Source organism: Acomys minous (genome assembly GCF_964271855.1).
Source record: "Acomys minous genome assembly, chromosome: 8".
NCBI classification, from domain to species: Eukaryota; Metazoa; Chordata; class Mammalia; order Rodentia; family Muridae; genus Acomys; species Acomys minous.
This window is the reverse complement of record NC_140489.1, coordinates 60,558,799-60,630,887: the sequence shown is the minus strand read 5'-3', so window position 1 is coordinate 60,630,887 and position 72,089 is coordinate 60,558,799. Positions and strand designations below refer to the sequence as shown.

General features: G+C 44.0%; 1 long non-coding RNA gene across 1 annotated transcript; it reads right to left on the bottom strand.

Annotated features, from left to right (window-relative positions):
- Positions 1-32,034: 32,034 nt before the first annotated feature.
- On the bottom strand, positions 32,035-62,868 carry LOC311603334. Its single transcript, XR_014781053.1, has 5 exons — positions 62,802-62,868; positions 60,578-60,685; positions 44,060-44,141; positions 43,278-43,295; positions 32,035-32,223 (listed from the first exon to the last, which is right to left on the bottom strand). It is a non-coding gene; the product is annotated as an uncharacterized lncRNA (long non-coding RNA).
- Positions 62,869-72,089: the final 9,221 nt, after the last annotated feature.

Sequence of the window (72,089 nt, the reverse complement as noted above, 5' to 3'; positions counted from 1 at the left end):
TTAGACGATCCTAACACCTCCTTCCATGTGTGGGTCCATAGAAGTGCGCCGCCATGACACCCAGTGTATGTGGTGCTGGAGATGGAACTCTGGGTCTGGTGGATGCTAACCAGGCACTTTGCCAACTCAGCCTTGGATGGATTTGGGAAGGCTTTTTTTTTTTCTGTATTAGTATGGATGATCAAGAAGAAATAGGGGGAAGATGGTTGTCTGGTTATATGGTCTCTTTTCCAAGCTACACTGCAGCTTTTGGTGCCCTTTCTGTTTCTTCCCCTTGGCTGGATGTAGGCTTTTGGTTCCTTGGCTCACATCCCTCTTTGACTTACATTTATTCCATGTTCTTGTCTCAGTGTTAATGGTTAACAGAGCATGTGCCATAAATTAGCATTTATAAAAATCAATTATACTGCTTCATGAGACAGAGCAAGAACTTGAGATTGTCTTCACCAGATCATTTGTATTTATCTGTTAATTATAAACCCTAATTGTCTCTTTTTATCATATTAATTTGCACAAATTGTACAACTTCAGAGTTTAGCAGTTTTCAAGCCCTTGAAATACAATTACTCTCTTAGCATTCTTTTCAGAAACATGGTGTTCATTAATGATTAGGTTGGTAAAATTAGCAGTTCTGATAATTGGCCTTGGCTTCTCCTTGGATTTTTTTTTTCCTTTCTCTACTAAAGTTCTGGTTCTCATAATTATACATGTCTCTTGGCTTCTTCCTGTGCCTGGGCTCTGTTTTAATTGGCCTTCACGGATCATAAGATTTCACAGGAACTGGGCTCAAAGTAGAACGCACTTCCATGCCAGTGAACTGATTCCAAATAGGTTTGACTCTTTTCCCCTCTTGGACTTTTGCTCTACGAGCTCAGTCTTCATGTTCAAACTCTTCATACCTGAAGAGTTAGACAGTAAGGAAGAAAAGGGTGCCCATGTTCAAGCCCCACCCACGGAACACTAGAGATGCCCACCATGACAGTCACTTAGGAGCCATACATCACACAGCAGGTCTCTAGAGACCAAACAAGATTTGTTCTTCCAAGAAGATGCACAAATCTTGATTAAGTAGACAATCCACTGTAAAGGATAATGTCCCCTACCCAGCCAGAACTAGGCGTCCTCCTGCTTCCAAGAAAATTACTGCTTTCTGGCACTTTCTAGAGGCTTCACATCCAACTCTGATCATACTGAAGGCTGCAAAGCTTATGAGAAGGAAAAGAAAGACACCTGTCCCCTGCTGTCCCACAGAGTTAGCAGAGCTAAGGATTCTGTCCTGACTCCCTGACCATGCTCTCCTAAACAGAGGTTCAAAAGTATGTGGGGGTGATCATTCCACATTAGAAGACCAAATGTCTGACATAGCTGGGATGCCCTGAGTGCTTGGCTGGACTTCTAGATTGCTTAGCTCACTGGGCAGATGCCCCTTTGGAAGCCACCACTACAAAGAGAGGTCAAAGTTTTTCATACATTACCTGAGTCAGAACCCAAGCCAGGTATGAATATGTGAGACAAGACCTCCAGTCTGCAAGCTGTGGCTTTTCAGGATTTTGTTCATTTCATTGGGTGGGGACAAGGTGCTGGGGAAAGGTGGGGCAACCAAGAGACACATGGGAAGCAGCTGGCTTTGCGTGTTGTTTTGAGAAATGGGGTCCCACCATGATGCTCAGGCCACCCCCAAATTCTTGCTCTCAAAAGACTCCTCTACATCTGTTCCCAGAATAGTAGATACTGCACAGAACCACACCTGGCTTAAGAACTGTCTGTTAGGGAACAGTCCCCGCCCCATCCGAAGGGAACTGCAGTGTTCTGCCTGATGCCGTCCTCTGATACTTTTCAGATCAGGTTGCTTTTAAGATACGGTGTGTGTTCCACACACAAAGTACCTGCCAGACAGATCTCTGGATGTTCTTGATGGCCTGACTTAATCCATGCCGGCTTGGACAAGTTCACACCACAGAAATGTGGTCAGGTTACCTCCTGACGACCTCTCCCCACCCCTAATGAGGCACCCCAGTCTTTTGTGCCTTGGGCCTGGCCACAAGGTTCTGAATCCTGCAACAGAGTGTGAAGCTATTCTCAGAGAATGACAAACGTTGGCTGAAAACAAGCCGTGTATCCAGCTGCACAGCTCTGAACTGTCACTCCTCTAAGATGAAAAACAGGAATGCTACATACCCCAAAGGGGGGACCAGACTGCATCTCAATGGCTGGGATCCAGGTAAAGAGAGGATGGAGAAAAGCTGGCCACAAAGAACTCTCTGTGTGGAAAGCTTTGCTGGAAAGGAAAGGGGGCAGGGCCCCCACCTCATGCTAACTGTGACAGTGTCTTTGGCTTCATTACCTTGGGGTTTTTGTATGGTTGAGTCTGTTTTGTTTTATTTGAGACAGCACCGCTCTTTTGTAGTTAATGCCAGCTTGGAACTCAGCATTGTGCCTCAGTCCCTGAGAGCTGGGATTACAGGTACATGCCAGACAGCCAACAATATTCTGTTTGTGTACATCAAGACCCACAAATCAACAGAGTGTCAGACACACATAGCACCCTTGCCAGCAGCTCCCTTCACTTTCTTTCCACCTATCCATCTTCCTAGGAACCACCATGTCTCCTCTGTAGCGCAAGGATTGCCTTCCTTCCTCCTTCAGTGTTAGTTCAGCTGTGAGTGCTCCATGGTTCAGCTGTGAGTCCTCCATGGTTCAGCTGTGAGTCCTCCACCATTCAGCTGTGAGTCCTCCACCATTCAACTGTGAGTCCTCCACCATCCAACTGTGAGTCCTCCACCATTCAGCTGTGAGTCCTCTACCGTTCAGCTGCCGGTTATCTGACACCATGTCAAAGGACAGCAACCAACACTGGGCCGGGGGTCAGTAAAAATTCAGCCACTGATTGTCATCAGACTCCAGAGGGGGTGAAATGAGAGCAGCTACGTCAGCTCCTTTCATGTCTCAACTTGGCTGAGAACCATGATTCCATCAGACTGTCAGACAAGTTGTCATGACATAGATGCAGCACGCTCTCACTCACGGGTAGAAGCTAAAACTGTTGGTGTTGGTCATGCAGAAGTAAAGAAAAGGACCAAGGTCAGTGGAGTCTGAGAAGGGGAGGATGGGGAAAGAAAGAAAATAGATCATAGGCACAAAGTACAGTGAGACAGGAGTCAGGACTTACAGTGTTCTGTCACACAGACACACAGCTATAGCAGACAACCATGTAAAATACACTTCAAAATATCTAAATGAAAGGATTTTACCTTTTGTTTGTTTACCAAGAAGTAACAAACATCTAGGGCAATATATATATATATATAATATTATAACATATATTACAGTATATTCTATAAATATGTTTAATAGCTACATAATTTACACATAAAACTAGACTTAGATCCTAGTTCAGTCTGGCCTGGTGCCTTAACCAAGGGAGATATAAACCTCGAAGTTATGACAGTCATGTACCCTCAAGGGAAACCAGTGAACATAGAGTAGTCTCCAGACCGAAAGGCATACAGCCAAGATGTGCTGAGAAATAGCCAGGTCCTGCCAGCTGCTTAATTCCTTCACTTGTCTGAATCTCATGCCTTGATTGGACTGAGAACTCTCTGAGGTCAGAAACCATCTCTTTTCTACATCTTTCCATCCCAACACAAAGCACAGAGAAGGCTGTTTGTGGAACTGCATTGAATGCAAGCCTCTTTGGGCTGAGGGCCTCTCCCCTCGCCTCCACCTCCCATCTGGTGACGCAGTCCTTGGACGCCTCAGTCTCTCAGAGGCCACAACCTTCCTTCTCCAGAAGTGTTTGTTTTGTTTTTATCTCCGTAATATTGGCATGATAATTTTCCCCATAAGAAACATGCTTCCTCCTTTTAATAACTTGACAGCCTATTGTTTAAGCCTGGGAGGAAAGAAAGCCCAGAAATAATTTACAGAGGAAACTTGGCTCAGGTGTCTTCCCCAGATGCTATTGGTATCCTGAGACCATCCAGAGAGGTAATTCACATAAACATATGCACACACAACAGAATTTTAGTGGGCTCTGTATTTCGACGAGGTGTTCAAACACTAACATTGGCCATCTGGTCTGTTTGGATGGCTGGGCGTGGTGTCTGCCCGGCATTTAGGTTCACTCAGCAATCTTCAGACATTTGTAGAACCTAAGCACTGTGCTAGGCACAGAGGAGACAAAAAATGAAATGCAGCCCTCTCTGCTCCCAAAAAGGAAGTCACAGGCTACAAAACAACAACAACAATAATAACAACAACAACAATAATAATAATAATAATTGCATGATGATGCAATGAAACAAAGTGAGCTTGCTAAATGAATCAGACAGTGAGGTGCAAGGAAGTAGGGAAGGATTCATGAAGTCAGGCTGGGCAAGGTGAGCAACTGTCCACACTGGGAACACCACGGAAAGGCACATGATCAGAAGGCAAGCGGAGGAGCTCCATGCTTTTATACTAAGCCATAGACCAAAGGAACGCATGAGGGAGACCAACAGGAGCAGCTGGAGAGGACAGGAGAGTCAAGAGAAGAAGGCCATGGGACTGCAAGGTCAGAAATGAAGGTGGGAGTCCACAGCAGGGAAGGACTCTGAGATGGCCTCACATGGCAGCCATGGCATTTGGCATTCTGAACGGCATCATACATGTGGGTAAATATGAAATACTTAAGCATGTGTGTGTGTGTGTGTGTGTGTGTGTGTGTGTGTGTGTGTGTGTGTTAATGTTCAATTTTGCTCATTTTGAGCGTGAAATGCGTGGAGAAGGGACACCAACTGGCAGCAGTAGCGCGTAGACAGCGATATGCCTCCTAGGCCAGTTCACCTGCTGCTCCCGTTTCACTCCCGTTCTAGTTGACCCTGACAGTCAGTCTCACAGGATCTAAACATCACCAAGGCACCAAGTCTCAAGGTGGGTCTGGGAGGGTTTTCTTAAGTTAGGTTAATTTAGGCAAGAAGGCTCACCCTAAATGTGGGCGACCCGTTCCATGTACTGAGGTTCTAGAACAAATAAAAAGGAAACAGCCGTGAGAGTGACTAGATACAATATGACCAGCCACCTCAGCCTGCCCCCCCCCCCCCCCCCCGTGGTGGACTGTCCCTGCAACTGTGAGCGGAAACCTTTCCTTTCTTAGGTCATTTGGTCAGGCATTTTGTCCCAATGACTAGAAAGTAACTCATGCACACCGCATTGCTTTATTATTTATAACCCCCCACGTCTGTGATACCATCATCAATTTGGGTGGAAATTAATGCTGATGCAGTTGTTTTGTCTAATCTACTGCCCATGTTCCAATTTTGTTATGTGGTGTTTTACTGAATTATTTTCTTCCACTGAACAATTCAGCTTAGGACTAGGTATTGCATTTAGTTGCTATGGTTAATTTTTCTCGTTGTTGTTTATTTGGCAATTTTTTAAAAACTGACACAAAGAATCATACACATTTATCTGCTAACCTTTAATGAGCACATGGGTTCTTCAGCATTAACAGAGAAACCTGCCCAAATCTTGCTACCTGCTCCAGCAGCAGCTGCCCCAGATGGACACTTAGCAAGTTAGAACCATACACACACCCAGGAGATTCACTTGGCATGGAAGTCTATGAAGCAACCACATCCTTCCCTGAGAAAAGTCCCAATTAAAGGCTGGAGAGATGGATCAGCAGTTAGGAGCACTGATTTTTCCAGAGGACCCAGGTTCAATTCCTAGCAATTCCTGTCTAAAGCTCCAGCCCTGGGAGATCTGACACCCTCTTTCTGACCTCTGCATATATAGTGCGCAGAAGAAATACATACACCAATCTGGGATGGTCAGGTTGGAGGCTTGGCAGGTGCTGGTTTCGCAGTTTCAAGTGATAACGCCACCTTGGCAGCTCTACACAATGAAAAGCAACACGCAGACATCCTTTATGTAACCTCGATCTCAACATGGTGAATCATAGGGAAAACATTCCTCCTCCCACTTCACTAACCACAGAGCAGGAGTGTGGGGAAGCTAAATGCCTTGCCCATGGCTGTAGGGACCACAAGTGGCAGTACTGAGTACTGAACCCAAATCTTCAGAGCATAAACATTTTGTTCAGGGTCTGAGTGATGTTTCTGCTAAGATACCTCTGTCCCTCTGGTCTCATTTTGAGCTCATCAAGCATGTTTTGATCTATCAATTTCCTCTGAATTCTGAGCCTAGGCTTAAAAATTATCCTGAAGAAAAGTGAAACAACAAAGGGAAAGGGAAGAACACAAAAGTTTGTAAAAAGAAAAACATAAAAACAAAACTTGTTCTTTGTCTTTATTTATATTTTATTTTTATTTGTAAGTGAGCATATATGAGCACACAGCATATACATCACATGTGTGCAGCTACCAACAGACACCAGAAGAGACCATCCAATCCTCTAGAGCTGGAATGACAAGTATTGAGAGCAGCCCAATATGGGTGCTAGAAATCAAACTCAGGTCCTCTGGAAGAACAGCAATTGCTTTTAATTGTTAAGTCATCTTTCCAGCTGCCCTTCACACACACACACACACACACATACAAACACACACACGCACACACCTGTTTTTGGGGAGTGAGAAGGTGAGTTTATTTGTTTTGTTGTTGGTGTCTTATTTTTGGTTTATTTGCTTGGTTTTTTTAGACAAAGTTTCTCGTGTAGCCTTGGCTGTCCTAGGCTCGTTTTGCAGACCAAGCCTCAAACTCACAGCTATCCACCTGCCTCATGGAGTGCTGGGATTACAGGCATGTGCCACTGCACCCGGCTTGGAAAGGTTTTCATAAAATTGTTTTTCTTCTATTGAGTTTCTGAATCATCAAAGCTTAGAATCTACTGTAACCATGTGACTTTTACAGTGATACCTAATGCTAGAAAGAAGGGTTAGGAAGAAAGTACACCAGGGATGGGAAGGCTGAGATTCAAGCAGGGTGTATGCTGGCCTCCCCAAGATGAGTTGCTGTTCATATTACAACATCAAAAGAAGTTGGATCAGCAACATTAGCCCAGAGTTAGGGCATCTTCCCCAGAGAATAAGATAGAGTACAGATGCTTCTGGAATGATAACAATCATTTCTTTAATCAATCATGTGGACATGCTGTCACCCCCTGGAGGTCTGCAGGATCTGAAGGCATTTTGACCAATGATGGTACCCTACTCTTGGGAAGGTAATCAATAAAAGTTAGGTAAGGCTTTAACCAAGTTCTCCAGGTTTCAGGGCAGATTTCCCAGAGTCCTTAGTGGGAAATAAGTAATTTTTTTCTTCATTTTTCTTTCTTTCTTTCTTTTTCTTTTAATTCAGCAATATATCCCAGAATCAAGGGATGTGGATCTGAGAACCAGTTAGATCTGGTTTGGGGTCCCAGCATGGCTACTCACTGCATGGTTCTGGGCAATTTCTTCGTCTTCCCCCAAGCTCCATCCAAGAATACTAATACTAACTATCTCACAAGGCTGTTGCCAAGATTGAGGGACAAGGATAGTATATGCAGCATTGAATATAGGAGGTGCTGCTTTCCCCATAATCATCTCATCTGAGTACCCCTGATGGAGTTGTGGTGAAAGGGGACCTCTGGATGTCATGTGCCAAACACACTAGGACTGAGCAGGGAAGCAGAAGACCTCACCTGGTCCAGTCTACCCTGCTGCAGCCAGTGGGAAGCCTCAGGACTCGACCTGCTAAAGACAGACTGACTAGACATCATGTATTTCTGTGGCTCAGGTATGCCCACCAGCCACTCAACTCTGATTTTTTAAAACGCCTTCAAACTGTTGACTAAAATTTTATTTATATCATTCTGCCTAGCTTTATCTATCTCAGTCCTTACCCCAGCCTACCTCTAGCCAAATTTAAAAAAGAAAAAGAAAAAGACTGAAATGTCTTGTGATTTATTCTGTGATGGAATTGATGTCCCTAAAATGTAAACACAGAGAAAGGCCGGAAGGTGCTGTTACATCAGCTGTTAGGCTAGGAAACATGAACTTTGTCTCCAGCCCTTGGGCAAATGGGGTCTGTAGATGATGTCAGGATTTTTCTCCATTAATACCCAAGGTGTCCTGGTGACTTTGTTATATATACTTTTGAAGGTGAGGAGAGCTATTTACAGGGCTCCCAAGAGAGGCTCATTGTGACTCAAGATTACTAGCTAATTATCTGCTAAGGCCAGGCAGATAGCCAGACAGGATTAAACTCCATAGAACGGTGTGTCTGTCCTCCAGCTCGCAACATGGGTGGCAGGGGTCTGTGAGGGATCCTGAACTCTTTCTGCTGACCACAAAACTGCAGGCTTTGGTTTGGGGAGGGGTTGTTTTGTTTTGTTTATCTTTATTCTGTTGTCATCACTGGCCTGCCTCTGTGGTTATTCACTCTTTTCTCTTTGTAGAAGGTCAGAGTTTAGCTTTAGGCCACAGCTTTCCAGTCCCTTCCTTCTTACCTCAGGGACTTTGGAATGTCAGAGATGTTGACACTGTCAAGGATGCCTTTTCCAGGAGGAAAGTTAGGCTTATCACTGCATAACAGGAGACACTGGAGAGAGAAAGAGGATGGTGTTCAGTGCCCTGTGCTCTCCCAGCTCAGAATGTGAGTGGGCTTTATTTAATTAAGCCTAATTAAGGCTTGAGGATGTTGAAATTTAAAAGTAAAATATGTCTATCAGAGAGATGAGCAAGGTGGCCACTACGCAGACCAGAAGAGCCTTCTTTTAGGTACACACTTTGGGATAGACCCCACCACCACACCCCAAAAACCATCCTCTTCTTTTCTAGAAACCCCAGTCTCTTCTGACCATGCCAAGCTCTGCTTCCTCTGTGTGTTACCGAAGCACAGATCAGTTAGGCCTCCTAGACACCGATTTCTTCTCAGTCTCAGGTGACCTTAGGGCTTGAACTATTTCCCAACAGGAAGATGTCCCCTTGCTGAATAGAGGAAGCATTAGCTACTGGTCAGTTTCAGAGCCAGAGCCTCCCAAACTATCAGGACACCCAGGGGCCATGGGAAGTCCATCTCTAAAGTAAAAGGCAGGCTGGGCACATTTCTGAAGGGTGTGCTTCCTGGGGCTGTGATTTGCAGCCCTGGGTAAAATTTGTCCTCTTCCTGACAGAGCCCTTTCCTCTCAGCTGTCAAGTGCTCTGTGAAGACAGGAAACCCAAAGTCAGCTTCCACTGGGGGCAAACCTAGGAACTGACGCATGCGGCGAGGAGGCCAAGCCGTATATTTCATTTACACCTGACCTGTTCTTCCTCGAGTCCCATGGATTCGCTTAATCTTCTTTCACCTCTACAATTCCAGAGACAGAGCTCAAGCTTCCAGCAGCGTTTACTTAAGAAGAAGCACAAAGCCAGATGACCGCAGATCCTTGGCAACCCTCCAGATGCTGTAGCCTGAGGTAATCGCAGCCAGGATCAGGGCACGAGGGGTGCTTTGCAGAATATCAAGCTGTCAGCGAGCACAGATGACTTCCAGTCTAACAGCAAAGGGAGGCGTGCGGAGAGCATCAGCGAGAAGTGTCTACATCCCAGAAGCCAGTCCTCACACATGCAAGGCAATGAGATTGAAAAATTTAAAAAATTCTTAAAAATAGCCTGGCAGTATCCTACCACCGAAATTTTGAAAATAATACTACCATCGGGTTTATAGATTGGAAATTTTAACAACAGCGACAACAGAAATGCATTGAATGCCTTCCAGGTGTAGGACTGTGATAGGTAGCCTTGATTACTCTGTATAGCAGCCTCCAAACCTGGGCTACTCAGTTCAGGGGTTGAGGTGGAGTGATTGAGTTAATAGATAGGTATATTAAACCTGTCTGTTAGTCTTGAGGCATTTCAGAGCTTACAGAGAATGTCACAAAGACCGAAATTGATTAAAAAAAAAAAAAAACAGGTTCAAGGTCAGTCTCTTTGCTCCAAAGCCATTAGGACACCATGCCTCTAGGTTAACAACAGTCTTAGCATGGTCACGAGTAGTGGGACAGACCTACAGCAGCAGGGACATGTGGTGCAGGCATCACTAGGAATCTCAAACTCAGGCTTCCTCAGAAAGCTGTCCAGAAGCTACCGCTGAAGCCAACTGGAAAGAAACCAACACCAGACTCTAAGAGAAGAAGCAAAGTGAAAACAGAAGAACCAATTCTCTCTTACAACTAATCTCTCCCACAACGACCGTCTGTTCAGTCACCACTCCCCATGTAATCTCTCAGAGGAGGCAAGTGCGGTGTAAATACTGCCAGGAGGCTCGCTGCTCCTCAGGCTGCAGGTGTCCCAAGGGTCACTAGAAAAACACCCCATGAGGTTAAAAAAACCAAACCAAACCAAACCAAAACAGCTCATCCAGAAGGGAGAGGCATGCATCTGTGTGGGGAAACCGATGGCAAACTGTGAGCTTTACCTAAGCCAGTGGCCATACACAGCAGACATCAAGGACAAGAAGGGGAAATAGAAACTGTTCAAAGGCGTGCTTAATGAAAGCCCAGGGGTATTCATTATGCACACCACCCCAGCAATAAATACTCCACAAGTAAAATCAAATGGAGGACGCTGCAGAGGAGTGGAGAAACAGAGTAATCAAGGGGAAGAGAGAGTCAGATGCTCTGCTTGGTGCAAAGCCATCTGGAACACGCCAGAGGAGGGCGACCCGGCAAGGGAGAAACAGAATGTACAAGTCTGGGGATGGCCAGAAGTTGCCCAGGTTGTTCAGAGGCCTGGCAAGCAAAGACAAGCAGAAGGATAGGAAATGAATCAAATCTACAAGCAAAGAGAAGGCAGGGCAGGGAACGGGAGGGGCAAAGGGGCAAGGCCTTTGTGAACGACAGCAGCTGCCAACCTAGGCGGATGGAGATTTTTACCATGCAAAAATCAGGCTTATGTGGTAAATGTTAATAGACACTAAAGATGTTGGGCCTTCAGCTGGTTCAACCAGTTGCAAGATTTTAACCGCAACCTTCCAGATCTCTCAGGGGGCCCCTGGGTTCCAAAGGACATCATCTTCTCCAAGGATCAAGGGGATTAAGAAGCAAGAGTAAGAGTCTGGCACACTTGGATCTATGAGAAGACAGGGACAGAAACAAAGCCTGCCTGAGCATGGGAATTCTAATGACCTCAGGGTACTGAAGGTCATTGCAGAATGGCAGTGGCCCTGCACTGTGTTTCTAGCATCATGCCTGCTACAGTCTAAACATACCTTTCATGTGAGTCTGCATGATGCCAAACATAACAAGGTAAAGTCACATGGCAATTATTAACCATATGTTAACATATCCATCACTGAGCTTCTAACACATGCCTAAAATCAGGCTGGAAATTTTATATACAGTAACTCCAACTCCCTAACACTTATTAAATTTTTGTTACTACCATGAGCTACTATTAAGAACTAATGATAATTGTAGTGGAAGTTTTGGTTTCTTTAAAAACTCAGTTATGTTATGTAAACGCATTTTTGTCTTAATCCCAGGTATGGGATATGGGGCTGCTTCAGTTTGTCCACAGCTGACAACTTTTATTGCCTTGTGCTCTGACAGGGGTGTAGTCTTTGCCAGCTACAGATGGTTGAATTCTGAGGACTCTGAGAGGGTATAAATAGCAGAGCCAGGACAGAGTCAGGGAACTACGAGAAAGAAGAAGGAGGCTGTTGTCCCCCCTAATGCTCCTGGTTGCTGTTGATGCAGTTTGACAAGATGTCTGAGAAATACTGAAACAAAGACTGGACTTGCCCCAAGGAACCCCGCGACTCTTACCAGCAGGAAGTAGTGAAGAGACCTATGCCTCTTCTCCCCACTAACTTTTTCCTCCTATCTTGCTATGGGGTGTTGGAAGGTATTAGGGTAGATAAGGGTTGGAAGGGAGGTAGAGGTATAAGAACTCTAATAAGATAGATTTTTTAAGGATGCCTGTAGATAACAGTAGTAATAATCAGAAACACTGTGTCAGTTGGGTACCACCCCACAAGCCTTAATGGATATTAATTCATTTCATTTCCATATAACTCTGTGAAGTTGGGATCATTACTAACCTAGTTTGGGGCACTGAGAAGTGTTCAAACCGGGACTATATCCTCAAACTAACCCACCTGATGTATTATCCTCAAATGCTGAACGCCCTGGGAGATGTCCATACCTGAAAGACTGTAAGGCCCATATACTTTTCTTTAATTCCATATCTCCCCAACATCTTGGGTAGGTTCCTAGCATCCTAGGTACCCAAAATTAAGTTCACCTTATAGGAAAGATTCTAAAAAGTTATTCTCACCACCACTCTTGGTCTTGAAGCTAGCTACATAGATTATAAAACAAGTAAATTTTTTTAAAAAAAGCCCAATTGGCCCATTAGCCTACAGTTAGTGAACAGTTAGCTGTTCAATGTACAGTACAATGTCAATAAGCTATAGTCAAATCCTATTATTTGCTCATTTTTCACATTGACATCTTATATACATGTTTTAGGGACTTTGGCATTGCCCCATTTTTGGAGTGCACAGCTGCAGAAGTCCTACCCTTGAGGACAGGAAAAAAAAAAACCTCTATATCCTTCAAGATTAAAAAGGCAGGTTATATTTTTTCTATTGCAAAACAAGAAAGTACGGGTGTGGAAAGAGAGCCAAGCTGTGCAGCAACACACAAATGATTTGCTGCTAAAGAGAACAGTGAGACTCAAGCTTTAGCTACAAACTTGCCCATGTGACTGTCAGTCAGGAGAGACCAGGCAGGACCAGGAGGTGAACGGTGTGAGACGTGCTCTCCTGCTAGACTTCACGCCTCCCAGTGGACATAAGTGGAAAAAATTAATATCTATTTCTTATCGTAAATTCCTTTTCCTTTAAGTTAATTTTCAGGCAGCAGGAGCCACACAACACAGGGTTGTCACTGGGGTTTTCTTCCACAACAGAAATGACTTAGCTTCCAAGCTGCTGGAAGCAAACACCTAACATGGCTATTACTGGCAAGGCCTGTGGGTCCTTGGTCTTCTGTAGCCTTCAATATTTACAGAGCTCAGCACCAACAGGCCAGGCCAGGAACATAGGCTAGTTTCTCCACTGAGAACCCAAAACCAAGATCATTAGGTTCCTCCTTGCTTCTCCCACAGACGTGGGAGAGCATTCCCACACTGCTCATACTTAATGCCAACCAGGAATGTGCTCTCAATACACTCAACCCAGAAGGCTCAGCGTGGAAACAATTTTGGTATCCGTCAAACACTATTGTAGAGTCAGATAAGTTTTTATAGAATCTATATAGACAGAATAAGTATCTCTGAGAATCAAAATCAGAAAGAATCAGAAACTAAGCAGGTATTACAACTAACTCTAGGCTTTTGGTTGCCTTTGGAGCACAGGACACGGCAAGGAGGCCCATTTGTTCCTTTAGAGGGCACATGGAACAAACTGACTCCTGTGCCCATATCCATATGCTAAACGCTGTATATGTTTTGGTCAGTCTAAAACACCCTTCCTCTCCTAGCTGTGAGACCAAAGTGCCTAGCCTTAAAGATGACAAGACTCTAAATTGCCTTCAAGTGAGTACTTCAGCAGAAACCCTTCCCCCTGCAAATAGTGCTAGAGTGGTTGGCTACCAAGCTCCTGCGGCAGATGTCACGAGACCCAGAGTGTTTAGGTCTCCAGGTAAGTCTGTCACTGAAACACACCAAATTACCTTCACACTTACTGATTTAGGACAACAAGCAAGCATTATAGAAGTCTGGGAACACCTCATCATTTCTGGCTCAGGGATCTTGGGAGGCTGGAATCATCTGAAAGCTAAAGCGGGTTGGGGCCTTAGGTCTTCACTACCTGTCTGAGAACTGGCATCTTCCTGGGCATGTTCAACAGAGTCTATTACCTCCTTTTTGAGGGAAATACTCACACTTACCCACATTTTAAAAATAATCAGTCAGTACATTGGTTTCTTCTCTATGCATGTAACCATACTGAAGAGAAGAAGGATTTTAGGTCACACTCTACCATGGCAGAGAAGGCTTAGTAATGGCAGTTGTTGCCACAGTAGCAAGGAGGATAAGGCTGCTTGTTCACACCTTGTCCTAGCAGAACAAGAGGGCAGGGGAAGAGGACAAAACATGGGTCTGTTTATAGCCCTTAAGTCCCACCTCCCAGGGGCCTACTTCCTCCAGATAGGTCCCACCTCCTGAAGGATCCACGACCCATCTGAACATCACTCCAGCTGGGGGCCAAGTGTTCAAATGCATGAGCTTGCGAGGGATAGTCCTCATTCACTGAAACAATCCATGACGCAGGCTGATCCTGAGCAGGGCACCAACAGGGTAGACTATATGAGCTCCAGCAAGCCAAGTTCTAAGTCTCTTCACAAATCTGAGTAACTGTTTAAAGACCACATACAAGGAGCAGCAGTAGTAGAGGTCAGGGCCAGCAAACCTCTCTCTGTGCGTGTGAAGGCCAGAGAGTAAATATCTTGGGTTTCAAGGGCTAGAAAGTCTCCATAACCACTACATGTCCTGGCAAGAGGAAGGAGACCACAGATGACACGCAAATATAGGAGCGTTGCTGCACCCCAAGAAAACTACTTACAAAACCAGCATTGGGCCAGACCCTGATACAAGACATAGAGCAGCTCAAATCTACTCAGAGATGTTTTCTCATGAGGAAATACCTAGAAAATACTTACTTTGTTAGACATATGCATATCGTTTATATTAATAACTTCTAAACATCTACCTTTGGGGAAATCTTAAGATCATATTTTTTTTAATCCCCCAGATAATGACTAAGTCCTCAAGGCTCTCAGGCAAAGTTCAGTCTTTGCCTTCGTAAGAACCTGATAGTGGCTTAAATCAAGAGTTTTTCTAGCCTCTGGGTGGGAGGAGAAAAGACTAGAAAAAAAAGAAAACAGCTAGATTTTCCATTTCTGCCCAGATCAGTGCTCCCCATCTGCAGCTCAGTCTAGGACCGCAAGGAGCACCCTGCCAGCTCTAACACTGTCCTCACAAACATCAGTTCTATCAGACACATTATGAAAAGGGGAGACCTGTGACAGCCACCAAGAATGTTACAGGGAGGCAGGAAGTTGCCCCGTTTCTGATCCAACCTCTTCCACTTCGTACACCACAAGCACATCTTTTATTGGCGATTTGACTTCCAAACCAAAGATTCTTGCCTTGGCCTTTTGTTTCATCTTGCTCTGAGCCACACCCTTAGCACCCAGACAGGTTTCTAAAAGGCTTGTCTCATGGCATCATTAACTCAAGAGCTGCAGCAGCTCCTCTGTCTACCTCCCTGAAGAAAACAGTAACTCACCCTCTGCCAACAACGCGCCACTCCGGCAGGAGCGTTGTTAAGTGCAGCAAATCTTAATCTCCTCTAAAATAGGGCCCATTGATTGTCCACAGTAAACACTCCTTGTCCTGATCCACTCAGTGTGTACTGACTGAAATTTATTTACTGCCTCTCGTCACCATCAATCAAGGACGATCCTGCTCAGAAAGCCACGGAGCAGCCTCTGCAAGCCTGTGGTTTGGAAGCTTAGAGGACCTCTGACTTCCCACTGAGGGCCAAGACTTTTGCTAAGCGCCCCCAAAACATAGAGACAAGATACCAATGAACAATCAACAGGAGCTGCTGAGGCCGAACATTAAGAAGATGGGGAACCAACACTTGTTAACGTTTCTACTTTGATCACTGAAGTTCATAAAGAGAAGAAACTTTGTATCTAACAGCTGTTGTTCCCAGGGAAGGGTAAATCACAACTTCCCACCTCAGCACATATACATACCGCCTCTGAAAGATGCGGTGACCGCCAGTGTGACCACAAGGCATGCCAGTGCACTGGCAAGTGAGGTGAAAGGAAATGAAACCCAAAACTAAAAAGAGACTCAAGGCATTTAACCAAACTAACGTGTGAATCTAGAATCCTGATTGCAATCAACTGGCTCAGTCTTTCCTGTCTGTGTAAGCCCAGCCTCTCTCTTGCATGACTATTTTTCCTCCAACTACATCTTCATTTTCTAGGCGTCTAAGATAGCATCTTCACTCTCCTAAGAGTCTCTATGCTGCATCTTTCTATTTTGTGTTCCCAGTGATACAGGGACAGGGAAGAGCCTACCATCTATCATGTTAGCTTGGGGTAGAAACTCATCTCCTGGTCCTTCTTTTCTCCAGACACATTTGACTTAAACATGTGCCAACAGCCTAAGCAGAGACTTGAAGTTGTCATACTCCCTCTGAGCCTGATGCCAGGGCATGTGTGACAACTCAGATTTAATATATATCAAAATCATCTGGAGGACGTGTAAAAATCGATCTCTGGGCTTGATTCAATGTTTCAGCCTCAGTTGGCCTCAAGTAGGTCCTGAAAGTTTACATATCTGGCTATCTCCAAGATGTCATGCCCATTAGACGTGGGGTGTTGGCGGGGGGGGGGGGGATGGGGGGTATTGTTGCATGCTGAGAGGTGCTGTCTGGGCATTAGGTGAGCTTATAGGCTCATGGGAGCTTCATGGAAGTGATTGTGTGAACTGAGCACTTCAGTTCCACCCAGGGCAGAAGCACAACTCTCGTGTTATTGGATCCAGGCTTGGGAACCGGGAGAGCGAACAAGACCATGTGGAAAGCAGTGAGGCCTACGGCCCCAGCTCGGAGCTGGGACTTAGTGACCTGTGCTTCACTTCACTCCTTGTCTCTTCCTTGTTTGTGACCACGGACAAGTACTTTCTTCCCCTTTATAAAACAGTGTTGGAGATCATAGCTACAGCCTTGGGAAGCCACCATAAGGCTTGAATGAGGTCATCTATACAAATCATGCAAAGTGAACTATTTGGAGAGTTTCAAATAGGTTGACTAAATGCACAGGGTTCTAAGCTCAGCATATTGCTGTAACTTAGACTATCAAGGAGAGGCCCGAATGAGAAGCTTGGCCTAGACTAGATACACAGTCTACATAGGGAAGTGAAGGTGAAAAATAACTTTCTGGACAGGAGTGAAAGGTTTGCAGCATAGGCTTTCTGCTCTATGCACGGTCAAGTATCTGATGTGTGGTGGACGCTTGCTCACTGGGTGGTGGTGACATTAGGCACTGGAAGCTGAGGTATAAGACAAAAAAGCCAGGATGCTACTAGTATCAGAATCACCCTAGAACAGCGGTGCCAGCTTAGGGATCTAATGCCATAGAATGGGCCCAGATTCTGGAGCAGGACTAAGCATACAGGTAGTACGAAACGATGCTGGATGAGGTGGCCCATCTGGTACAACTCCAGCAACTTGCGTAAGAGGGTATTGAGGCAGAAGGATTGTGCGTTTATTTAAAAATAAATAAAACACAGAGAGTGAAGAAACCAGTATGTGTGTGGCTTCTACCCACTTTGGGCTCTGAACAATGCCTAGGTCCACAAGCAAATCAAAACAGACCACACACACAGGCCCGAAGCTCCTCCCCTTAGATGAGAATTAGGGTCTGTGTCCCAGTAGTCCATCAATTAGTCCATTTTCTCTTACTATAACAAAATACCTAAAGCTAAGACATTACAAAGAAAAGAAGTTTATTCAGTTAACAGTTTTGGAGACATAGAGAAGAAATATCATAGCACCAACTCTGATGAGCGGCCCTCAGCTGGATCACATCACAGCAGATGGTGTCATGGTGGTGGCACATAGCAAGACAGGAAACCAAAAAATCAAGACTAGGAACTCAGTGTGTCCCCTGAGAACTTCTACTGCAGAGGGTATACCTCCAAAGACCAGAGGACACCCACTTAGCCTCAGCTACTAAGGGTCCCGTCACCTCTTAACCCTGCCATACGGTGAATCAAACTCCCAACACATGAGCCCTTGAGAGACTTGGCACATATCCAAACCAGTCTCTTTGACCTCTGATGAGTGTTTGGCTTCCACTGCCCAGATCTCCAAGGCTCATCTTTGCTGTTTACCAGGCAGTGCTTCTCTCTAGCCCCTAATGTGTTCTTTCTCAGCAGGAATCAGCCCCTTTCCTCTTGGCCTCTCTTGTATCTTTCCACCCACAGTGAGATTAAATGATGCCAAAGTATATGTTCTGAACACTTCTCCCTGTGACAGGCAACTACTGGCAACTAATTTAATTTCACAAGCCCTTTTTTTCTAATAAGCAATGTTGTAATGACTCTCATAAAAATGATTTGCCTACTCTCATAGTTTTCAGATTGCCCAAATATAGATAACTTAGCTTGTTTTGCCAATTCCAATTGCTTAGCAATGGCTGCCTGGGGTGTCATGCATAGCTCTAATTATTTAATTCTCTTTTTATTGTTTTTATTATTTTTTAATCAGATAGACATGCATGTTTAAAGTTAATAGTCAAATAATTCTATAAGGTTTATTATTAAAAGATGGCAGTTCTTGTCTCTCAGCCTCTCTCTTCCCCTTTGTGGAATAATTACTTTCAACCTCCTCAGTAGTATTTGAGATCAGTCTTTTTTGGTGTCTACAATAGCACTGTCTTGTTCCACCATTTGGTTGCCTTTCTTTTGTCCATTAGTTTTAGCCAATATTTATTAATTTCTTCCTATAAAATATAATATTTTATTCTCGCATATACACTATCATATCCATGTACAACTCAATTATAATTTTAAACAGACCAGTATTTGGAATTTACAATATTATCTCTATTTGAATGTTAGTCCCAGATGAGCCATGTAATAACACTTGTCTTTCCCACACTACTTTTCTAGTCTCTGGGAAACCAATTTTGGCTTTGCTTTCATTTAAATTTTTCTATGTGCTTATCATTAGTCGAATGCCTAGCTGACCGCTCTGTAAACCTCTCAGGGCCCTTGAACATGGGGTAACTCCCTCCAGCTCATCTTCCTGAGCTTCTGGGTGCATCCTGCAGCTTCCTCACCCACTCTGCTCTGTCTATTCTTTCTTCTGGCCACCTCCCTTCACCTACTTTTCTGTGACTTAAAGCTCCTTTCTTGGTTTACGGCCTCACACACAGGGAACACACATGTACCAGCTGTTTTCTAAGAACTTTCTGGAAAGGAGGTAGTTTTAAGCATTTGGATCTGAGAGTGTGCTTATTCTTTCCTTGTGTCCATTTGGTATTCTGAGTAGCTATAAAAGTCAAGGCCCGCAACCATGAGTCCCTAGAATTCGAAAGTCTATCACTCTATGGTTTCTAGAGTCCAGCTTTGTTCGTGAGACGCCAGTGCCGTTCTGATCCTATTCCTTTTTGTGGTCTCTCCTTCGTTTTCTAGAATAGAACCTTTGTTCTCAGTATTCCAAACTTGGTGAGCTCTTCCAGACATGTGTCTTTCCTACAGAGTTTTTCTTAACTCCTGTGGTTGAGGACTTTTTCCTTTATTCCCCCTTTTTTCTTAGCAACTTTTATTATTCATATTTAGACCTCTTGAACTAGTCCTTAAATTTTGTATTGGTATCTCACCCCCCCTCCCCCACTTTCTATTACTTTTTATTTTTGCTGTATTTTAGAGAGATTTGCTTTTTGAGCTTTGGTCTTACCATTATGTCTTTAATTTCTAAAAATCTAGTTTTCGTCCACTGAACGCTCCTTCTTAAGCAGCATTCGTTCTTATTTCACGGCGGCAATATTTTTTCTTGTCGAAGGATACTAATGGTGGACTTCAATTATTTTCCCCTGCGCTGGCAACTGAACCCTTGGCCTTGCAGCCGCTAGGTCGACGCTTTACCACTGAGCTAAACCCCAGGCCCCTATAGGTTTAGATTTTTAATGTTCATCTCCCAGCTTAGCCTCTCTAAGTTGCTTTGTCTTAACCTGCTCTCTTTCCCCCTCCTCCTCTTCTTCTTCTTCTTCTACATCTCCTCTCCTCTTAGATGTCTAATAATCTTTGGTTAAATGCTCTTATTCTGGTTGGGACTGCAAAGCTGATTTTAGATTCTGCTTGCCCTCAAATATGATAACATTGCCATCCTAAAGCCTTATCTCTGTATCCCAATAATTGTCTTTCAATCATAGATTTCGAGAGGAGTGAGTGAGCCAAAAGCTCACTCAACAGTGGATGGGTCACCACTATAGATGGAAAACAAGGAATCAATAGGCAAAACCCAAAACAGACTAGATGTAGACCAACCCTAGATTCCCTTCCCACTGACAGCTGTGGGCTGGCCTCGTCCATCTACCTGTGACCACACACCTGTCTGGAAGTTCTTACTCTTTCCAGGCTAAGCAGCTCTCTTTTCCTGCCCTTTTAGAAGTGTTAACAACCCCCTGCTGTCCTGCAACAGTCTACAGTTCTCTGTTGGTTTTCTTACACTGTGTCCTCTTTACAAACGGCCCCATCACCAGCATTTCCTCTGTTACTATCTTTGAGTGTGTTCTGCCATCTTTCCCCTGCTGGAGCCTAACTACTTCATAGTAAACACAAGAGGGCTCACTTGATGGTGGGCAGCAAAAGCTGTCGCTCATTTAGCTCAGTTTTGACAAACTTCCTGCCCACATGTGGAGGGAAGGCTGCCGTCTTCCCCTAGATGCTTCCTACTAACTTCTTTCTATCCCATCTATTAAATCAAGACTCGGAGAACAGAGTTCAAACTGGAAAAGCTTGGGACTACGGCTCCTCAGCAGAGCATTTGTCTGCCGTGTACGAAGTCATGAGTTTGATTCCTGACACTACTAAAATAGATGAAGTTTAAAAGTTTATACTCTCCCCCCTCCCATCAAATTCAATTTACTTTGCATATAAGTATATTTAGTCACAAAACAGCACCCATCTTTCAGGCTTAGGTAAGTTAGTAAGCTAGTCATGGGTTCTCTTAAGAATTTAAAGTTCAACGTCCTTCAAGTACACAGGAACACAAGGGCATGGAAAGTCCATGCATTTCCTTTCCCCACAGCTCCAAAGCAGATATCTTGCTCTCCCCTTCCCTGCCAACTCCATATGCAGAGATTCTCCCCCTGTGAAGAGGGACATGAAACAAGCATCAAATGAGTGCACACAGACAGATCGCCATCGTCCTTGGACCACCCAAGGCCACATGGGAAAGTTCTACCTTAAGAATATTCTATCTCCTACTGCTTTCCCAGTTCCCCAGTGAGCAAGCAGCAGGCTCTGGCAGAAACTTGGCAAACAGAGGTCAAACTGTCTTCATTGCACAGCAGGCCCTGGCAGAGCAAAGCCTGATTGCGTCATCACCCCTGGCAGGTTTTGATCAGCAGATTAGATTAGCAATGCGCCTTTCATCTCTTCCGGTCATGGTTAGCAGCCCTGAGTCAGAGCGAACGCTGCTCCTTGTGGAGGTGTGGGAAACGAGTACTCCTAGCTGAGGGCCGACCAGATCCACCCATGCAATGGACACAGATAAAAAGGAACAGATTCCTGTGTTGTGGGATGGGGAAGCTGAGGAGAAACTGAAATATGCAGACTCTGCCAGAGAGCCTGGAGCAATTACAATAAAACATTAAACAGCCTGAAAACGTTATTTTCACTCTGACAACTCTAGCCAGAAGCCCCCAATGCATCACAAAGGCCCATTCACATTGTACTGGAGACCTAGGACCAGAGGAGCATTAATTAATACTCACCCTTCATGGATGAGAAGCTTTGCATGGACAAGTCTTAGTCCTACGTACTATTGAAGATTTCTGTCTGCTCACTATTATCCAAGCTTTCCAACACCTAAATACCTCCTACAAGCTCCTTTTTCCCCCCTAACATGTGCTCACATGAATGAGTAGCAGCAGCAACAACAGAATCTCTAATTCTAAGAAGAGTCACTCTGCAGGCCTTCGTAACGCAGCATTCTAAGCAGTCACTAATATCACCAGTCACATAGCCAAAACACAGGGAATAAGGACAAAGGCGGAAGGCAGGTGAAGGATAGAGTATACCAAATATAACATGTCTACCTAACAAGGGCAAGACACTGGGCTACCAAGGAGATCAATCTAAACAAAATAGTGGTCATAATTACACTCATAATTACAGGTCAATAAGACCCAATAAACTAAAGTACACATCTTTGGTTTTCCTGTAAGTTTTTCCCATGGGGGGAAAAAAGTGAAAGTACAATCAAACGAGAGATTTGGAGTTTACACGAGGGACTGGCTATGTGAAAACAGGGCTTTTAAAACTGAAGGTGTAAGCTGAGTGTGGTGCACACCTTTAATTCCAGCACTAGGCGGGCAGATCTCTGTGAATTAAAGGTGTATATTGTGAATACACACACAGTTTCACAAAGACGGTAGAAGAAAGCTACGAGGACAGAGCAGCCATAGAGACTACTTCAAATGTTTAAGCATTGCTTGGTTTTCTGTGCTGAGAATCTACTTCTCATTTTTTTTCATAAACAGGAGAAAGGAAATCACTTTTAGTATCTCAGCAACATTCAGAAATTGTGATGTGAACAGCCAAAGAGAAAAGGCCCGGAGAGCACTAGTGGATCGCCGCTCTTCTTGTTTTACTAAGAAACAAAAGCGCCGAGTCCAACTTGATCAAGACTCTTGTAAGCATGGCCAACCTTTCAGAAAAGCAGAAGTCCTAGATGAAGACTTTGGAGAAAGAGGCTCTCCACTTGACAAAAAATGCCAGGGAAATACCAGGGATTGGGTGGAAAGGCGGGAAACATCTCCCAAAGTCCCCACTAGTCCTGGATCACAAGGACAGACAATGCTGCATACTGAGCAGAGGTGTGGCCAGAACCAGTGGGAGCGAGGCGCTCTGCCATCTTTGGACAGCAGGATTCGCCGTGAGGAATCATGGGTTAGTCGTGGCGCACTTTCTAGGCCAGCAATGGGAGTGCAACCCCGCAGCGTTAGACACCAGGGCAACCACAACACAGCCATACTTCTATAGGCTGCCATTTCCTCAACCGTACAGCTAAAGTTTTGCCTAGAAAACCCTCAGAGTTCCGTCCATTTCTAAGAATCTAAAACCTATGATCTAATTCCAACCAAAATTTCAGAGTCATTAAACAATTGCCCTGGCATGTAGAACTGGTCTACCAGACAGACATTGCTCTGGGGCTTGAATTTACGTGTACTGATGCAGAGATGTAAAATCACTTTTGTAATCTGCGTGGGATTGTGCTACCCACTCACCCACAATTATCTTTGAAAAACAGACAAGTCTATTTACTGTCTCATCTAGGCTCCAGATGGAGCCAAAGCCTCCCTCCCTCTTCTTAAAAGCAAATCCCCAAACCTCAGGTGGGAGTCAGAATAACTCAGGAGATTTAGTGGCCTGAGCTGGAAGTTTTCCCACTGGGTCACAAATGCTTTATTTCCTGAGAGCAGCTTTTGTAAGGCAGGCGAGCAAGGCTGTGTTTATAGTTAGAATATATAAATGGTTTGGGGTTTTTTTTGTTTTTTGTTTTTTGTTTTTTTGTTTTGTTTTGTTTTTTTGCAAATTAAACAGAATTGTCTCTAAAAAGCGACCAGTAAAGAGATTCTATATTATTTGCTTACAAGAGAAAATTCAAAATGCCAATAAAAAGCCCCTTGGTGCTGCGAGCAGGTACATTCTTATCAAAACGGGCCAGCCGAATGAATGGAGCCACCCAGGAAATCACAGGTCCACCCTTTAACAATATTAACTGGGACAATCTCAGAAACAATGACAGCGCACACAGTTATAAATACAGGCTGCAGATAAATCACAATCATCAAACCCAAGTGCTGTTTGGAAAGAATAAGACAGAAATGAATTTAAATGCGTGGCTAAGAGTTCAACATCTTGTGTTTTATCTGGTTGCCATCCACACTGCGTCCTAGGGGAAGCTGCGAAGCAGACATCTCTGCTCTGGAGATTCTACATAAACAGCACCAAGCCACTCTCCAGCCTCCTTGGTTGTCTCCTCTGTCCACAACAAAGGCTCCGTGAGTTAGAAATTCAGGGACAACTCCTCTCCTCCATGTAGGACCACTCACAGTCCGAAGGCGGGCGGGGAGGATAAACCAGAAAATTCTTTGAGTTCTCTAAAGAGGCATTCCTTTGCAGCATTCCTTATGGGAAGGTATTCCCAAAGCCTATGTCACAGACGTGAATGTTTCCTCGTTTGTTTGTAATGCTTCTTCTTATTTAAAAAGTCTAGTTTTGAATACATTTTATATATTTCTAATGAGTCGTTCATTTGACAAGTCGTGGGCTATCTGTTCTCAGTTGAGATCTTACGTGCTTATTTGGCTGAGAATACACGTGTGCTATGTTTTGGGAGAGTTTTGTTTTGTTTTAGGTTTGTTTCCCACCATCCCCGCCCATTTCCAGAGAAGTGTATCTAAGTGCACATCTTAGTTCAAGTTAATAAAAAAGAGTCTGTTTACCTTCCTGCATTAGCGGGTTCCAAGTCTTAAGGAGGCCAATTAGTGACTCATTCTTTCTCCTGAGTGTCAAGTCTTCACAGAGCTGGTTGGCCTGACTCTACACAGGCGCTGTGTCATCCACTCACCCATCCCAGCTACCACGCTGCTTGCCCTTCTCCTTCTGATAGAAAAACATCATCCAAATTCTGTCTTCCCATCTACTTCTTAGGCTAAGAGAACAGTGGGCTGGAAAATGTGGTGGTACCAGCTCTGAGATTGCAGTTTCACTATCTTTATTTCTGAACAATTCATCACTCAGGGACCAGAAGTCACTAATTCCACTTAAAATCTGTGGGCTTTCGGGGGAGAAGGTTGGGGTTATGTTTGGCTTTCTTACTGATCTGTAACCATGATTCTTTTCAACCTCGTTCTACATCCCAACATCATGTAAGAGACTGAACACAGGCAAGCAGACGTGTGTGAGTAAGGGGAAGTGACAGCTGGAGAGCTATTCCCAGTGTTAATGGCAATCCAGGAACTCAGTGATGTAAGAAAATGAGCATGATTTTATATTCAAAAGTAAAGCGTAAAGAAATGGTGAACAAACTATCTGAAAGTACTTGGTAGGAGAAAATGTTAAGAGTTACAAAGGTCAGATGTGGTGATTACCCGCACAGCTACACCAACCCTCCCACTTGGCCATCACTAAAACTACCTCCAGAGCCTTTCCCCCAACTTGTCCATAACCTCAGGATGTCATCCACATCTCTCAGTATTGCTCCTCTACCACCCGCCTCAGTCTTCTTTCTCCACTCCCTTAGCCACCTCTCCCCTCCGTCCTCCTTCCTCTTTGCCTCACCACATCTATCTCCGTCGCTACTACTATTTCAACCATCTGTCTTCCAACACTTCTACCACAACCTCAGTGTTTCCACCAGTTTCTCCACCACCTTTGCCATCTTCCTCGCCTCATCCATGATTCTGCTATGTCGGCCACAACCATCACCACCTGGATTATCACCGCTGTGAATATCACCACCTCCTACCTTAGGGCCTTGATTAGTTCTTCCACTTGGACCAGTTGGTGCATCTTCCTAACCTCCCATGTTTCTTTACTTACTTCCTCCATGACCCCCAGCACACTCTTTAATCTAGCATCTCTTCATACCTCCACATTTTTATCACAGCTTCCCTCACCCTCAGAACCTTTACTTTTCTAGAACAGTCCTCCTCAAACCCATCTGGAGGCTACAAGGAGACCAGTTCCATAATCCTTTCTGCTTCTTCATCGTTTCTTGCCTTCTTTCTCCTACTCTCAGCATTTGGTTTTCTCCACATCCCTGCACCCTTCGGGTGGTTTTATACTGACTCCCTCCCATTATAAAGCTATCAGAGACTCTACTCTTGGTACTCTTTGTTTTAAAGCAAAGCACATGCGCTTGGTAGCTTAGTGGTAGAGCACTTGCACTGCATGTGTGAAACCTGGCCTCCATCCCCAATACCAAAATAAAAGTAAAACCTAGATGAGTTTGCACAGCTTCTTTAGAAGCTGTGGAAACCTATGACCTGAGGAGAAAGTAGGCACAGAACAAAAAGCAATGAATGTGCCCCCGTCTCCTCCAGCACAAACACATCTGTTTCACCGTTCTTAATCCTGTTTCTACTCTCATTCTCAAGTCATCTCTGGAGAGTGACCCACCTGGTGACCAAGAAGTAGAAATGCAAGAACGTTCTTTCTTCTGGCCTCAATGTTGTATATAAGAAAGTACAGCATCGCTATCTCATCCCCTGAAAAGTATGTTAGCCTAAATAAAACACGCCAGAAGCAAGGCTCAGCATAACACTGGGCGTGCTGCCAGCTTCACAGATAAGACCCGCGGGGAGATCTGCCAGGCACCCATCCCCCAATGATCATCTTTCTTCTGCCATAGACACATGAGCATCACAGCAGAAAAAATAATCGGCCTCAGCTGGAGTGTGCTGGGATGAGAGAGAGCAATATAGTAAGAATTCAAGGCCTAATGAGACATAAACATACAACACAACAGGAATTTACCATAAAGTCCAGCTGAGCAGGCCCTCTGTCTCCTTTATGGAGATTGTGCTAGAAAAGCATGAGACTTTTCAGGTGGAAAAGTAGCCACTGGGGGGAACGCAAGTTGAGGAATGAGCCACCATGCCTCCTCCCGTCATCTGTGTAATGCCCCAGCCCCACCAACAGACTACACAAGAATCACACTAGACAAGAAGTTCCTGGCGCTGGTAGTTACAAAGCCCCCAATTGGCTCCTTTTTGCTCTGAATCTTAGCCTTTGAAAAGGATTAAGGAAGAAAGACCTAAATTTTTCAAACAAATATAAAAAGTTTTCAGATACTAAATCACCATCCAGATAGAATAATAAGTATTTTTCAGCCCCATTTTCCTACCTTGTACCATTTCACATGGGCAGTGAAAAAAAAACAAAGAACAAGAAAGAAAATAAGAGATTTGTAACGTGCTAGTGGTCGCCAGTATATTCCATACGGCATACAGAACATAGCAAGTCTCTACAGACCTGACTGAGGAATACACGGGGAAATTTCATCCTCAAGGAAAGGCCAAATATTGTTCATTGGCTCTCACTTGAGGCAATGTCTGGAAAAGCTTCTACTGTGTGTTAGTATTTCAGAGACTTCCCCAGAACCACCTGTGACAGACACCCCCCAGCCAGGTTATCACACTGTCCTCTCGCCCAGCTTTGCTTTTCTCTTTCGTCTTACTGGTTTATGTTTTATGATTGTATGTTTTATATCGATCTCGTCTGGCTTTATTTTGGTCCACTGGCGTATTGTCGCCTCCCACTGAACTACCACTGCCGTAAGAGCCTTCACGTCCATTTTAGTTCAGCACCACTGTATCCCCAGAGCTGAGGATGGCACTTGGCACAAAGTATGTGCTCTATAACTTTTAGGGAAGGCAGGGCCTTAGGGACTGGTAAAGGAGGCAAATGTTCAAAAAGGCAGCATAACACTTTTAGTCACTAACATTATAACAAACTGCTTGGCACTGTTTAGTTAAACCAGGAGAACAGCTTGGGGCCTTAAGCTATCCACAAAGCTATTCACAAAGTTACTTAGTTAATTAACTAGTTTTCCTCTGGGTTATTATTTTTTAGTTTTATTACACCATAGGAATAGTTTAGAAGCCTGGGACTCCACTTGGTGTGGGCTAGGCACATATCCTCCCTCATCCCTCATCTCCATACACACCCTTTTCCAAACAACACACCTAACAACCCCTTAGCAACCTAGGGCATAAAGCTGAACAAACATCCCACTCTGAACAATGGAATGGGTTTCTCCTACCCCAGTGGTCCTCAAACCTAGACAGATTCTGTTCAAATATACTCCACTCATGTTCAGGCACGAGAGTAGAAAGGTGGATCTGGCCTGAACTGGTTTGAGATGCATGCACAATAAGCCAACTATGTTCTCAAAGTAAACTGTTAGGGGGAAATCCCTATTTACCATCATATTCTTGTGTATGATTGGCTGTGCATGTTATTAAAACCAAATGCACCATGGAAAGGGACATATACAGTTAGGAAATGACTATATTTTTTTTAAAAATGTGAGTTAAGATAGAGACATACTTGCCAGTTGGTGGTGGTGCCCGCCTTTAATCCCAGCACTTGAGAGGCAGAGGCAGGTAAATCTTTATGAGTTTGAGGCCAGTCTGGTCTTCAGAGTGAGTTCCATGATAGCCAGGGCTACACAGAGAAAGCAAGGGAAAAAAATAGAGACATACTCAAAATATGCCCCTTAGCAATGATCTTCTCCTTCCTTTGAACTTCACAGAAAGACGCCTCAGGCAGTAACCTGGGGCCTTGGTTATCTTCACTCAGGTGGACTCTGCGCTCTTGCTCTGGCTTTTCTTTGAATAAAGTTCCCTTGCTACTTTGGAATCCATGTGTTCTTTTATTTTATTCTTGCATAAGAGGCCAAGAACCTGGGGATGTGGCTCTCAGCCCATGACCTCTGGTAAGACAGTTTCTATTTACTGTATCCAAGGTCAGTTACTTATTGTTTTTATTTGGGAGGTGGTCTTACTATCAACAATATACATAATGATTATTCTGATGTCAACATATAACATTCCTAATGAGGGTTTTTATTATAAATTCTATATGGGCTGATGTCAACGAAACTATTATTTTTCTTTGTCTCATATATACCTGGTATTCCTTTCCCTTTCTTGACTTTCAGTCTCTCTGTAACTTGTACATGACAGATAGCTCTCATGAATGTCACATATCTAGCTCATGGGTCTAAAAGAGTCTGCTTCATGAGTCGTATTAATTCACCTCTACGGACTGCAAATGGGTGACTCTGACATTTCCCTGTCTTTTTGCTGGTTTTTGTTAAGCTTTCCTTTTCTTGTCATCCTTTCTTTCTATTTGGTTTTGTTTAAACAGTTCACGCTTTGCTCTGCTGGGTTAAATGCTATGAATCTGTACTTGCTATTGAGACAACTGCCCTAACTTATTTTCTGATTTATACCCAGTTTTTCCAACAACATCTAATGACTGTGAGTGTAACCTACCCTGGATGGGAGCCTAAATTTCTCGGCATCTCATGCTTTCACTCCTCACAACCTACCAAACATCTGAGTTCAAGGCTCACACACTATTCACGCATTCGGCCTTGTCACTCAGTCACATTTCAAGTCTGTCGTTTCCACAAATACAGCCTTGCACAAAAGAGCTCTGACATACCATACCCAGCTGTCTTTCTATTCGTTTCTTTCTCTACTGAAAATATACCTCTGCTAAATGTGCATTTCCCACTCAAAACCAACTTTAGCTCAGCAACTCCTGTGGCTTCTGGAACTCCAAAGGACACGTTTTCAAAGGAATGACTTCTCTACCGTGCGACTTCCTCTTTCTTAGTGCCCGGTCCTAAGCCTAAGAAGCCAAACCAGGAGCACTTTCTTTGCTCTTCTCTGACTCTATGGGCTCTGTGTGCTTTTGTCCTTAATCTTATCCTAGAGAAGAAAGGTAAGACTGGCCCCAAAAAGAGGCCATATCAACCCATGCCATCTATGGTATCTGCCAGGGAAAGGTTGGATGTGACAGTAGGTTCACGTAATGTGGAGCAGCGTGGGTTGATGACAGCTGCCTAGACTATAAAGAAATGTCAAAAACAACCTCTTGCCATCTCACCTACCCAGAGAAACAGAAAGGCAGAGGAACACCGAGCCTGCCCTAAGGGGCTGCAGGCAACTGAGTTGGGCACGGCTTCCTGTCTCAGACGCATTTAGGAGTAGAGAGTTGTGACCTCTGTGTGGACAGCTCAAAATCTGTGCATTAGACACCAACTACCCATGGAAGAGTACAGACGAATGAGGCGCTGTTCCTCACACAAACAACTGGAGAAGATGGATGCAAACAAGGCTGTGCAAAGAACGAAATGAATTTTTTTTTAATCAAAACTCAGTCATTTCTAGCAGCAGTCACTATAAGCCATCATCCTGAGGGGATAGGAAGTGAACTGCAAGGGAGTCCAGAGAAGGAACCAACATCCTCTTCAGGGCCAATTTCCTAATATGCCTCTCATTCTCCGAATTGTCTCTTTTACATTTTACAAATGCTTGAAGTTTCTTTCATTGAAGATAAAGGCAGGCTCCTGCCATTTTAGGAAACAAGATAAAAATAGAGGTGCTCTAGGATGGTCATCTCAAGTAGGAGTTAGGTTGAACCCCTGTGTAACCAACTAATAACAGTATTAGAACATCATTGTGTGATAGGGCACACAGCTTGGTGATTTGTGAGCTGTAAGGCTGTGGAAACCACGGAAGGCCCACCAGAAGAAAAATGTTGAACAAACAGCAGGCACACGTCACCTGCTGCTCTAGGTGTGCACTGTTGGTTTCTATTTATGGGAAAACAAATACAGCCAGAAGGTCTGTCACCCATCACCTCTTCTTAAGCCACCTCAGAAGGACCCTGTTTTGAAAGCCTCGTTGGTGTCTTCATCTGCTGTCATCTGGGACTGTGAGTCCCACAAATCCTCTTACTTCTTCATATTCTGGTCCCTGCCTTGGCCTAGTCACCAGATCCTGTCACCACTATTCATAGAATGGCCTTTAAATTCTTCCAAGGTGCCTCCAAGGACAGTGACCATCTCCCACGGCCCCTCCTGCCTGCAAATATCTGATAATTTCTCCATCTCATTCTTCCACCCACAGCTGTTCTCCTGGTGCCCCCTCACCTGCCCCTTTCTCTAAACAATTAGATCTCCACATGGATAGGCGGGCATGATAGAGGATTATTGGGGGGGGTGATATGATTTCCTTTTTGTGACTACAGAGCTTCAGCCTAGTGTAATAACCCCCCAAGCAGCACTTTGTGTGAGGCAAGGTATAAATATATGCTAATAGGAGGTCTAGCTCCTTGTCACAACACATTGCAGGCTGCATTCGTGCAAGATAAAATAAAAAGATTAGATGTAATCTTGAAGTCAATCAGAAAGCAAGAGAGAACTGAAAAAACGGGGCTCAGCTTGTCAACAAGGAAAAGCGGAAAAATGACTTGAATCGAATCGCAGTTTATCTCGTTAAGCGTTAAAGGAAACCAATTTCTCTCAGAAATTGGAAGGCAATTTAAACATTTCTACAGTTTTACTAAAGTTTGGAAATTTCCAGTGAAAGAATGAGGTTTTCTTTTTTTTTTTTTTTTTCCTTTTTCTGCATATCTGACATTTTCACCCAACTTTCAGAGGCCACCATCAGAGGATCTTTTTTAAAAGGAGAGCCAGTTATCATGATGTGAGCAATAGTCTATTAAAGGAAGCTTCCATTGGCTTCTTGGGGCAAAATGCTCAAGGGAACTAAAACACGTAGGAAAAATTCAGGCTACAAGGTTGGGTGTGATGTTGGTTAAATCACTAAATAGAATTAATCAACAAAGAGAGGTCTTACTGAACTAGTGAAGGTGAAAAGGGTGACAGACTAAAAGCCGTCTTAGAGCCCTTAAAGTGACCACATCCCAAACCAAAGGTGCTGTCCTTAAGAAGACTCTTCCCCATTCCTACAAGTCACACACCAGTGGTGACCTCTGTTGTACAATGCCACTGTTGCAGCTCCCTCCCTTGCTGAGAAGCATGGTTCTCTCCATCCATGGATAATAATCACTCAAGAAGCCTCCATCTTCAAAGTTAAGGCCCAGCTGGTAATCCATCTCAAAGCAACTTGCTAGCCCAAAACAAGCGGACTGCAGCAGTGAGTTCTCAATATTGCCAGGAATAGCAGGGCTTAAAAAGACACATACAGTTGACTAACAAGAGAGGACAGGCCCGAGCAGCTTTAAAAGGCTCCCCTATTTTACTCAATATCCACGAATGTTGTTTGTATCCCTCATAATAGAAAGGTCAAGGATCACTCTGTAATTTTAGCAAATGCACTTTAAGATGTTTCAAGATAAATAGGCTAAGATTTATTCAGACTGACATCTCTGGAAACCCACCTTTGATGCCTCTGAAAACCTGCAAACATGGACCCCCAAAATGAGCGCATCCTGTGTTAATATTTGGTATGAAGTAGACAAAACGTAGCTTTCCAGAATTCCCTCCCTGCTTTGCTCGTACACACTCACTTAAGACACATTTACTGAGCACTTCCTTATAGGCTATAAAGTATAGTGTTGCCATAGTTAGGATGTAGAAAGTCCCCACAGGGCCATGGCTTTGAACACTTGGAGGCCAGGTTTTGGAAAGTTGTGAGACCCAACTGGAGGACATATGTCATGAGGGGACTGGGGGGGCTCTGCTTCTATCATCCAACCTTACCTCTGGTCTGCTTCCTGCTTCCTGGAACCCAGGATGCTCTGGCCTCTGGGAACTCTACCCTGTCTTCTGTGCCATGAGGGGATTCAACCCACTCAAAGCATGGGTCCAAACTGAATCTTCCTCCCTTGAGTTGCTCTTCTTGGATATTTGATCACAGTGAGGAGAATACTAACAGGCCCGTCAAGCTCAAGTTTTCTGAAATGAGAAGTGCAATAAATAAGCAGAAAATAGAGTCCTAGCCGTGCCTTATTATTATGACAGACAAAAATTTCAGACAGATTCATCTGAGAGAATATTCAGGAACAACAACATGAAAAGTGCCTTCCCTGGTTCCTCATTTCTACTGACAACTTTTCCCTTTCAATAATGAGTTATGTGCCAGGAGCAAACAATATGAAATCCATTCCTAATGAGCAATAATTACAGCTTTAAGAAGCCATACAATCAGTGTTCAGTGATTTCATTATTAGATAGCACCATAAATTATGCTAATGATGATAACAGTTCTAGATGAGAGAGGTTCAGATCCAGGAGACTGCACTGAAATTATTTACATCCTCTATTTCTGAAACAATGGATCCAGCAATTTGAAAATCAGATGATCCGATTTATTCTGGCAGGACACACATGTTGCATCAACCATAAAATTAAACAGGCTGCTTTTCTTTCTTTTCCTTTTTTCTTTTTTAAAGGTCTGCCTTCTCTACCTTATGATCTCCAGTCTCTTCAGAGAGGGTTCTGTTGAGTGTAAGTCTTGTTTCTAAAACTGTTTTGTAATGGTGACTGATGCCGTTACAGAGTGAAAAGAGCTTCAGCAGCCGCAACATCTTTATAAAAGCTACGATTAAAGATGTGATCACAAAACATCTCAGTTGCCTATGGCGTAGAAAAGGCAAGCTGCGGCGTGAGGGAAATCTTGCCTGTTCTTGTCGAACCCCAAGATTTGAAAGGATGGCTTGTGAAAGGAGTCTCCCCAAATGGACACAAAAAGTAACCCCACTCTCCCGAGTCTACACTCCTATGTATATGCTCTTTCCTTGGGAGTATTTTTGTTTGCATTTCAGGAAGTACTAACAAAAGCTACTTTCCCCCCTATCCAAATACTAACAGGCCTTGCTTAGTGTCCAGGACCAGAAGAGATCAAAACATTCAGCTTTAGACAAAAGCTGCCTTTTCTTCCTTTCTTTTTTTAGTGTTATTTTTATGCCTGGCACTATGAACCTTAAGCCTCATAAAACTCCAACACAATGCTTCCATGTTGCCCACTCTATGATGAAGAATAAAAGGCCCACATGGCACCTTACATGAGAAATGTCTCTATGGGCCCAGGTATTTGAACACTGAGTCCCCAGTGGGTAGGGCTGTTTGGGGGAGGTTGCAGAACCTTCGAGAGATGGAGCCTTGCTGTGGGGTTGGTGGGGGGGGGGGAGGTGACTGTAGTCTTTCCCTAATTCCTATTCACTCTCTGCTTCATGGCTGCATTGAAGATGTAAGCTCCTAGCTTCCTGCTATGGCCACCAAGCCTCCTGCTTGCTCTCAGGCCTCTCCACACTAATGGACTCTTACCCTCTGAAACAGTGAGCCTAAATAAATTCTTCCTTCCCTGTGTTGTCTTGGCCATAGATTTTATTACAGAAACAAAAAAGTAACTGCTATAGCAAAAAGAGGCAAAAAGAAACGGCCAGTGGGAAGGGGAATGACAAACAAACCCAAAAGGTTGGGGAGGGGGAAAAAAAAATAAAAGCCAGGATTCAAATCCAGGAAAGCAAAAGATAGCTCTTACTGGAAGAGATTGTGAGGAATATAACACAGATATGATTCCAAATGCAATTTTTTGATGCCTGATAAAGGGGTAGCCAAGGGAGAAGTGCATCAGCTAACACCCAGAAAGACTTCCTTAAAGTTCCCTCCAGGAAACAACACAACTGGAGCACTTTACATTGCTGTGGAGAATGCCAGCTGGTACAACCAGTTTGGAAAACTGTTGGGCAGAACCAACTAAATCTAAACCATACGTATATACCCCATGACCCAGCCATCTTAGGTTTATACCAAGCAGAAATTATATGTCCCACAGCACTCATAGCAAAGCTACTTAAAATTGGAAATGGCCCAAAAGGTCACTAACGTGGGCAATGAATATGTCCATTAACTTGTCCAAGAACAAATTGTGTTGATTTATTTAATAGACCACCATATAGAAACCAAGGATAGATCACTGATGCACGCAAAACTTGAACAAATATATAGACAGTGTCAAATGAAAGAACTTGAAACAAAGGTACACTGCATGATGCCATGGAATTTAAAAAGCATACATCAAATCTGTGGCACCAGAACAGTGATCACCCTCAGGCTATGCAGTCTTAGTGTGGCAGTAGTTGCATGGTGTAATCATATATAAAATAGGCTGAGCTGAATGTGTCTGTGTACTTTATGTAAGTTGTATCTCAGTTCTTTTAAATTAAAAAAAAAATTCATCAGATCTCTTTGTTCTCTAAATTTGCAGTCATTGTGGTGGCCACTTTTCCAAAATCTTCCTTATTTCTCCAAATTCAGCTCTTTGACCTTTCCTTACACTTTCCACACTTATTCTTTTCCAAACCACTTGTAGCTTTCTGTCCTCTTCTTCCCCTCAATATAATCAGCAAAATAAAAATCTCAAACAAATAACTCTCTTCAGCAGACTTGTAGTGAAGGTACACATGTGACTGCTATTATTTGTCCCTGAGCCCTCTGAGAGGAGTGAACCCGAAAGATCGGTAAATGTGGAGTTGCAACCAATGAACACTCCTACTTGGCACTGAACAGTTGTGCAAACTACCACACTCACTATGAAACCTGGGGTACCCACTAAGGTCTTATCAGACTCGAGCTGCAGATGATCAGTTAAGTCATAAAGATACACAGAGTCTCGATCAAAACACAAAATTTCAGAGGCATTTGCCTAGGGAGTATGAAACACATGCAAAATGGCAGGCCCTGGTTATCTGGTGCCATTTGTATTATTTTTAACCCTTTTATCTCTAACTCACTGCCTTTTGCTAAACAAACATAACGAGGCAGTGTCATGGTCAAAAGGGAATAAAACAATAATTATTTTGCAATTTGTGTAGAAAAGACAAGACATTTAAGCAAAGTATTAGATTATCTGGTCCCTGGGGTGTTGGAAATAAACCAGGACACCAGAGAGGCCCTCGGTTTCTCACCCATGTACCCTGCCAGCCTAGAAGTGACCTTAGCTCCCGCCTGCCTGCCAGGAAAGTGCTTAGGTGAAAACACGTCAGAGGAAAGGCCTTGCTTTTGAACTAGGAGTAAACCTGTTACCAACCCCTAACAAAAGCTCAAAGTTCAAAAACAGGAGTGCAAGGAGAAAGTAGGTAGAAAATGATCAGTTCATCCAATGTCTAACCTCAGATGCCATACCTCAGGGGACAAAAGCCTATTTCAAGAGGAGTGTGGTGGTGCGTGCCTGGAATTCCAGCACTCTGGGCAGCTAAGGCAGGGGAACCCAGCCCAGGCTACAGGATGAGTTCCAGGCCATGCTGGAGACCCTGTCTCCAAAACCACAAAGCAAAACAAAGCTGCCTCTTTGAAGTGTAAGCCACTTTCCAAGAATTGATATAGTACAGGAATTCATAACGCATTATATCACACACACACACACAAAAAAAACATGTCCATGTTTAGAAAGAAAGAACACCGTTTCTCCCCAGGCCCCCAGGATAGCCAGCTCGGTTGCAGGATTTTTGTATAAATACAGAAGTTCGCTGCTAAGAAATGCACCTTCACTTCTTAGCAAAGTGTCCTTGTGTTTATCTTTTGGTCGGCCTGGGCTTGCTAGACATAAACCATCCCTCATCAGCAACAAGTAGAGGTTTATTTTTGCCATTCATAAAATAAACCAGGTCCCAGCCAAAGGAAATGACTCTTGGAGGCAGCCCTGTCATAGAAGTGCCGTGGAAGTTACAAATGGCTCTGTGGCCCAGGCCATAAACAGTCTTTAAAAAGGCTGGTGCTGGGCTGTTGATATTAAAAATCACCTCATTAATTATGTTTGTAAACAATGCAGCTGTCTGTGCTTGCAAGCTGGCTTCCTCAGCATGATAATATTTGTAACAATAATAACCATCATTTCAAGCATAGCCATAAATACCCAGGCCAGAAGTCTCCAGGGAAATCACATCTGGGCGCTGCCACCTGGCCGTTCAGAACACATCCTCAGAAGGCAGGAAGGTGCTTGGTTGTCCTCCACTGGTCAGGGTCAAATACTCTACTGTAGTCCTCCCTAGCTTGTTTGTTCAAAGGTCAACGACTAGTATGAAGGGAGTAACACATCCAAAGGCCAAAGGAAAGCTAAACACGCCCTGGAGGCATGATGGGAAAGGGCCCCAAGAAGCCCCTGGGAAGGAGCACCGAAGGTGATGGTGTCATTCTTTCTGGCTATTTTTTCAGTCGTGCTTTTATCAGAGGCCTACTACGCGTCTGCTGTGGGGGCACCACGGCTGGTGGAAACTCACATGCAAGTATTCGTTTTTGGTGTGGGTTGGTGATGCTGGCGGATGACATAAGACAGAAACAAAGTGACCTGGCATTGGTTTTCTTTTAAGTCATACCTTTGAAACATGTAATTCTAAAATAAGCCTGGCAGTTTGTGAGCTCTTAAAATCATTCCAGTCAAAATGAGTTTCCCCGTCCTCTAGAGAAGGTAGGGTTACCAGACTTCTTTCCTCGTGAGAGAACAACACCTTCATACCTCGTGTATGCCTCTTCCACCTGTCAATTGTGGTTCTGAGCGTCACAAGAGAAAGATGGATATGATATCCCATGCCAAAGTGTCACTCATTTTCTGTCTCTGCCCCTCCCCCTCTCTCTCGCCTCTCACTCTGTGTATATATTAATTTTATAGATCTTTTTATTGTCTGAACTACACTGGTTGCGTGAGAAGCAGAACAATAGGCCAAGAAGTCCCATTTCACACATGCCATCCTTATAATTCAAATAGGACAAGAGAGAGAGAGTGAGAGAGAGAGAGAGAGAGAGAGAGAGAGAGAGAGAGAGAGAGCTATAAACTGGTGATAAATCAGTGTCCTCAACCAAATTAACCATCCAAATGGATTATCGTAAAAATAACACCGTGAAAAATTCTTCACCTTCCTGGTTCAGCTGCCTGTAATAAGTAAAGGGAGGGAGGATGTGTGTTCATGTATGTGTACGTGTGTGTGTGTGTGTGGATACACATGTGTAGGGGATATGATTGTGTTGTGTTTGTGCTTGTGTGTATGTGTATGTGTGTTTACATGTGCCTGCCACACTTGCACACCTGTAGAAATTCACAGATGGGCCAAGCATGTGGGCTTGTACATACACTCCTAAAGAAACTCGGAGCCCACACAGTAGTGACCGTTAGTATTTCCCAGTTCCTAACACTGCTTTCATTCAATGTGGTAAATAATAGCAACCACATGCCAAGGGTTGGTTATATTAGACCCTACGGATACAAATGAGCTAAAACAGACACGATCCTGGTCCTCATAAAACTTCCAGTCAGGGCAGAACAAACAGACATTAATCAAATAATTACACAAATAAAGTGGTTATAGCTATAAATTCTCACAAACGCCAACAAGGCACAGGCTGCTAGGAGAGTAATGAGCAACGTGAGGTCAAGAACAAATGGACCTTTGAGCCAAACACCAGTAGAGACTAGAGAGACATAAAAGGCCTGCCAGCAGGCAGCATCCCATGCTAAGGGAGGAGTGAACATTCTCCTTCTCAGCGGAAGGCCGAACACATGAATGAAGACACGTGGTTGAGACCATGGGCAATGAGTAAAGGGAGGAATATTCCTGACAGGGAACCACACACACAGACACTGAGGGTGAGGGAAGATGGTATGTACGTCTGGGGAACAGGAAGAAAGTCCAAAGGGCAGGGAGCAAGGGGGAGTGTCATCAAAGCAGCTGGAGTTGAGGGAGAGGGTACACATGAAGATTAGGAGCACAGGATGGGAGTGAGTAGGGAAGTGGGGGCCGGGCTTTCTTTTGAAAAACCTCATTTCATTTTCCATGGAGAATGCACCTGTTTGAGGAAAGGAAGAAGCCAGAAAGACCTTATTGGGCCTCTCCCTAACCCTCAGCAGTCAGCTCAGACAGTCTAAACCTCTAACACTGATGAGCTGAGTGGCCGAGGATAGTTTGTTTCACCCCTTTAAGGCTCAAGTTCCCCACCTGCAAACAGCAACAAGCATGGTTTCAGCGGGGATTAACTAAGACGGTGCCTGTGAAGCACCTGGTCACCGTAGCCCTCAGGAAAGGTTGCCTCTGGGTTGTGATAAAGATGGGGGCAAATAGTTTCGAGGAATCTAAGTAGTCTGTCAGAAGGAAATCACCATGCCTTAACTCATCACAAGGAGGAACGAAACACATTTCTTTCATAGGACACAAATCAGGACGGGAGAAGCCATTGCTAGTGTGCTAGTTAGATTTTGTTACCTTGACACGAACCTAGACACATCTGGGAAGAGAGGGCCTCGGGTGAGGAGCTGCCTCCATCAGGTCATTCTGTAGGCATGTCTGTGGGGGCATTTTCTTGATTATTGATTGCTGTGAGAGGGCCCAGTACACGGTGAGTGGTGCCAACCCTTGCAGGTGGTGCTGGACTGCGTAAGCAAGCAAGGAGAGGGGGTAGAAAGATGGCTCAGTAGGACCCAAGTTTGGGCAGCTCACAGCTGCCTTTAATTCCTGCTCCTGCGGACCGCCTCCCTCTTCTGGCCTCTGTTTGCACCTGTATTCACATGCACAGACCCACACACTTACACGTAATTAAAGTAATTACTTTTTTTTTTTTTACAGAAAGCAAAAAAGTGAGAGCAAGAGTAAGAGAGTGAGAACGAGAAGTGGGAGGGGCGGGGGGAGGGGGGAGGGGGTGGGGGGAGGGGGGCGGGGGGTGGGGGGGAGGGGGGCGGGGGGGAGGGGGGCGGGGGGGAGGGGCGGGCAGACTGAGCAAACCATGGAAAGCAAGCCAGTAAGCAGCATTCCTCATGGTCTCTGCTTTGGTTTCTGACTTCATCTTCCTGCCTTGAGCTCCTTCCTTGATTTCTCTCTGTGATGGAGTGTGGCTTGTGAGCTGTGAGGTAAAATAAAACTCTTTCCTGCCCAGGTTGTTTTTGGTCACAACAGTAAAGAAACAAACTAGGACAGGTACCAACATGAGAAGTTCCCTAAAGTTCAAACAACTCTTATTCCTTACTGTAAGCATTGCCTGATTGTGAAAGGTAGATGAAACAACTTATTAAAGCAATCACAAAGCAAAAAGTATTCCAGTAATATTACTGGCAAGCTTTACTAAGACAACAACAAACATTACCAGAAGGTATGACTGGCTAAGAGTCATGGAACAGAAGCCAGGCATGGAACCCTGCTGAACTCTGACCCTATGCCCTTTGCAGAAGCAGTCACTCCCAAGGAATCCAACTTCCTCTTCCTTCAAGAAGCATTCAGTCTAATCAGAAGAGAAAAACAAAAAACAAAAGGACAAACACAAAAAGTAAGATGCAGTGGAAATTGCATTTCTCTGCATGGAAAGTTAGGGTAACACAGTAAGTTTAGCATCTGGTAATAGTATTAAACTTATTTTATAGTGCTATAAAATAGTTCCTGGTATTGCATCAAATGCCATCACTTTGAGAATCTTACCAAAAGCTTACAAGAAGTTAAAGAAATGGAACCAAGGTTATTTGTCTGTTGCCATTGGCAGTTGTTATTGGCTTTTAAGGCACAGTGGATGATGAAACGTTTGCACAGCCAAAACTTCTAATGTAATAATAAAAAAAATTATTCTCTGTATTAAGCATGGACTCAGGGATTGCAAGACTTCCTTAATTAAATCAAACTGCTTTTCCACAGAAGCTTTAGGTAAAACCTACTTGTGGGAAGCTTATGGTAATTGATGCTGAAATTAAGTACTTGTTCAAAATCTGGGCACTGACTGCTAGTGTACCTCCAGAAAAAAAAAATATATGGTTTTCCCCTGGTTGGTCCTTGAGGGCATCTCCTTTAAACTTGCCAGCCTCCTCCAGTGGGAGATAAAATCATGCAGGGTATGGATTAGCTATCATGTCATTATAGCAGGCACAGCCGTCTGTTAGAGGTAAATTGCCAGGCGATGTAGTAACAATGCACTTTATTTACTGTGCAGGGTGCTTATCTACAGAAATGTTCCCAGCAAACAAAGAAAGGCGCAGCTAAACGCCTTCTCTTTAGAATTATAGACTGAAGCTATGCCAACACCTTCACCGAATAAAAATGCTAAATAACCCCTGTATAAACAGCCTCCCCCAAAATACAAAGCATCTCTGAACGGAGGGAGCAAGGGGGAAAAAGGCAACTGTTGTCTAGGATGTCCACAAGCCTTTTCACAGGAGTCCATCGCTAAGACACAGCTTTAAAACAGGGGGACCCAAAGAATGGTCAGGCTAAGCCCAGAATTGGAGCAGGCGTTGCTATCAAGTGAGGAGGAGGAGGAAGCGGTAGATGAGGTAGGAGACCATTTGTTGCATGTTGATTCATCTGCCCAGCACAGGTGAACACGGTTTCTTTGAATTTCCTAAACAGCCCTGTGAAGTTCACAGTAAGGAGCTAGTTCACTTGAAATTCAAAGCCAGTCCTGCCTCGCTCCAACACCAGGGCTATTAACCTTGACACTAGACTGTTCTTGAGATCTTGAGGGCCTCATCTGAGCTCAGACTCAGCACACAAGACTCCTGCTCCCCAGCCATCAGCACCCACGTCATGCACAGATCCTGCCCACAGGAGCATTCCGAGGCCCACAGCCTGTGCCCCACCACGAAGGCCAGCAACACGAAGGGCACCGTTTTACTGAAAACCTAGTACTTGCCGCTCTGGCGGGCAGGCTTCGATGAGTAGAACAAATGAATTAAGGAATAAAGAAATCCAATTAAGGAGTCTAGGATACTGTCTGAACAGGTGACGGAGAAGACTGTTGAAAGAGAAAGCGCTAACTTAGTCGATAGGATTAACAGAGCTGACAAAAGAGTGTGTCCACAGAACGGAGGCCGCCTGTCCTGAGTTCAGAAAAATGGAGTGCTGGTGAAGTTGGCGCCATTAATCCAATTGTGCCCAAGGAAGATGGAGACTATGTCTAGTAGCTGGAAGATGTACCCAGATCACTTTGTTCACTTCGCCAGTCTTCTCAAACCTACTGTGTGCCGTACTGTGTAATAAACAGCACTGTGTTTCTTTATTGCTACCTTACAATTAGCATACAAAGGAGCAGTTCCTATGACATTTTCATTCTGGCTCATCCTCCCCCTCCTCTCCTCCATCTCTTAGGCCAAGCCCCCTCCCTGCTTGTGCCCTGCCACTCCTAGTGTCCCTCTTCTTCCGCTTTCAACTCACTTGTAATGTGTTGCCTTTTCTGGTCCTTTCCCTTTAGGCCTCCTGTTCTCCTCTTACAGACCCTACCAACACTCACTCCTCTATAAACACACACACACATGTAAAAATGAGAAAAACTGGTTGTGCATATAACCAATACTGGGGAGGTAGAAGTCGGAGGATCAGAAGTTCGAGGTCATCCTTGGCTATTTAGCAAGCTCAAGGCCAGCACAAGATACATAAGGCACAGCCTCAAAAAAGAAAAGGAGAAAAAGCACACAAGCAAACAAAAAGTTGGGAGCTAGGATCCACACAGGAGGAAGATTCTGTTGTATAATGTACTTCTGAGCCTAAGTTAGTTCATTTAACATATTTTTGTTTCATCCATTTGCCTGAAAGTTTGATAACTTCATTTTTTTATGACTAAATTAAATTCCATTATGTATATGTACCACATTTTCCTCATCCTTTCATCTGTTGATGGACATCTAATCTGATTCCTGAATTAAGATGTGGATTTCTTTGCGTATAGGCCAAGGTCATAGGGCAGTTCTATTTTTACTTTTTAAAGAATCTTCCATATTTATTTCCATGGTGGGTATACCTGTTAGTGGCTTCCTCTGTGCTGGCACCCTCCCCAGCATTTGTTGTCTGTGGTGGTTTGAATTAGCTGTCCCTTGTATACTTGTGTGCTTGAATGCTTGGTCTAGGAGAGTGATGACTAAGGCAAAGAGGAGCAGGGGAGAATCTATGTGTTTAAAAAGTGACATTCTTGACCAGTCAGAAGGGAAAGATGAAGAAAGGATGAGAAATCGAGGATGGTTTCAAGAATCTGGTTTGGATATGCAGTCAATGGTTGATTGGATGGACAGGACAAAGGCAAAGTAAGGAAACTGGGGTGGCTCACATGATCCATTTATAGCAAAATCATGAATGAAGTCAGAAAGTATAGGACTGTAGGAGGCACAGCAAATTCAGATTTAAAAACAAGTTTCATTTTGAACAAGTTAAAGCACCTGTCCTTTGAGCATCCAAGGAACTATCCGATAAGAAGCAGATGTGCCACTCTAAAAGTTAAAGGGATCATCAGACGTAAAACCTGAACATCACAAGCAAATAGACAAAAGTTAAAATCCTGAATATAAAAGAGATTAGGCAAAGAGACAAAAAAAAGACAGAACTGGGCCTGTTAGTGGAGGCTTAAAATCTCAGTTATGGCCAGGCGTGGTGGTGCATGCCTTTAGTCCCAGCACTCAGAAGGCAGAGGCAGATGGATAGCCGTGAGTTTGAGGCCAGCCTGGTCTACAAAGTGAGTCCAGGACAGCCAGTGCTACACAGAGAAACCCTGTCTTGAAAAACCAAAATATTAAAAAAAAAAAAAAAAAAAAAACTCAGTTACTTGGAAGTTTGAGGCAGAAGGATTGCAAGTTCAAAGCTATATGGACTATAGAGTGAGGTGAAACCACTTTGGCAGCCTAGAGAGACCCTGAGCTGAAACAAAAACAGAGACTGGAGCAACGGCCCAGAGAAACTGGATTCCAGGGAATCTGATACCCTCTTCTGATTTCCTTGAGCACCAGACATGCATATGGCACACATACATATAGGCATGTAAAGCATTTATACACCTAAATAAAATAAAAATAAAAAGCCAAAAGAAGGCTTGGGCTGTAGCTCAGTGGCAGAGTGTTTGTCTAGCATGCCTGAGGCCCTGGGTTCAAATCCTACAAGATAGCAAGGAAGGTGGGGTGGAAAGAGGAAAGGTAGACACAGGAAAATATGCTAATATAGTATTATACTTTATTGGGTAATTTTAACTTAGAGGAAGTAGCAAAATTTAGTTGCACTTACCAACAAATGAAAATGAACCTGAGGAAAAAAGGAAAAGAAATATCACATAAATGTGGGGTTTTGTCATAAGAGGTTTTACTTGTTGTTGATTGTTTTTTTAAGTTCTATAAGGAAAAAAAGCATCAAAAAAACCATAAAGTGGCTGGTCATTTCTAAAACTCAGCCTCCCTGAAGACGCTGAGGAAGCCTGACCCACTGCCCAGAGTAGACAAGGTAACACTTATTTCTATCTTGTCACATTTTTTAAATGCCTGCTTTTAACTGAGCCAAGTTCATCAGCGCTCACAGCACTCTCGGTGTGACTATTCCATTCACGGGCCTTTCGTTTTGATTTACCCCTGACCTGGTTGAGTCTTGTCAGTGAATAATTATTTTCCTAAGGCGTGTGCGTTCATTCTTGAACTCACTGGGACATGAGAAGGCAGTATCTGTTGTCATTAGATCTGACAAACACTTCAGCTGAGCATAATATTCTTGAGTCACTGGGTTCCTCGGAAATTTGCAGACATTACTTCACCAAGCGAAAGTCCAAGAAGAGCCGTGGTTTTTCTCGTAAGAGGTGACTTGCAAAGCTCATGTTGTTAGCCAAACGGCAGAAGAGAAAGGAAACCCGATCCTTCCCCCACGTGCTTCATTCCTTTATGTTTTTGAAGTAGATGAACTTCTTTTTTTGACAGTAATAAAAAGTCAACATTACAGAGTCACAAGTCCGTCTCTGCCTCATTAGATTTTCTCATCACTTAAGACAGCCCAGATATCCCCACCACCCTAGGTAGAATTACCTTGTTCACATAGCGCCTACTGCACATGTGCTTGTAGGCCTGACTGTGTCTCTGCTAACACTTGGGGGAAAGACCCCGTTCTCTACAAAGGAAGAAAGAAAGTAGGTTAAGTAATACAGGATTTTACTTTAGTAGACAACTTTTATTATCACGTTACTAACTGAACAGGGACTCAGATGCCAGCTGGCCGTCTAGCCCTTCCGACTTTACCCCCTGAGAAATTAATAGACTCTTTGGAGCAAGTGTATTTGAACTTCAGCAGGCTTCAGGGCCACCCTGGAGGAACAGCTGAAACAGAACCCTCCAAGCCCCGTCCCCAGAGTTTCTGACTCATGGGGGAGGTGTGTTATGTTTCTCGTAGCTGCCTTGTGCCAGGCATGATACCTGGCAAAAGCACCTTAGTGAAGGAAGGGTTTATTTTGGCTCATGGGTAGACTGTCCATCATGGCGGGTAAGGAATTCCTGTGTGAGCATGAGGCGACTGATCATCCCACCACATGGCCACCTTCTGGAAGCAGGGATAGATAAACACCAGTGTTTGCCTTGCTTTCTCCTGGTCTTTGATTTAATTCAGCCCAATACCCCAGCCCATGAGACAACATTCAGAGTGCCCAAATTCAGAGTTGGCCTTTCCTTCCTCAGTGAAACCTCTCTGAAAACACCTGCCCTGACACACCCAGAGCTATGTGTCAAAGGAGAGGTGGCTCAAAAGCTAACAACCATCACTGGTCCTCCAGTTCCCAGCATCCACATGATGCCTCAAAACCAGATGTAATGCCAGTTCCAAGGAATCTGACACCTTCTTCTGGCCTCTGTAAATACTACCGTGCATGTGGGTCACATAAATACCTGGAGGTGCACTGTGCAGGTGCACATAACTCACACACATACACGTATACACACATACATACACACTCACACACATACATATATACACATACTTACACACACATACAAACATATATACACATACTCCACACACATATACATACTCATACACACATACATACACACATACATACATACATATATACACACACTCATCCACATATATACATACACACATACATATATATATACACACACATACATATATACACACACTCACACTCACACATACACAAGCACTTTCACACATTCACACACACATGCACACACACATACACACACATACATACACACATATACACACATTCACTTTCATACACATACTGTCTCTCATATACGCACACACACACACACACACACACACACACACACACACACATTATCTAGAAATAACCCAGAAGTGTGTCTCATAGGTGATCCCTAATAGAGTCAAGTAGACAATGGAGATGAATCAAGACAGGAGGCCCAGGCGGGGCTGAAGAATTTTCTTCTCTAACAAGTTCTGTGCCGGTGCTGTTGGTGCAGGCCAAGCGGGAGCCAGAGGTTTAGAGTACCCTTAGTTAGAAATAGAAGGCAACGGGCTTTTCTTTCAAAACAAAAGAAAGCAAGGTTCAGGTAAGGACTTTACATGTACTCCCAAGGCCATCAAACTAGTTAGTTAGTTAGTTAGTTAGTTAGCTAGTTAGTTGTTAGTTAGCCCTGCCATCACAAATGTAACAAACTCAATTCTTAGAGTACATAGCCCTTAAGAAAAGACATTTAATGTGTCTCTTAAGTTTTCTTTTTTATTCACGTGCCACTCATGAACAAGTACCTTTAACCAGTGCTCATTACATGATTCTCTCTCCTGCTGTAACTGCCAGCTGCTCTTCTTAATTCCATGGTCCTGCACGAGTATCACCCCAGAGGAAATTTCTGTGCTTTGGACCAACTTCTCCTTCAAGATAAAACAATTACAATTGTGTGTGTGTGTGTGTGTGTATGTGTGTGTGTGTGTGTGTGTGTGTGTGTGTGTGTGTGTTTGTTTGTTTTTGTTTTTCTGAGAGTTTCTCTGTGTAGCTTCGGCTGTCCTGGACTCGCTTTGTAGACCAGGCTGGCCTCGAACTCACATCAATTGCCTGCCTCTGCCTCCCAAGTGCTGGGATTAAAGGCGTGCGCCACCATGCCTGGCTTACAATCATAATTTTTAAAGCTCGTGTTTCTCTTGCTCTTACTCTGTTTCTCCTGCCCCATGAAGTAAGAGAACAGTGACTCTTGGATCAAGACTTTGCAACCCGCTTTAGCGCTATATTCCCTGCTGCACCAGCCTTTCCATCTGCCACTGAAGAAGGTGGTCACCACCTTTATCCCGCTCCCCGCCCTCCTCGTCTACAGAAGCCTCTACGTGCTGTCTGTTGTACCTCCTTTCCTTAAATAATGTTACTAACTTCTTTGAGCACTAGATTTCCTTTGATTTCTCTGCAGGCATTGCAGCGGCTAAAGTTGCGTTGTAGCGCCACCTAGAGCCTACTGCGGATAAAGACCCAGGACCCAGAGCAGCCGGACTCATTGCTTACCAGTTTAATGAAAAGAAAGCTCAGCTCTCCGGGATTCAAACAGACTCTGCCGCAGTAAGAGATTGTTCAATATTAGGCCAAAGAGGCCTTCTCTCTGGAACTATGGCTTAATCACTCTCATTTTAAATGGTGTCGTCATCAGCTTGGATTTTTGGCTTCGCATTAGAATTTTAACTGAAAACACAGTCGCTAGCGAAGGAACCCAGAGGGAAGTTCAGCAGCTGATAGACCGACCTTTTGGCTCTGCTTCAGTTAAGTGGAGATCCGCGACCTGGAAATCAGCGTGGCCTGGCCCAGGGTCGGACTGCCATAGAATGCGCATGCGCCCGGGTCCATTAGCTCTCATTTCATGTTCTTTCTAGCGGATAAGTGTTGAGCATCAAACACCGCTGGCCCTTTTTATGACACATAAATCACAGGTCAGTGCCTTCCATGAGACCTGTTTGATAGTGAGTGAGCACGAGGAGCAAGGAAGCAACATACGAGCACACTTAGAGCAGGAGGATAAGCCGAGTGCACACAGCGCAGAGCCACGGATTCGTCCCTGCAGTTTAACTCTCGCTCCTGCTTAAGAAGAGACATACAGACACAACGCTGCAAACTTCCTTCAGGCAGCAGCCTGCACCGAGAGCTGCACTGGGTCCTTACCACCAAGGGTAAGGTGGTGGTCTCTGCCCACCGTTCCTAGAGGGCTGGTCTCTGCCCACCGTTAAATGGATTGGGGTGGATCTTGAAGCACAGGGAATTGACACACCTTCCTCTTGACTGTTTATGTCAAGAGATGTGAAGACTGAGGGGCCTAAGACCTGAGCCGTTCTAACGATGGGACCCTGAGTAAAGGTCCACGAATTTTGTCTACTGGACTCCTTGGGACTGCCCTGGCTTCTGCATTTTTCTAGGCCTGTCACTGTGGCTTTTCTATGAGTCCCATGAGTCCTGTGTCTCAAATCAACAGAAATAGATTAGTTCCTTACTAGTCAAATTGCTGCCTACGAAGCCCTAGACATTAGAGAGACAACTGGACCATTCCCCCCACCCCCCACCCCCCCCCCCCGCGCAGAAAAGAGGTGAGCAGAGAAAATGCCAAAGACCTGGCTTGCATCTGACTGTGAAGGAGACTGGGCCAAGTCTGGGATCAGTCACATCTGAGATAGAGCCCCAAAGTTCAGACAGGCCAAATATGCGAGCCTAGAAAGGACTGCAGGCCCACAACCCTACGCGCACACACACACACACACACACACACACACACACACACACACACACACACACACACAAACACACGTGCAGGAGCGCGCGCACCACTTTCCAGAAGTACCAGTCCTTGTTGGTCTCCCTGCCCCCCCCCCCTTTCTTTTTTGCCCTTAAAAACACTGGTCTTGATGCAGGGAAGAGTCAACTAGTTTCATCTGAAACAATTCCCAAACAGGATACAGAGTCTCCAACTGCTCCTGCGCCTTTGGCAGTCACCATGAGCAGGTGTTTCACACAAGTGTCAAGCCGCACGTACTGTGCAAAGAGCCAGGGCAAGCTGGGTGGAGGCCAGGAAAGACGCCCAGGGCACAGGCACTGTGCAGGCCAGCCCTGTGCCTCCACTGGCTTCCAGGGATTTGCGTTCTTTCTTCAAGCCTGCACCCCCTCCCTTTCAGCATCGCCCCCACCCCCTCCACATCTTTAATGTGATAGAAATTTGGAAATACCTTTTGTTATTGCTATATTTCATAAAGTTCCCATCAAAATCAAAACATGGTCTCAAAGGGAGAAAAAATAACCTGCAGTGAACAAAATGGAAAAAAAAAAAAAAGAATGGGGAACAACACACAAAAACAGGAGGGAGTTACCCTGACACAGGCCAAAACAAACACATATGACTGAATTGCTGAATAAAAGTTCATACTTTAAAAAAAAATTAGTGCACACATAAGATGCCAAGTTTCTAGTAGTAAAGTGGAAACAAGAAGTTTCCACCAGGGACTCTATAAGCAGACCTGAGCAGGTCAGACATGAAGGGACACTCCCAGGCACATACCCAAGGGAAATGAAAACCTACATCTAAATTAAAATTTGCATGTGGCTATTACAGCAAAATTCAGGAAAGTCAAAAGGAAACCAAGCTCTACGGTTTAATAAGTGGGGTCCACAAGCTGGAATAGTTTAGCCTCTTCCTCGTTCCTCTGAAAGAAAAAAATGAAGCACGGACCCACCCTATGACACCAAAGAAACTCCAAAATGTTATGCTAAGTGAAAAGAGCCTGTAATCCCAGCACCCAGGGAGATAGGGCAGGCAGATTGCTGCCTAAATCTAAGACCAGTCTACAAAGTGAGTCCAGGACAGGACAGCCAAGGCTATACAGAGAAACCTGTATATTGGATTTTATATTGAATTTGTATTGAATAGATAGATTTTATATTGAATGTCTCCTTTATATTTAATGCAGGTTAATCTTCTCCCTTTAGGACAGAAACAAAGATTTTAATTTTATAAAACTGGAGTGTGGAGGGAGTCGGGTAAGGGGTAATAGCTAAGGGACTCAGATTTTCTTGGAGGGTGACTGGAAGACTCTGAAACTAGGTGATGAACATTCCTAGTCCTTAAAGGACTGAACTCTATGGACTACGTCTGTGTAAAGAAAAGGAAGGAGTAAGACGGGTAGCATGTGGTGAGGTGAATTAGAAGACAGCTCATTTGGTCCTGCACGCAGGAGGGGCTGCTCCACATCCTTTTTAACCTTACTGTCATCTCAAGGGCTTCTCAGACCCTCCCCACTTTGTTTTCGTGACATAATTAACTGATAAGTGCTTACAATACTGTCTTTCTAGATGTGTGTATATTTACAGACTAGAGTCATAGAAACAGAATATTTAATCTGAGACCACAGAGGTATTATCTAAGCCAAAAGAGAAGGCCCCAAATACATCCTATATTTCTGTCCTTTCCTTTCATCCTCAACCAGTGCCAACCCAGTCTCTGTCCAAGGCAGCCAGGTCCAACCCAAGACAAATAAACAAGGCAGGGAGGAGACAAGGAAGTGGACCCCAGGGCAAATTAGCAAACAGACACAACCCCTATCACATTTGCTCATGTTTCATCAGTAACAATTCATTTTTCAGACCGCACCAAGATGCAAGGGGATCTGGGAATTGTTTTGTTTGGGACGCTGAAGAAAGGCTACACAGTTTTAGTAGACAGCTAGCCTTCCTTGCCACACTTAGACTTGAATAGATTTTTCAACCCAACCCAGCAGCTCCATCAGCACCAGGCTCATGCAGAGCAGAACTAAAAACAACGGGAAATGGACACAGATGAATCCATCAGATCTGAAGAGGCCCGGCAGAAGAGCTTGGAGCTCCTGAGAAGAAGGGGTTGCCGGTGTCAGAATATCCAGTACCCGGTCTTCTTAAATAAACCGTTGGTCCAGGGATGGATTCTGTGATGGAAATTTACGGTGTACTAGGTGACAGGAGTGGGGGAGTGGGAGATGAGTCGGATGAAGAAAGTGATCACCAAGCCAGATTTGGCTTCTGTCTCCAGGCACTCAGGGCTCCTTTAGAAGCTGAACAGCAAGTGCTGTGTGCAAGAGAGATGCAGCCCCAGGGTGAAGGATAACAGATCCCCGGGTCTGGATGCTATCTTTGCTGCCCGGCTTATACTTCGGCTCCAAACATTTACTTTTCAGTCCAGCTCCTTCTGCCACCATGTTGGAGGTGTGCTTACATTCTTTGTTCCTATATTTATATTCTGCTGGATCCAGATGACTTCTCCTCGCTCTGTAATCTTCAAACACAATAACGTGCTCACGTAAGCTGCTCTTCTACACCCTTCTGACCTCCAGGTGGGTCCAAGAATACTCCCGCCTGCCGCCTCAGTCAGAGAAGTGCTACTTGGCGCCTGTTTTAAATATAGCACCCACTTGAAGATGAAGTTCTTAAGCCGAGTATCATTTCATTCTTTCAAGTCTGAGAAAGGAGAAAACCAGTGGGGCAAGACACTGCACAACTCCTGAGTCACAGAGACTGGCTTAGAACGCAGAGTCTCAACAGCATTACACTGTCCTCAGAAATTCTTGACAAAAAAAATAGTTTCTCAAGCGTATGGCACACTTGGAAAATGCCAAGCAAGTCTCTAGTCCCAAAGACGGCATCCAAGATGAAATATTATACAAAGGTGCCAGTTTCCTTATTGGTCTGGGCTCCTTTTCATTGCAAGTGACAGAAAGCCAATGAGATATGTCAGACCAAAAAGAGAGACTTTAGTAAGAGAGTCAGGGAGCCAAGAAGGGAAGGGACACGCATGGCTGGGCAAGGATATGTGGAACCAGGGGCTCAAACAGCTGCGAACGTCCCTCTCTGCCTTTACCTTCGCCTTTCCTTCAGCTTCTTCATTTCTCCAGCTGTCGGCACACCGCAGTAGTCTATCAAGCTACACTCTGCCATTGCGTGGCAGAAGGCACAGTCCTGCCAGCACCCAAGTTTTATCTGCGAGGCTTGTGGATCCACCCTCTTTTTTTAAAAAATGTAGTGGAATAGTATATGCATACAATAAAAAGCATTCCATGTTGAATGTGTTATCAAGGAGTTTTCACAGATGTAAATCATCCTTTGACCAGCATCAGATGAAGATTTCTGTCATTCCAAAAATTTCCTTTGCATCTTACCAGGGGATCTACATTTCCCCACCCAAGCCCTCCCAACTCAACCCTAGAAACACTGACTTGTTTTCTGTGCCCAGAGGTTGGCTTTTCTGGAATTTCTTACAAATAAGACTATACAATATAGAGGATGACTTTTCTATCCCGCAGTGGATCTGAGGACTGACTGACTGGTGGTTAGTTTCTTTTGTTACTTAGTAACATGAGATTGTGCGAACAAATGGCAATTTGTTTCTCATGTTGATAGAGGTCTGGATTGTTTCCACTTGGGGGCTGTGATGAGTCAAGCGGCTACTGAATCTATACACAGGAATTTGTGTAGGCACAGTTAGGTTTTTGTTTCTTTTGAATAAATAAATACTTAAAAATGGGATTTCTCGGCCTAAGTGTATGCTGCTTTCCAAAGTGGACGCACCATTCTAGGTCTCCACAGCAACAAATCAACATTCCACTGACTTCAAATCCCCTCAAGTACTTGGTAGGGTCAGTCTTGTCTGTTTTAAATGCTCAAGTAGGAAAGTGGAGTATTCCAAAATTGAAGCTTGATTTATGCTTTCTTAATAAGTGCTGTTCAACATCGCCTGTTTGCTTTCGAAGCATGGTTCTTCCTTGGTGAACAGTTGACTCTTTTATTGAGTTTTGAAAGCTTGTCTTATTGTCAAGAGTCCCTGATCATCTAGACACTGGAACATAGCTTTGGTGACAGAGGGTTTACACAGTGTATTCAAGGCTCTGGATTTGTCCCCAGCACCACAGGGTTTTAAAGAGAGCTTTTTCTATGTTCTATGAGCCTTTTGTCCAATTCTCACTCTGTGAACACTTTCCCTCAAGATGGCTACTGGTCTTTTGCTTTTCTTACACTTTAAAGAGCACTTTTAATTTTTGAGAAGTCAAATTTATCTCTTATAGTTTCTACTTACTGAATCCTATCAAAAAAACAAATCAAGGAGCTGGAAAGATGGTTAAGCTCACTTGATGATCTTGCAGAAAACCACAGGTGAATTCCCAGCACCTACATAGGGAGACACACAACTGCCTGTAATTCCAAACCTAGACAACCCAGTATCCCTTTCTGGCATCTGTGGGCAGGCAAAGTATGTGCACATCCCCGCCTGCAGGCAAGTTCAGAAGGTAAAAGCACTTACCACAAGCCTAGTGCCCTGAATTCAATCCTTGGAACCCACATGATAGAAAGAGAGAACCAACTCCCAGAAGTTGTCCTCTGACCTCCACAATAATGCTATGGCATGCACACACTCTGGCAGGCAGGTATGTGCCGCACCTGCACCTGCATGCACACATGCACGCACCAAGGAGGAGGCAATAAGAAATGGTGCAGCTGTTAAAGTGCTTGCTGCCCAAGTTTGGGGACTGGAGCTTGGATGTGTAGTTCCAGGGCTCAGGAGGTGGCTCCCCAGAGTGATCTGGGTTAAAGACGCCATACCAGCAAGCTCTAGATCCAACTGAGACATCTTGCCTCAAAGAATAAAGAGGAAAGCAATAGAGAAAGACTCCCAAGGTCAACTTTGAATCTCCATGCTCACAGTTGTGAAAATGCACACATTTTCACACAATGTACACACCTTGTTTTTCAGTTTCCAAAGCCATAGAGGTCCCTTTCCGTGATTTCCTCATGACATTTCATAGCTTTCCTCGATGACCTACTTGATGCTCATGTTGTCTGTGGTGCATCTATCTCTGACTGATGAGCTTGGCCAAATCCTCCTAGATGAATTCATCTTCCTAGATGAATCAATACAGCGTTCAACAAAACATAGTAGCCAGCAGGACCATATGGCTAAGAAGAGGACATGAGGGCTGGAGAGGTGGCTCAGCCATTAAAGGCTAGGCTCACAACCATAAATATAAGAAGAGGACATGATTACTAGCCACAGAATGGGGCTTTACTGTAGGGACATAGCATATGTGCCTATCGCCCTTGAAATCTGGCTCTGTCTCCCTCCTCCACCCCTTTTTGTTTGTTTGTTTGCTTGCTTGCTTGCTTGATTTTGTTTTGTTTTCTAAGACAGTTTTCTCTGTGTAGCCCTGGCTATCCTGAAACTTGCTCTGTGGTGTCCTGGCTGATCTTGAACTCAGAGATCCATCTGTCTCTGCCTCCAGAGTGCTGGGATTAAAGGCATGCACCACCATGGTCCCACTGGCTCTACCCATTTCATGCCTTTTAAAAGCATATGGCATTTATATTGATTTATTTCATAGAGGTGAGGTAAGTGAAGCAACAGCCTATAGGAATTGCTTCTTTTTTTCTACCATGTGAGTCTCTGGGATCAAACTCAGCCTCGATAGCCAGTTTAATTGATGCAATCAATTGACTTTGAAGCACTTAATTTGGGATATCACAAGGCTTTGTATGTTTGAGTGGCCACTGCAGCTGCTTTTAGGGCACCCACACTCCTGCCCACAGCCCCCCACCTCTACTCTATAAGGAAACCCAATAACTCATGGGCTCCCCACGATGAACTTTGGTGGAATCAACCTTTGGTTTGTCATTAGAACTTCCTAAGAAGGGCATAGAATGTTACTTAGCATCTTTCCACCCACACCTCCACGCTCATCCCCTGTGCCTCCTGGAAGATAATTTTCAAGATCACAAAGTACACCACACCGTCATGGAAAGTGAGTCCTCTAAAAGGCTGGCACTTCTGTGACACTTAAGACATATCTTTCTCGCCCATTAACTCCTGGTGTATGATATATTTGTGTGGTTGTTAAGGTCTGGTTTTGTCCTATGCTGTTTGCCAAACACTGGGTGATGAAGAGAGGAATGGCCTTAGCATGACTGTCATGTGCTAGAATTACTTTGCAGAATTTTTATGAGAAAAATTCTCACTAGAGATTAATGGCTGGCTCATGAATTCAATCGAAGGAAAAAAACTAAAGATAGAGGATCCAATATCAGCCTCACTCTGACTTTTCACCCTCGCCCAGGGGACAATAACTCAAATGCTCCCTTTGCCATCGTGATGCACGGAGCAGGGCTGAGGCCAGTTTGATAAGAAAGAGTTAGCATTCCTGCAAGAGCATTCCAAGGAAGACAACACACGCCCCATCCCTAGCCCGGAAGCTATCTCCAACTGATAGCCCCTTGCAAATGAAAAATTAGTTTTCTCACTGGGAAAACAAACCACATTTAAGGGTAGGCCACATGCCCAGCTATAGATGGCCAACACAAAATGAACTCCACAGCATCTTTGAAGCTTCCTTGTCTCTCGATGTTAAGTCAGGGTCTGCTTTTTTTTTTTTTTTAAACTCTTACAGGTCTTTTGTGTAAATATTATAGCTTCTGGTTTTGTGTTTTTATGAGAACCACTGGTTTGTCTCTGCATCTATATGTGTTTCTTGTGCTTTTCCTTTGGCTGGCTTGCTTGTTTGTTTGTTTGTTTGTTTGTTTCTTTAACCAGTTGTTTTGTCCTATTCTGATTTGTTTGGTTTTGTTTGATATGACTTTATTGCTTAGTTGCCTGCTTGTTTCCTAATGAAAGACAGAAAGGGGGTCTGGGGGTCTGGATAAGAAAGGGGGCGCTGGGAGAAGTAGAGGGATAGGAAACTATAATCAGAATATATTATATTAAAAAAATCTATTTTCAGGCCAGGTGGGGGTGGTGCACACCTTTAATCTCAGCACTCTGGAGGCAGACACAGGTGTATTGCTGTGATTTCCAGGCCAGCCTGGTCTACAAAGTGAGTCCAGGACAGCCAAGGCTACACAGAGAAACCCTGTCTCAAAAAAAAAAAAGAAAGAAAGAAAGAAAAAAAGAAAAAGAAAAAAGAAAAAAAAAGAAAATCCAAAAATCTATTTTCAATAAAGGAAAAGAACTTAAGAATTCTCCAAGATCAGTAGTATCTCCTAGGTTTGCCACACCCCCCCCCAACACACACACACACACACACACACACTATTCCTTTAAAAAACAAACACACCTGCTCTTTGCTGGACCAGATGCTCAAACAGTGACAATATTAGAAAGAAGTCTATGGTAATCAACTCTATTAATCTAAATACTGTGAAGACTTGTGAGAACAAATACATCCTTCAAATGCAGTTCTCTGGATAGAACCCAAGACAGCAATGTCCAAGAAGCAAAGTAGGAGCAAATCAGGTCACAGGAACAAGAAGGCTGGATGTAAACTGTTGCTAAGGAAAGCTATCTGAACTCTGTGGCTATTAACCATGAGCACAAGGCCTATAATTGTCACACAGTCTTTGATTTAAAAGTGAAGCCCTGGAGATGTTCGAGACAGACTCTTTCCATGCATTCATGGACTATATAGGCATGGCAAAAAAAATAGCTAACCTACAGCCTTTCAGTGGGGCTGACAAGGCCCTTCGTTAACAGGCATGGCTGGTGGGGAAGGGTCTAGTCTCTGGTCCCTTGCTCACAGGTGTCAAGTGGGGACAGAACTTACATGGAGTTTCCATCAAAACAGTGATTATCTGATATAATTGGGACCACTCTGAGCTGCGCTGCTCTGGGCAGAGTACCTTTGAATTGTTTTCTTGCATCATCACTGTACACACATGGCTGGAGTCTTGTGACACTCAGTAGCCACTGCAGCACACCAAGGGCCAGGAAAAGCAGCTTTGCAACTCTCTGGACAGCAGGACCCATAGGTCTTCTCACATTAGTGAGGCTTCTAACCATTGTGACAACTTCCGGGAGGAGGGGCTTGTTTGGGGCCATACTTTCAGAGGCTTTATTCCATCATGGCAAAGTAGGCATGGTAGAACAGAGTAGACCTCCAACAGCTGAGAGAGAGAGAGACAGACAGACAGACAGACAAAGAGACAGAGAGACAGAGACAGACAAAGAGACAGAGAGAGAGACAGAGACAGAGAGAGAAAGTGAGGAGAGAGACAGAAAAACAGACAGACAGACAGACAGACAGACAGAGACAGAGACAGAGAGACACAGAGAGAGAGCGCCTGCACTGACTGGCTCCTTTCTCCTTGTTTTAATTCACCAGTGATGCTGAGTACATTTGAGGTTGTAGAGGTTTACTGAGCCAAGAAAGGAGACATTTCAAGTATTTTAGCAATATTATTATCAAAGGCAAGAGAGTTGGGATGTAGCGTGGTGGTAGAATATAGTGTGTCATGTGCAGGCCCTGGGTCGACTCCCTAGCACTGAAAAGAAAACAAGCAAGCAGGGACATCATGCTATACTTGTTGTTGTTGTTGTTGTTGTTGTTGTTGTTGTTGATGATGATTATTCAAGAGGATTTCTAAAAATCTCCCAGGGTGTCCAAACTCACTATGAGAATTATGAGGCTAAAGAAGTTTTCCAAATTCCAAAATTTGAAGAGTATATACTTCTGCCAGCAAATAAGGGGACGAAAACATAAAAATGAAATTTTAGGGACGTCTAAAATAGGAATTATATAAATACGAGTCTATTTCTTTGTGCTTGAATAAATTTATACTAGTGATGGCTAAGTTAGTGAACTAACAAGTACACGAAATTTTCTGTTTGCTGGAATTTAAATGTTTAGGAATATCTTGCTATTTTACGCATATGCCTGTTTTGCTCGCATGTGTGTATACCCACATGTGCAGGTGTGGTGTGCAGAGGTTAGTCAGAAGAGGAATTCTGAGCTCCTGGGACTACAGTTCCAGATGGCTGTGAGCTGCAACATGGGTACTGGGAATTGAATCTGGGCTCTAGAGACGCCCAGTCAGCTTAGGAGTCCTTTCTTTTCACTACTCTCTAAGCTGGCGGGAAGCCCATGGCAAATATAAATAACCTATGCATAAATTGACTGAGGAGAGGGTGAAGCTGCCAGCTCACATTCATTTTGTGATAATGCAGAAAGCCCAGGCCCCGTGGTGGAAGCTCTCAGGTACTGCACAAAGGAGGAAGTCCTGGCTCCTACCACCAGCTTCTACCATATTTGCAGAGAGAGCTCATCCTGAGTCATCTGGTCCTTGAATTATCTCCACTAGATCTAAATTTAAAAAAAAAAAAAAACAGCTTTCATCACTTGTCCTCTGCCTCCAGCCCAGATATATATGACTTATTGCTGAGGACTTGCTCTCTAAAACTAGACTCATGTGCCCTTTGCTAGGGAGGCTCAGATGTCACTGCTGCGTTCCCATTTTTATATCATGTGTGACTGGGGACTTCAGCAGGATTACCACACCATACAGCACCCTGGGAAGCAGAATGAAAACAAAGCGTTGCTGGACCTCACAGAGGCTGCTGGGAGCTTATCCCCCCCCAGCCCCCCCTTTACTGTTGTGGAGCCTTCCTGCTTACATATTCGCATCCTACCATCCCCTCTGACACCACTGAAGGGAGACACTTTCTACTGCTGGATAGGGTTCATTGAAAATTTTTGGAGCTAGCCTTTTCTTCTCTGTGTCTCCAGACGCATTCATGGAAAGGGTCTGTCCTGATCACCTCCAGGGCGTCATTTTTAAGTCAAAGACTGTGTGACAATTATAGGCCTTGTGCTCATGGTTAATAGCCACAGAGTTTGGATAGCTTTCCTTAACAACAGTTTACATTCAGCCCTCATGGTCCTGCGACCTGATTTGCGCCTACTTTGCTCCTTAGACATTTCTGTCTCAGGTTCTATCCAGAGAACTGCATTTGAAGGATGTATTTTATTCTCACAAGTCTTCACAGTATTTAGCTTATGATATCGGCACTTTTTGAACACCTGGTCGAGCAAAAAAAAAAAAAATACATTTTCCTTTTTTAAAAAAAATGCATACACTGTTCATCTTGTGAGGTGTATAAAATACTGACACTTACGGGCAGTGGTGGCACACGCCTTTAATCCCAGCACCTGGGAGGCAGAGGCAGAGGCAGGTGGATCGCTGTGAGTTCAAGGCCAGCCTGGTCTACAAAGTGATTCCAGGACAGTCAAGGCTACACAGAGAAACCTTGTCTCAAAAAAAAAAAAAAAAAGCAACAACAACAACAACAAAACAAAAAAAAAATACTGACATATGCCAGTCAGAAGGAATGTGGAAGGGAGCTGAAACTGGCACACATTCTCCATCTTTTAGCAGGCAACTTGAATATGATGCCAACCTTTCAAAACTTTACCTTAGGGTGGTAAAGAGATGTTTCACCATGTTTAACAGTCCTTTTAAGCAAGAAACACTTAGTTCCCAGCTGGCCAAGAGAGGCAAGGTCACTATTGCTATGTACACATGCCTCTACTTTGAACAATTACTTCTGACTTTCATTCTTGTGACTGTACAGTGGTGATCTGACTTGGATATGTACTTATTTTTGTGCGCGCGCACGCACACACACACACACACACCATGCATTGTTGACAAAATTTGAAATATTTTCTCTATTAGAGGTTTACTGACAATGCTTTCTGGGCAAAAACAATTTTTTAATGGTTCAGGTAATTCCTGCAGGTCTTGCCTGTAAGCTAGACAAATATAGCAAACCCTATTTCTCATGTAATGTCACTTTCTCAGGAGCAGACAGTCTTAACTAATGGCTGCTAGTCTCAGCGCCTTCTCAAGCCTCTCTATGTTCACATAGCATCTGACATTGCTGACGACAGACCCTTGACCCCTCTGATTCAGTCAGAGAGTCAGTCCTCTTCTGACACAGAGCAGGAGCTAAGCCAGTATGTCAGGTGCTGGGTCTGAAGATCCTTGACCCTATAGGTTCCATATGCATCTCTTTGTCCCGGCTATGCTCTTAGGCCTATGGCAAGCGGCTGGTAGCTGTAATCAAATCCTGGCCTGAGAAAAGGGCCTCAGGCACCAAGTTGGAAATAAATGCTCTCTCCCCAAGAATGAAGAGTGAAGCCAGGCACTCAAGAGCAGTTTCAGCGACCAGCTTAGGAAAGGACTGAAGAGCACAGCAGGTTGATCTCTATGAGTTCGAGGCTCAGCCACCCTGGTATGCATGGTGAGTTTCAGGACAGCCAGGACTACATAAAATAAAGACTCTCTCAACACTCAAAATAAAGCTTTTGGAATATTTGAGATGCTCTAAACCTTCTGGACTTTTTAATTTGATTATACCCGTTATGCTAGGCATTAGTGATAATAAGGTGAATTTCAAAAAAATATAGTTGCTGGTTTTTGAGAATTCAGAAAATTAGAAGCATCTGGGGAAATCATACCCCACTGGAGGACAGAACCTAACAGGGAATTAGCGATGCCAGCACCCAGAAAGACAAAGGCAGATCTGTCCCTAAGATCCACTGAAAGGAACTTGCAAATGACAGACCGAGTTGCTCTGACAAAGACGTATGGGGATCTTAATCTTCTTTGCCATTTTCCTTTCTTTTGCCCTCTCCTTAAGTGCTTAAGAGTCTTAAATCTTCAGCAGCAACAACCTCCCAGTGATGGCGGCAAAACTTAAGCTTGTCGGATTTGAATTAATATCATCATCCCTGGGAGCTAGGGAGATGGTTAAGAATATGTACTGCTCTTTCAGGGATCCAAGTTTGGTTCCCATCACCAATGCTGAGCAGGTACCTCACAACTGCTTATAACTTCAGAACCAGTGCATCTGCTACCTTTGGCCCCTCCAAGGCATCTGCATTCATGAGTACATACCCCCACCACCACTGCTACCAACACACACACACACACACACACACACACACACACACACACTTAAAAATAAAACGAATATTTTTTAAAATACAGCATTTCTGGCTTAAGGTTTTTCCTTACTCCCAATTCTTGTTCCCTGGGATCACTTAAAAAAAATATGCTACCCACATTCAGGCCGTCATGTCAGACACTGAATTATGGGCAAGCCAGACTGTGATGGTTGTCTCAGTTGTCAGCTTGATTGGTAAAGCACACGTCTAGGTGTGACTGTACAGGCATATTCAGAGGAGATGAAGCACGATGGGAACGCCACACCACACCAAATGTAATCTGCACCGCCAGTCAGTGCAGGCTCTCTGTCCCTGTCTCTCTGTGTCTCTCTGTATCTCTATCTATCTATCTATCTATCTATCTATCTATCTATCTGTCTCGCTCTCTCCCACTCTCTCTCTCGCTCGGCTCTGCTCTACCACACCTGTATTGCCATGATAGAATGAAGCCTTTGAAAGTGTGGTCCCAAACAAGCCCCTCCTCCAGGAAGTTGTCACAATGGCTAGAAGCCTCACTAATGTGAGAAGACCTATAGGGCCTGTTGTCTAGAGAGTTGCAAAGCTGTGTTCCCTGGCCCTTGGTGTGCTGCAGTGGCTACTGAGTGTCACAAGGCTCTAGCCATGTGTGTACAGTGATAATGCAAGAAAACACATTAGTGAAACTACCAAAGCTCTGCTCTTCTGTCAGGGCTGTGACTAAGTCTCTGGTCCCTTGTTCATAGGTGCCAAGTGAGGGGCAGGACTTGAATAGAATTTTCATAAAGCCAAAGATTATTTGATAGAGTTGGAGCCATTCTGATCTATGCTTCTCTGACCTGAATTTCTTCCTTTCTTCTTCTTCTTCTTCTTCTTCTTCTTCTTCTTCTTCTTCTTCTCTTCTTTCTTCTTTTGTCTTCCTGAGAATTCCAGAAGTGTCTAAGACCCTGTAATACATTTCGTTCCATTAAAACTAGCATTCTTGGGTATGTCTTCTGAGATTAAGAATGTTCACCTCTTGACTTTGTGTTTGGTGGTGCATGCCTTTAACCCAAGCACTCAGGAGGTGGAGGCAAAGGCAGGCAGATCTTTGGGCTCAAGGCCAGCCCAGTTGTAGGACAGCTAAAGCTACACAGAAAGATCCTGTCTTGAGTTTTAAAAAAAGGTCAGAACAGTTATTTAAAGTCTCATTAAATAACAGTGACCTATTTTTAGTTTGTTGTAAAAGGGAAAAGCCAGCACTTTATACTTACTGTTAAGCCAAAATATCTTTGGTATTAAAAGAAAACTTAAAGGGCAGGTCTTGTTTTGTGGTCCCCTTATGTTTCTGTTGATGGGGGGTTCATACAGCTAGCACTCGATGTGCATGTACTCTTTCTCATAAGCAAGAACTTCATTTGCTTTGGCTGTCAAGGGACCTATTAACACTTAAAATACTTTAACTCTAACAGCAACAGTCTCAGTGTCTATTACATGTCAGTTACTGAACATGCTTTCAATATCTGATTCTAGCAACCACAGAGACCAACAATCAAAGCACAAAACATTGACAAGCACACAGCATGCTTCAGCCCAAGTCCCCCTGACCTCAGTTACATTCCTTCTTCTTGTACCATGCTCCTCCCTGCCCAAAGCCTCAGCCACACACTTGCAGCCGGAGTCAAGCCTCTAGCCGACGCTCTCCTGTCAACCCAACTCCCAGGAGAAGTGCTGGTTTCAGGGTATATATGCTTCGTACAGACACCTCCTCAGAAACAGACTTGTGACTTGCCTAGCTGCTCCCTGAAAGTCATTGTTTCTGTATGTGTTTAAAATATTGTGTTCTTCTGTGAGTAACAAAACTATCAAAACAAGCCAGGCAGTGGTGGCACACGCCTTTAATCCCAGCACTTGGGAGGCAGAGGCTGGTAGATCTCTGTGAGTTCGAGGCCAGCCTGGTCTACAAAGGGAGTCCAGGACAGCCAAGGATACACAGAGAGACCCTGTCTCGAAAAACCAAAAACAAAACAATCAAAACAAGTGTCATCTAAGCAGATTAGCTATATGGTGACCTTTAAGAAAATACACGGATTTGTTGTTTCGCAGCTAGAATAGGAATCCACTGCCAGGGACCCAGGCTTCTCATCTTGATGTTCCCTGTGAGTAGCTTATATTCACAAAGTCATCTCCTGCCCCATGGTGGACAGCAGGTGGAGTTATCACACCTACACTCTGGCCAACAGGAAGAAGAAAAGAAAGGTAAAGAGGAGACATGTCCTTTCCTGTAAGGACATCCCTCGTAATTTAGACTCAGTACATCCCCTACCACCCATTGATTAGAACTCTCAGCCCAACAGAGCTGGAAGAAGTTTCGGAAATAAAACCTTTCCCATCAGCACTTCACTGCCCAAACACAGCCCTGAGTCTCTGTTGTTGTGGAAGAAGAAGGAGACAGGCATCAAGAGCTAACTGCTAACGTTGAGACTAGAACCAAAAAAAAATTATTTTTGGGTTCTTTACACAAGTTGTGCATTTGTTTTATGAAGGAAATATTAGATATCAGATTTTTTTTGCAATGGGCAAGGTCAATGTGTGTGTGTGTGTGTGTGTGTGTGTGTGTGTGTGTGTGTGTGTGTGTGTGTGTATGGTGCCTTGGCTATCCTAGACTCACTTTGTAGACCAGGCTGGCCTTGAATTCACAGCAATCCACCTGCCTTTGCCTCCAGAGTGCTGGGATTAAAGGCATGTGCCACCATGCCTGGCCTGGGGAGGGTCAAATTTTTTTTGAAGGTCAAATCTTAAGAGAAATTGGACAATGAAATTGTCTACTGTATGATGCCAGAAACCCAAGAGCTTTCCCAAAACTTGCTCATGTTAGTTTCAGTTGTTCAGGGATCTTTCCTCCGTTTTAAGGTGACGCAGAAGCTTGTCTTTCTACAAAAATCAGCTCTCTAGAGATAGGGACGAATAGGCAGCCAAATTCAGTGACAGAAGCTGAGCACAGGTGATAGAAGCAAACATCTAATCCATCTAAAAACCATCGTTTCTCCTCCAGGTACTGATTCATTTGTGCCTTTCCCTTACCTTTCTTTCTATTCCCTGTGTGACAGACATAACCACCTTTTGTGAGCTTGCTGTGTCTTTGGGGACATCCAAAGGGAAGGTCTCCATCTCCTGAGCCAAACAAGCCTAAGGTCATATCATTGTGATATCATGTGACAAAGGCCACCTACAAAAATGAAAATGTCCTCCGAGGGCCTCCAGGGTCTCTGTAGATGACAAACAGAGGTATCATTTTAGGTGATGCTTGATTCACCTTTGAAGCCCCAATCCTTAGCATGGTTCAGTCTCTGGAGACAGAACAACTATTTAGCCATGACACTTGGTTCTCGTGTTATCAAGATGTAGACAACGCTGTGGGTCTGCTCCATAGATGCCACCAACAAGGAGCAGGGCAGCTCCAGACATGTGCAGGTGGGTAGACAACAGCTTACCTTGCCCCATCCTTAGAATATTTCATTATCAATGCCATTTAAAGATTCTGGGGAAACCGACTATTGCTGTGATCAATTATCAATATATAAATAAGGATATCTGTATAGAATACTGTACTCACCAAAAGTCCTGTTTGTAGGTGACTGAGGACTTATGACCATGAACATTCCTTGGTTAAGATAGCAATCAGGTATTTTACATACTTTATTTATGAGTGTGGCTATGTGAGTGTAGTAGTCAGGGTTCTATTGCTGTGAAGAGACACCACGGCCACAGCAACTCTTATAAAGGAAAGCATTTAATTGGCATTTGCTTAACGTTTCAGAAGTTTAGTCCACAGTCAGGATGCCGAGGAACTGTCAGCAGGAAGGAAGACATGGTGCTGGAAAAGCAGCTGAGAGTTCTACATCAGGATCCACAGGCAACGGGAAGAGAGAGAGCCACTGGGCCTGGCTTGGGCTTTGGAAACTTCAAAGCCCAACCCCAATGACACACTTCCTCCACCAAGGTCACACCTCCCAATTCTTTCAAATAGTTCCACTTCCTGGTGATTAATCATCAAAAACATATGAGCCCTTGGACCCATTCTTATTCAAACTACCACAATGAGTATATGTGCACAGCTGCATCCACATGTGGAAGCCAGAAGACGGTCAGGTGTCCTCAATCACTCTTCACCTATGCCTTTGAGGCAAGGTCTCTCCCTGAAGCACTAAGTTACCCACAGGCAAGGCTTTTGGAGAGATATTGGGATTCCAGGAGTATTGAGATTACAGGTTTAACCACGACCAGCTCATTTTGTTATTCCTATTTCAAGAGTCTTTCGTTTTAAATTTATTTAACTAAATATTCTTAACTCCTTTTCATGTAAATCTTCATGCATACCACTGGCTGCCATTTGTTCTGGTGTTTCCTGTTCTGTCTCTCTGCTGTCCCCCAGGCCTGTGCCACAGTGATTTCTGTGATGCCACAATGTGCTGGGTTCTGAGGCCATAAAAGATATCATTGTCCACAGGCCTCTTCTTTTATGGAGAAATGGGTGGTACTGGCCACTTGGGCTCTGGTGGAGAGTTGCCTGGACGAGAATTGCCACTGCTGGGAAGTGAATTATGCTGCCAAGAAAGGCCGATGCTGCCAGTAAATTTCTCCTGAAGGTTTCATAAAAACCATTGCACCAGTGATCTCTGCCAAACCATCACACAGGCCTGAGAAAAAGCCAGAAAACTAGCACAAAACGGCCCTTTCCTCAGACCCTACGGAGACCACATCCCACGGTCATGGAATCTGATTGGTTAAACCATGGCTGTTCCTTTGCTCTTTTAAGTCTCACTGTCTCTACCAAATATCAAGAAATCCACTCATGAGCCCAACCACAACAATCCTCTGAAACCTAAGTGTCAGGCTCTCAAAGACATAAATGATTCTCCTAAAGTAAATATTTTTCTCTCCCAACTCTATGTATGTCTTTTTTCTAAGATTGACTTTAACTGTTTAAACATCTTCGTTTTCCATTCTCCATGAATCCCATTTTTATGGAATGAATTCATGTCACTTTTCCTGAGAACAAGAGCACATAGTCAATGCCCAGCCTCACTTGGAAATTCAGAATCAGGCTCTGAGGTACCAGGGTCTTTCAAAGACAAATCAGCATTTCTGTCTCTCAGGACAAACAGACCCTCTTCCTTCATCCCATTTCTCCTTACTCAACAACCGTTCAGGCCCAACAGAGGCCAGAAATAACAGGCAAGAAAACAGGTGTCTTCCGGAGAGCCCAGTGCTGCCCAGATGGAAGAAGAGATTAAAGGGACAGGAAGTGTGACCGCTCCTCAGCAGAGCCAGGACAGATTGAGAAATGTGCTGTTCTTTCAAGAGTGCCAAGGTCATTACTAAATAAATGGAAACTATTGTTCATAAAAGGCACTTGTACAGACGTGAATCTCCCTTTAACGGCCCTGTTTAAATTATCCAGAAACAAAAGGTTGGACTGCTTACCCACCTCAGTTACACACACACACACACACACACACACACACACACACACACACACACACACACACACATGTGCCATGGAAATCTTCCAGGTCTTATTCCACTTGCTCACCAAGAGGCAGCTGGCATGCCCTCCCAGGCCTCTGGCTGTGTGCCCTCAGCCTCCAGAAACTACATTTCAAAACATCCAAGAGCTCAAAGGCATCCCTACCTTAGAAACTAGGCTCTAATTCTTCACTGTGAAGTCTTAGACACTATGATAAAAGCAAGGTTACTAGGTGTATGTCTTTGGGATGTCTGTATCTAACCCACCACCTTCACGCTGTCCCCTTTCCAGGACGGATCCTTTGCTATGCTAACCTTGTCACCTCATGCTGGCTGGAAAGCTGCCTGGATTCCCCAGGGCATGTCAGGACCCAGCATAGGAAGCTACACAAAGCCTTGTGTAATTATTCAGGAACCCTGAGATATTTTGCTTGTTACCAGACCTGGTCCCAGAACTTGGGAACCCCAGGGACTTCCGTTCCTCATACCTGACTCAAATGGAAGGTTTCCCAGTATACGAAGCAGAAAGGTGCTTAGAGCCTGTGGCTTTAGAAGACCCTTAACAACAATATAGGTCCACAGGTAGCAAAGTGGCTCTAATGTCAACATCTATAATCTTTAGCATCTGGGTTTCATAGCCTCTCTACACTGAGGAAATTTAAGGTGCTCCTACGGAGCTAAAGGAGGCGCTGTTCAGAAGCCTCGCCCAGCTATCCCATAGTGTTCACCCAACTGTTTCAAAGACAGCATTAATTCCTAGAACTTCAAGATGACTGAAGTCAGAACTTGAAGAAGTGGAGCCTGGAATTTGAAGCTTTTCAAGCTCCCTGGGTGGGAGTAGTTACAGAGCCAGGTTTGGAAATGGCTGTCCCCAATGACCTTCACCTACCCTTTGTATCTTTCTACAGCACCAGAGCTATAGGAGCCATTAGTGTCCATGGAGTATATGGTCGGTCAGAACACCAACCCCCACCCAGACACCCACACAAAAGTGCAATCCTTTGGGAATAAGTAAGAAAAATAAAATGATAAAACAGACAAAAATGCATCCCCCAAATAAGGAATGACACTCCATTCCAGACATCCACTTCTGCCCAAGGCAACTCTTGTCTCAGCCCTCGCTGCACAATGCTGAGCAAAGAGAAAGGGAGCAAAGAGAAAGAGAAAGATTGACACTTTAAAGCTAATTCTACTCCATAGACCCATACCATTAAATGCACCCCCTTCCCCATGAGCTATTATCTACATGGGTGCACCATATAATCCCAACTGCTTAACTAACAATTAATTGAAGTAAAAAACAACATTGCTCTCTCACCTTCTTCAGTCTATGAGGTAAAGGATATACCCAGTTCTCTCACACACATACACAAACACACACACACATGAGAGAGGTAGGGGGAGGGAGGCTGACCTCAGAATAACTCTTCACTGATGGAATGGCCTCTAATTTTAACCCATATATGCATGGTTCACCTGCCACAGACCATGAAACTGACCTACAATCATCAACATCTGAGATGCACAGGGTAAACTCCATTTATGACTTAGAGTGATCTGCACAGCTTTAGCTAAGGAATGACGGCAATTAATACTTTTTCAGAACCAGATTGGACCTTTTCTTTTTATCTCTGGCTCAAGTTCACTTAGCAGATCCTTCACCAAAAGCCAAATGCTACAAATAAGCAAATATCCTAGAATAGAAGATGCATTCAGGCACGGTGGTGCATGCCTACAGTCCCAGCACTCAGGAGGCTGAGGCAGGAGGCTTGTAGCCTGGAGTCAACCTGGGATGTCTACTAAGGCCCTATCAAGAAAGAATAAGAAGAAAAGGAGAAGGAGAGAACAAACAAAAGAATCCCATTTCCTTTCTTCCAGGAGCCTACTGTGGCTCAAGGTCAATGCCCCAAAGATGTAAACCCAAAGCATTACTGTTATAGCTTACCATTTAAAGAAACACGGGTGTCGCAAGAATTACAATATCCAATTTCACCAATATAAATCAATATCCACTTTACAAAGCTGATTTTCACATTTAACCAAAGAAAAGCAGTCGTAACGTAATTGTCTGACCTTGGATAGTTCCATTGTTTTGTTCTGTGATCACAACTTAAAAACAAATTGTTTTATAGGCACCTGGCTCATTATGCATTACAAATTAAATCTTCATTTATCTATATGCTCCAAACAGTACCTATCCATCGCCATCACTTAAAAACACATTGCCCTTCTTTCTAGCCTTGTTAATTTCCAGATGCTAATTAAATTTAAACTCATAAAAATATCTGTTTAGCATGCATGGCAAGATCATCCCTCAATATCCATTACCCACTGTACACCCTGTGTGTTTACTCTCTGTTTTCTGTTTGCATTCTTATCTGCACACCTCAGTTTCAAGGGACAGACTGGTGATTTAACCTAGAATTCAATCGCTCTCCCATTTTGATTCTATCCAAGTTATCCCCTCTGCTTGATGCCTTTGTAAGCAACTTTCTTTCAAATTATTGCTGAGAAGAATGACTTCCAGGTAATAGAACTTAAATATGGAACAGCAGGATGATAAAGGAATGCCGGGAGAGGGCTATATTTTAGCTCCCTTTCACCAGGCCATTACACAAAAGGAGAAGACTTTTCGATCTCCAGACATCTACGGGCCCTTATTTATTGCCCTAGGAAGCTGACAGACAGTCTGAAAGCCACGCAGATAACGAATGGCACTGCTCATGACCACGTGACCAGTGCCTAACATAAAGCATGCCACCATGCGGAAGGGGTATCCCAAAGGCTGGAAGAGGATTCAAAGGATCACCCAGCAGGAGAATGGCACGCACACACTGTCTCCTCACTGATGCAGGTCTTGTCCAACGGACAAATGGCAGAGAGAGGAAAGAAGTCTGCCTCTTTGATTGTGTTGTTCTCGGCCCTCTGCCTTAGCAGAGATGGCTCCACACTGGCTTGCTTTTCTAAGCTGGGAAGATTGTCTACTGTCCAGCACATACCCGGTGTCTGCAGATCTGAGGGAACACAATCCATGCTCCAAGGCCCACTTGCACAGAGGGAAGCTGCGCCACACCCGTCGTAGCACACTCATGGCCTCTACATCTCTGTACAAGAAGAGGCTCTCTGCAGGTTACGGTAGGCTGTGCTCTCCATCTGGCTTCCTTTAAAGCCAAGCCGGAATAGAAATAAGACTTTGAGTCACAGCTCCACCACAGCAGAGGCCCCCTTTCACCAGGCCATTACCCGAATCTTTATTGTCAAGATCAACCACCTGTCTTGCAAAAAGCCAACCTTTTAGCCTCAAATATCTGCCCTGTGTTCATTTCTTTCTATTGTCTTGCTTTGATTTTGGAAGGATGGCAACATTTTAAAAATATGAAACCACTGGGTGAGGTGGCTCACGCCTGCAATCTCAGCACTCAGGAGGAAGAGACAGGCAGATCTCTGTGAGTTCAAGGCCAGCCTCATCTACAAAATGAGTCCAGGACAGACAAGGCTGCACAGAAAAACCCTGTCTCAGTGAGTAAAGTGCCTGCCACACAAGCATGAGGACCTGAGTTTGAATCCCCTGCAACCCACATACAAAGTCAGGCATGATAGCTATACATGACCTGTAATCCTAGTGTTGGGAAGGCAGGGATGGCCAGGTCCTTGGAGCTTGCTGGCCAGCCAGCCTAGCCAAATTAGTAAGTTTCAGGCTCAAGAACAAACCTTATCTTAAAAATAAAGTGGAAAGAAGTTAAAGAAACAACCCGCACTGACCTCTGGCTTTTATATGCATGCACATGAGTGTGAGAACACACACACACACACATGCACACACACCACAATAAACAAACAAATAAATAAATAAATAAATAAACAAAGATAAAATCGTTCTCAGTTGGCAGGACTTACCAAAACAGATTTGCTTGATAGCCCCTATCTAATTATATGCTAAAAAGAACAAATTGAGTTCCTGAAAGGCATGAAATATACTCCTTTTGTGTGTCCAGGTGCTTGAGTAAGTAGGTGTGAATGCACGTTCGTGCACTTGTGAGTGGAGGCCAGAGGTCAATAGCAAGTGTCTTCCTTTACCACTGTCCACATGATTTTTTGAGACATAAAACTAATTTGCTTACATTACTATATCATCACTGGGTACAATGTTCTTACTCTGAGGGTTGTGATCCCCTTTGGGATCAGTCACATACCAGCTATCCTGAATATCAGATATTTACATTTTGAGTCCTAACAGTAGCAAAATTACAATTATGGAGTGGCAAGGAAATAATTTTAGAGTTAGGGGTTGCCACTATATGAGGAACTATATTAAAGGGTTGTGGCATTAGGAAAGTTGAGAACCACTGCCCTAAGGCCATGTAAACACATCTCAGTCATTATCCTTTCAGTGTACATCTTGGAATTCTATAGACTATAGGCTTCTTGTCTCCTCTTTCTGTAGAGCCAACATTAAATGCATACAGAAATGTTAAAATAAATGTAATTTCATACAAACAAACGAAAAACTCAATAATAAATGTTTGGGTAAGTACAGAGAGCATTTACCTTGTTTCTTCATTTCCTTAAAAGATACTGAAGTGGGGCTGAAGAGATGGCTCATCAGATAGGAGCACAAGCTGCTCTTCCGGAGGACCTGAGTTCAGTTCCTAGCAGCCATATCCGCTGACTCACAGCTGTACCTCCTGCTCCAGGAGATCCAACACCCTCTTCTGGACTCCTATGGTACCTGCACTCATGTGCACATAGCCCAATAACACACACATAATCTAAAAATAAAGTAAATCTTAAATTTTAAAAAAACAAAAAAGCCCCTTAACTGCTCCACCAGTAGATGAATAGGTAAAAGAACGCCAATGGAATATTATTTGTCTCCCATAAAGAATGAAGTTCTCACATATGATGAAACATGAGTGTATCTTGAAAACATCATCATAAGTAAGCCAGACACAAAATGACAAATATTATATTTTCCCACCTATATATATAGTGTGCCCTGGGATGGGCAAATTCACTGAGATACTAAATACACCAGAGCCTAGGAGGAGAGTCGGGGGCTGTTGCTCAGTAGGTATAGAATGTCTTCATAGGTATAGAATGGTTTTCGTAGGTATAGATTGTCTTCATAGGTATAGAATGTTTTCATAGCTATAGATTGTCTTCATAGGTATAGAATGTTTTCATAGCTATAGATTGTCTTCATAGGTATAGAATGTTTTAGTAGGTATAGAATATAGACTGATTATGCAGAACTAGACAGTGATGCCAAATTGAAAACATAACTAATGTCACCAAATGTATACAAATAATTAAAACATCATATATCCACACTTTTTACAAATTACCACGAAATATGTTAAAAATCAAAACTATTTCATAGTACTCTTTAAGTGGGTGAAGTGTATGGCACGTGAGTTTATATCCCATGAAAGCTATTTCAATACAACAATAGCAATGTGTGCTGGTATTTGTAATATATTTAGAAATAAAATATAATCCAGTAGCACAACGAATGAGAGGGAGGCCAACGAAAGCTTGTGATTATAAAGTTCTCACATCTATCTGGTGTAGAAGAAAGTTAACCAAGGCAGATAGCAGCAAGGGGTACTTTGTTACCTTTGGAGGAATCACATGAGCGCATGTTAAAAGCAACAACAAAAGCAAATGAAACTAATGTCTCTAAAGCAAAGCAAGTCCTTGAGAGTTAAACTTTTTTTCTTCTCTCCCAAATGACTTTCTTCAGTGGTTCAGGAAATGCCCCCCAATATCTTAGCGTAAGGTAGGTTATCCCTTTGAGTATATCTGACTTCATGGGTGTACCCCCAAAAGCATACACATATTCCAAAAGACATTCTCAACCATGGAGGTGACAAGAAGACACATCAGGCAGTCACCTCTGGCCACAAGTATCCTCAGCTGGGGGCTCCTCAGAAAGTGGCCAAGGCCTGGCCAATTAGTGGCAGTGTGCCAGATGCTTGCAGTCCACAGCTTCCGTGAGTGCAGCCTAGGCCTAGACCACACTGGGATACGCACAGTGGAAGGAACCTTTCCTTCAGCTTTACTCTAAGACTCTGATCACAGGGCCATTGGAAAATAGCTCAAGGGGAACAGTAGGCCGTCACCACCTTCTGAAACCCAGGCTTGTGTGGCAGGCTGTGAGGATCGTATTCCTCTGAAAACAACTTCCGGCAATGCCCCTCAAGATACTGCTTGGCTCAGAAATGATATCATAATTCCTTCTTGGTCCTCAGTGTGTTTGTGCTCTGAGATCCACAAGTTTCATGCCAGCCTCTCTCCTGAGTGAAGTTGTCGAGAGAAAGCGCTTCTTGGCAAGCAGGCAGCAGAAATATTCTAAAATGTTGGGATGGTCCTGAACAGAAAGAAAGACATAATGCAGAGGGTGAGAGAGGGAAAGCATGTGCCTTTTCAGTGTACAATTAATTTTGGGTCAGGGAGCAGGCAGGTTATCAGTTGGCAAAGGGCCTTCTAGGGCAGGCAGGATACTAACAGGTGCAGATTTTGGCTTGATCAGAACTAAGAAAATAATTGGGAAAGGAACAAAGGCAGTATACTTCAATAGCACTGGGTTACCAGGGTTAGGAAATAAAAATATATCCGGTTATATTTAAGCTACAAATAAACAAGAAATGATATTTTTATTGTAAGCATATCCCAAATACTGCATCCTGTGTTCCATCTGCCAACCCCACCCACTATGGCAGGGAAAAGAGCTAAGGTCTCAGCTTCGCCTGTGAGAATAGATTTGGGACTTTGGGGAACAGTAGGTTCTAGGTGGCTCAAAATAGCCACCAGAAACTCCTGGGAACTTGTCATGAACCCTTT